This window comes from Arachis ipaensis, chromosome B1 (assembly GCF_059453495.1).
Source record: "Arachis ipaensis isolate K30076 ecotype BB chromosome B1, ASM5945349v1, whole genome shotgun sequence".
In the NCBI taxonomy this organism is placed as follows: Eukaryota; Viridiplantae; Streptophyta; class Magnoliopsida; order Fabales; family Fabaceae; genus Arachis; species Arachis ipaensis.
Window position 1 is genome coordinate 33,638,068 of NC_142436.1, and position 72,089 is coordinate 33,710,156.

Below are 72,089 nucleotides of genomic sequence, written 5' to 3' on the forward strand. Positions count from 1 at the left end.
ATCATTAATCAACCAAACACATCAAAGCTTTGCTCAAAACCATGAGATATTCATTCTTTCATAATATGTGACAATTATAGCATAAAACCTCATGAAATAGCATGAATTCATACATGGTTGATTAAATCAATGGAAGCATGAAAATCTACCCAATTGGCTTGCTTATGGCTTAAGAAAGTGCATAATTCAATTGAAAACAAAAGAAAAAGGCTAGTGAAACTAGGCTAAGATGACTTGTCATCAACGGACAGCTCCTTTTATGGAGGTTCATACGGGCACAGATCTTCACTCCTCATGGTGAACTTCCTTCCTATGCTCTCATGAATCAGTTCAACATGATCCATAGACAATATCCAGTTCACAGTGTATGGTATGACTGCACTTCTTGTGAAGACAACTCTCATGCCAGGTGAAAAGTCCTCAGTTGGAATCTTTTTATTCCTCCAGCCCTTGGGTACTTTGTCCTTGGTGCCTTTTTCCTCAATGGTTGGTGGTGAATATCTAACACCAAACTTAGGTTTGATGTCAGGGGATTCTGTATGGCTTTACACAGAGAGAGAAGGTTGAAACACTAAGTGTTGTATTATAGTACCTCCTTTATTAGAGAGAGAGTAAGGGTTGGGCATCTTAAACATTATATGGTCTTCCCATAACCTCAGAAATAACTCTCCTCTCTCGACATCAATCAACGCCTTTCCAGTAGCTAGGAATAGCCTTCCAAGGATAATGGAGTCGTTATTGTCCTCTCCAATATCAAGTATCACAAAGTCTGCAGGGAGGTAAAGGTCTTCAACCTTTACAAGGATGTTCTCCACTATTCCAAATGCCCACATTAGGGACTTGTCTATCGTCTCCAATGAGATCCTTGTGGGCTGCACCTCTTGGATTCCCATCATCTTCATCAAAAAGAAAAGCATCCGATTTTTATGCTTGATCCAAGGTTGCATGGTGCCTTCTCAAATATAATGGTCCCTATAGTGCAGGGAATCAAGAAGCTTTCAGGGTCTGGGATTTTCTGAGGTAGCTATTTTTGTACTAATGTACTACACTTCTTGGTCAACACCACAGTTTTATCTCCCCTCAGGGACTTCTTCTCAGAAATCACACATTTCAAACAGGGCATATAGGGGGTTTCTTCTCCAACACCTCAACAAGAGAAATATTGACTTGTAACTTCTTAAGGACTGCCAAAAATTGAGCAATTTGCTCATCCTCAGTCTCTTTTTGCATGTCTAGAGAGTGTTGTAGTTTGGGCTCCTTTATCTCTATAGGGACGTGTACAAGTGTACTCCCAGTCTCTTCTTGAGCCTTGTTCTCCCTCAAATCCTCAGCAGCATGCTCCTCCTTGGTTTCGGCCTCCTTGTCCATAGTGAACACCTTGTACTCTTCTCTTGGATTTACCTATGTGTTACTAGGGAGAGTGTTGGGAGGTCTCTCAAGTATCCTGCTGCTCAACTGACCCATCTGTATCTCCAAGTTCTAAATTGAGGACCGAGTCTCTGCCATAAAGCTATGAGTGGTCTTGGAAAGGTCAGAAACTATCGTGGCCAAGTCCGAAAGGCTTTGCTGAGACATTTTCATCTGCTGCTGAGAGGGTTGGAATTGTCTGTTGTTGAACCTATTTTGATTGGTTCCACCCTGATTATTGAAGCCTTGTTGAGGCCTTTGTTAGTCTCTCCACCCAAAGTTAAGGTGACTTCTCCATCCCTGATTAAAATTGTTTGTATAGGGATCATTTCTGGAATTTCTAGAGGAATTTCCCATGTAATTCACTTCCTCCATGGTAGTCTGAGTAATGTCACCAACGTCTTTATAGGGTGCCTCTTGAGTGTTAATAGCTAAAACCTGCATCCCGCTTAGGTGTTAGGATATCATGCTAATTTGCTGGGATATAAGCTTGTTTTGAGCCAAAATGGCGTCCAGTGTGTCCACTTCCATGACTCCTCTCTTCTAAGTAGCCCCAATGTTCACAGGGTTCCTCTCAGAAGTATACATGTATTAGTTGTTGGCAACCATCTCAATGAGCTCGTGTGCTTCCTCAAGCGTCTTCTTCATGTGCAGTGATTCACCTGCAGAGTGATCCAGTGACATCTTGGCCATTTTAGAGAGGCCATCATAAAAGATCTCTAGCATAACCCAATCTAAGATCATGTCGGGAGGACATCTCCTGATCAACTACTTGTATCTCTCCCAAGCTTCATAGAGGGACTCTCCCTCTTTCTGTCTGAAGGTCTGGACCTCCACTCTAAGCTTACTCAGCTTCTGGGGTCGAAAGAACTTGGCCAGAAATTCAGTGACCACCTTGTCCCAAGTGTCCAAGCTTTTCTTGGGTTGAGGATCCAGCCACAACTTTACTCTGTCCCTTACAGCAAAGGAAAAGAGCATGAGCTTGTAAACCTCGAGGTTCACTCTATTCGTCTTAACAGTGTCATAGATATGCAGGAAGTCGGATATGAACTTGTTGGGGTCCTTCTGTGGGAGTCCATGAAACTGACAGTTCTGTTGCACTAGAGTGACCAATTGAGGCTTGAACTCGAAGTTGTTAGCACCAATGGCAGGTATAGATATACTGCACTCATAGAAGTCAGCAATGGGTGCAGTGTACAAGCCAAGCACCTCCCTTGCATGCTCTTCAGTGTTTAGATCAGCTGCCATAGTGGTCTCTTCAGCTTCCTTCTCAAAGTTTTCCATGAGATTCTCTATGGCTTTATAAGCTTTAGTTTGTTGCAAACGCTGCCTTAAGGTCCTCTCAGGTTCTAGATCAAAATTAAGAAGGGGTTTCTTATCCCTGTTCCTGCTCATAAACAACAAAAAACAAAGAAAAGGTGGGAGTCTCTATGTCAGAGTATAGGGAACTCCCAGTGAGATATCCAAAAAGAAATAAAATAGAAGAAAGCAAGCAATTAACGAAAAAAAAATTCAAAAATAAGAATGCAAGATTTAATCTTAAAAATTTTGAAAATTAAAACAAAAGGATTTAAAATTTTCGAAATTCAAAGAGAAAAAGGAAATACTAAAGAACACTAAACTTAAAATTTAAAACTAAGAAAAAATAAATAGTACTAATTTCAAAAATTTAAAGAAAATACTAACAGACACCAAACTTAAAATTTGAAACAGAATGAAAATAAAATAACTAAAACAAAATTCGAAAATAAATGGAAAAATAAATAAGATAAAATTGAAAATTAAGAAAAATAAACAAAATAGGAATAAAAAATTAAATATAAAGATAATTAAATAAAAACAAGTAAAAATACGTAATTTAAGCAACAAGACAACCGGTAGTTGTCAATCACAAACAATCCCCAGCAACGGCACCAAAAACTTGGTGCACGAAATTAGAACTCGCACAACTTTACCGGCAAGTGCACCAGGTCATCTAAGTAATACATCAGGTGAATGAGGGTCGATTCCACGAGGATTGTCGGACTGAGCAAGCAATAGCTATCCCATTAGACTTAGTCAGGCAAACAGTAAAAGATAGTTGTTGGGGTAAAATGCATAAGTAGTAAAGAGCAAGTAAACAATGCAAATAAACAGGTTTAGAGTAAAACAATGATGAAAAAATAGTTAAGGTCTCAGAGATGATTATCTTTCCGGATTAAAATATCTTACCAACTATTTTAACAATGAGTGATTCATTTTATAGCAAACCATAAGTGATTAAGCCCTAATCTCTTAGCGATTTAATCTCCTATAATCCTCATCGAAAGCGACTCTCGTGGTCATTCAATTCAGATCAGAGAGTGAAGTTCATAAAACTAATTTAGTGTCACAAAAATCTTAATTACCCAAAGTTAACAGGATTTTATGTCACATATCCCAATTAGTCCGGGTAATTCACAGTTTAGGAGGAGTATTTTCAAGCTGTAGCTCAAGCGAGATAGCTCTCTCGAGAATCACAAGAACTCATGTAGAATAAGGGTCATACTCTTGTTCCACCCAAATTCATAAGATTAAGTACGAAAACAACACCTTAGAATTGAATCAAACATTAATTAAAATAGAAGAATAATAATCCTAATCCATAGAAATAAATAGAACTCCTAACCTTAACCAGGAGATTTAGTTGCTCATAACTTTTCAAAGTAAACATGTTTCTGAAAAGATGCAAAAGGAAGAAGATCTCCCCTAAACATTGATCACCTCCTTAAATACTAACCAAATAATAAATGCTAATCCTAAAAGATATTATTTTAAATTAAAAATTACAAAGATAAAATAAGATAAGTCTGAGAGGTGCTAAATCCACTTGAAGGCCCAATTGGTGAGTGGCTCGGACAGCAAGCTGGCATTCAACGCCAGGATTGGGTGTTGAACACCCAGAAGGGAAGCGTGCCTCTGACTTCATGCCCCCTGCTAGCGTTGAACGCCAGGTTGGGCGTTCAGTGCCCAGGGGGGAGATGACAACATTTTTATTTCTTGCTCCAAGCTTTTCTAAATTGCTCCGAATTTCTGATAAAACCATAAAAACAAAAGAAAAACTCAAAGTAGCATCCAAAGGTGAATTTTGCACTAAAATATAATAAAACTTAATAAAATCTAACTAAAAACAACTAAAAAAGGGTATAAGATGCTCATGCATCAAGATTCCTGTATAACACATTTTATGATTAGGGTTGCAGTTAATTTAAAAATGGTATAACCAATGATGTTTACTCACGTAATATTTCGTAGCCCGCCAATAAAAAAATCTCTTCTTTGTTTTCTTTAACGAATGTACGAGTATACTTGAAGGTCTCTGTCATTGTCGCCTCATGATCTAATAACTTAGACTACACATTTTGAAGCCACATGTTAAGTGAAGTAATAATGAAATTATATTAAGAATAAACAAACTTAATAACAAAATAAAATAAATTACTTACAAGCATGGCCTTAGTCTTCATGAAAGTCACTGACCAACTGGTATACTTCGACAATCTGGCCAATGCCCTATTAGCTCTGTTGGTGAGTTGGTGACGCTTGACCCCTTCATCAGTCTCCTAATGGACGTACAATAACTTCTTAATGTCTAGGCAGAGCCAAATGGGAAGGTGATGCCGGTGCTGACGTACATCCTCCAACATCTGCTGAAGCCGCCTAACCATCCGATGGTGGAAGATCTTCCTGATCATAAGATCATGAGTCTTGTCCCATATAAAGTTCTCCTGCAGAAAGAACATTTAACACGAGTTAATCGAAAATAAATACATAATTAAATAAAATAGAAAATATAAACTAACACTAAGGTTTGAATATGTTGAGTTCTTACTGACCACTTTTGAAACCATCGCTATCTGGTCTCAGCTGCGATCTTCTTGTAGCTCGGCCATGGGTAGTCATACATCAGATTGATGATATTAGTGCACTCCTATGTACCTGCATTATTATTTGGTGCAAAGCTATCAATGAAAAACTTAGGATTAGTAGTTTACTAAAAAGTTATTCGAAGTTTTCTATAAACTTTAATTATATTTAGATTTTTTTTTAAATTTCAGCAGAGTCTCATTTATAACTAGAATACGCCAAAAATTACATCCATCAATAATTCACGTAAACAGCAATAATTATCAACAATCAACAAACAAGAATCAAGAATCAAACAGCAACATCCATCAACAATCAAGAATTATCAATTAATTAAGGTTATTAGTTTCATCAATATGGCATTATATGACTTAAGCAGCAACATCCATCAACGATCAAGAATTATTAAACACAATAAGTAGTTCAAACCTACTAAACTAAATCAAACCTATCTTAATAACTTAAATCCACTAAAACTAGAAAATTGGTGTAACTAAATTAAACTGACTAACTAAAATAGTTTGCACACAAAAGACATAAACTAGTACTCATGCTGAAGTCCCATCAGGCCAAATTGTCATCTGTACAATGAGAGGTGGTGGAAGGGCTTCTGACGGGGATCCATGAGAGGATTCTGGCACTACGGTGTCTGTCGTTGGAGGCAGCATTGTTGAATTAATAAGAGCTTGGGGTTCAAACCTTCAACTTGATTCGTCTATCCTTCTTTATTAAGAAAACTACAGCTGCATCTAGCAAATTCTTCATCAACATTATATAAGATTTGTCTATGGAGAACTAATCATTGAGTACCCTTAGAAAGCATGTCACATGTGTTTGTCTTCTATATCATTTTATCACTCCAAGATCACAAGAACATTTCATAGTGCATTTGCACGCTGGAATTCACATGAATTCTTCGAGTTCCTCCCAGATTCCTTTAAGCCTTGGGAAATATGCTGTAATTGACATTTTTCCATGTCTCCGTATGAATTGTTATTCTTGCAATTTTTCTATCCTGAAAATATCTCCTTTATAGAACCTATGCTTCAAATCATTCCAAAGTTCACAAGCATCATTACACTATCCCACACTTTGCAACATTTCTTGCTCGGCTCAAAGAAGCGTGAAGCCAAGAAAGCACAAACGTGTTACACCTATCCCAAACATCGAATGTACTATCAGAATCTTTAGGTTTTGGCAATGATCCATCAACATAATCTCATTTTTCGATTTTAGGGCTATCCATGCAGATTGAGTCCAAGAATGATAATTATGACGTGATAAAGGATCGAAACTGAGGTCAGAATAATACTTGGATTTTCACTGGTATGTAAGAAAAAGGGCTTGAAGGATCTTCATTCAAATTTAGATTCGTCTTTGTGACTTGTGATTGAAGTGGGGAAAATTGTGTCCTCTTTGCAAATTTTTGAAAATCTACCATCGTGAATTCTTGATCTTCTAAACTTGACTGATTCATTGTTCGTTCTTGTGTGTTCACCAAAAATAGGCTTGGACCACACACTAGAAGGATTTCTCTCTTTTGTGGCAGTTTTTTTCCTGATTGTGGCAATTTCAAAACCTCCAAAATTTGAGGTACCGTGAGTTCTTTTGTGATAGTTTTATAAAACTGTCACAAATCTAATTAGCGGCGGTTTTTTGTCCTTTTATGGGGTCTTTATTGTCATTGGGTGGCTGTTTCTGTCAACTTTTGTGACTATTTAAAATCTCCGCAGATAAATCTCTAAATTAAAAAAAATTGGCTACTCCTTGCAGATTCTGAACCTCCAAAAATCTATTAATATTTATTTTTAAAAAATTATTTTGTATAAATTAAAATTATATTATTAGACTTTAAATAAACTAGATTAGCTACGTAAACATTTTATAACTAATAGACACTATTAGTCATTACCGTTTAAAGAAACTATTAAAGTAAGAAAAATTAAATATTAAGAAGAAAATTAATATATTACTAGTTTAAACAAATAATACTTTAAAACAAAATTAATATAGTAATACTATCATCTTTTTCCAATTCCATATTCATTACATTAACAAAACATTAAATGTAAAACTCGGATAAAAGGTATATAATTAGTTGCGGAGAAACCACGTATCGATGTTAGAATTAGCTGTACCATCTTAAATCTGCTCAGGACTGCATGTGAGGGAATTCAAGCCATAGAAATGACGAGAAAAAAATTTAGAATAGCAAATCAGACACTTATTCTAAATGTTTTGGCCAAAAATAAGGCCAATGGACCAAAAATCACAAACAGGCACATGTTAGACCCATTGGTGCACGAAATTGTGATCATCAACAATGGCGCCAAAGGACTTGGAGCTCTCAAACGTGAATCACACTTTGTCACAATTCTGCACAACTAACCAGCAAGTGCACTGGGTCGTCCAAGTAATACCTTACGTGAGTAAGGGTCGATCCCACGGAGACTGTCGGCTTGAAGCAAGCTATGGTCATCTTGTAACTCTCAGTCAGGCAGATTCAAATGGTTATGGAGGATTGATAATTAAAGATAAATAAAACATAAAATAAAGATAGAGATAGAGATACTTATGTAATTCATTGGTAGGAATTTCAGATAAGCGTATGAAGATGCTTTATTCCTCTCGAACCTCTGTCGGTTCTCGATCATGTTGGAATAGGATCTATTGATCCTTTTGCGTCTGTCACACACCCAACAATCGCGAGTTTGAAGCTCGTCACAGTCATCCCTTCCCAGATCCTACTCAGAATACCACAGACAAGGTTTAGACGTTCCGGATCTCAGGAATGGCCGTCAATAATTCTAGCCTATACCACGAAGATTCTAATCTTAGATTAGAAACCTAAGAGATATACATTCAAGCTTGTTTGCATATAGAACGGAAGTGGTTATCAGTCACGCGTTCATAGGTGAGAATGGTGATGAGTGTCACATAATCATCACATTCATCATGTTCTTGGGTGCGAATGAATATCTTGGAGAAGAAATAGACTTGAGTTGAATAGAAAAATAATAGTACTTGTATTAATTCATGAAGAACAGCAGAGCTCCATACCTTAATCTATGGTGTGTAAAAACTCCACCGTTGAAAATACATTAGAACAAAAGGTCTAGGCATGGCCGAATAGCCAGCCTCCCAAAGAGGGTTCAATCATCAAAACATGATTCCAGGATGATCAAAAGATGAAAATACAATAGCAAAAGGTCCTATTTATAGAAAACTAGTAGCCTAGGGTTACAGAAATAGGTAATTAATGCAGAAATCTTCTTCCGGGCCTACTTGGTATGTGCTTGGGCTGAGCATTGAAGCTTCCATGTGTAGAGACTTTTCTTGGAGTTAAACACCAGCTTTTGTGCCAGTTTGGGCGTTTAACTCCAGCTTTTGTGCCAGTTCTGGCGTTAAACGCCAGAATTCTTGAGCTGACTTGGAACGCCTGTTTGGGCCATCAAATCTCGAGAAAAGTATGGACTATTATATATTGCTGGAAAGCCCAGAATGTCTACTTTCCAAGCAATTGAGAACGCGCCAAATGGGCTTCTGTAGCTCCAGAAAATTCACTTTGAGTGCAGGGAGGTCAGAATCCAACAGCATCTGCAGTCCTTTTTCAGCCTCTGAATCAGATTTTTGCTCAGGTCCCTCAATTTCAGCCAGAAAATACCTGAAATCACAGAAAAACATACAAACTCATAGTAAAGTCCAGAAAAGTAATTTTTAAATAAAAACTAATAAAAACTAACTAAAACATACTAAAAACATACTAAAAACAATGCCAAAAAGCGTATAAATTATCCGCTCATCACAACACCAAACTTAAATTGTTGCTTGTCCCCAAGCAACTGAAAATCAAATAGGATAAAAAGAAGAGAATATACAATGAATTCCAAAATCATCTATGAAGATCAGTATTAATTAGATGAGCAGGGCTTTTAGCTTTTTGCTTCTGAACAGTTTTGGCATCTCACTTTATCCTTTGAAGTTCAGAATGATTGGCTTCTATAGGAACTCAGAATCCAGATAGTGTTATTGATTCTCCTAGTTAAATATGTTGATTCTTGAACACAGCTACTTTATGAGTCTTGGCCATGACCCAAAGCATTTCGTTTTCCAGTATTACCACCGGATACATAAATGCCACAGACACATAACTGGGTGAACCTTTTCAGATTGTGACTCAGCTTTGCTAGAGTCCCCAATTAGAGGTGTCCAAAGCTCTTAAGCACACTCTTTTTGCTTTTGGACCACGACTTTAACCGCTCAGTCTCAAGTTTTTACTTGACACCTTCACGCCACAAGCACATGGTTAGGGACAGCTTGGTTTAGCCGCTTAGGGCCAGGATTTTATTCCTGTGGGCCCTCCTATCCACTGATGCTCAAAGCCTTGGATCCTTTTTATCACCCTTGCCTTTTGGTTTAAAGGGGTATTGGCTTTTTCTGCTTGCTTTTCTTTTTCTTTCTTTTTCTTTTCTCTTTTTTTTCGCCTCTTTTTCTTTTCTGCAAGCTTTTCACTGCTTTTTCTTGCTTCAAGAATCAATTTTATGATTTTTCAGATCATCAGATAACATTTCTCCTTTTTCTATCATTCTTTCAAGATCCAACAATTTTAACATTCATGAATCAACATATTCAAAAATATGCACTATTCAAGCATTTATTCATAAAAACAATAGTATTGCCACCACATCAAAATAATTAAACTGTTTTAAAATTCGAAATTCAAGTACTTCTTTTTCTTTTTCAATTAAAAACATTTTTCATTTAAGAAAGGTGATGGATTCATTTTCATTGCTTTAAGGCATAGACACTTAGACACTAGTGATCATGTAATAAAGACACAAACATAAATAGACATAAGGCATAAGTTTCGAAAAAAAAAGAAAATAAAGAACAAGGAAATTAAAGAACGGGTCCACCTTAGTGATGGCGGCTTGTTCTTCCTCTTGAAGATCTTATGGAGTGCTTGAGCTCCTCAATGTCTCTTCCTTGCCTTTGTTGCTCCTCTCTCATAACTCTTTGGTCTTCTCTAATTTCATAGAGGAGGATTGATGACAAGTCATCTTAGCCTATTTTAGCTAGTCTTTTTCTTTTGTTTTCATTAGGATTATGCACTTTCTTAAGCTACAAGCAAGCTAATTGAGTAGATTTTCATGTTTCCCTTGATTGAACCAACCATATATGAATTCATGCCATTTCATGAGGTTTTGTGCTATATTTGTTGCATATTGTGGAAGATTGAGTACCTCATGATTTTGAGCAAAGCTTTGATAAGTTTGGTTGATCAATGATAGGTGAAGAAAGCTTGGAGAAAGGTTGAAGCAAAGAGGAATGGCTAAGAGTGAAGAGAGGACAATGGAATAAGTGAAATTGAACCGGGAGGCATGAAGTTAGCCCCAACGTTAGCCCCCTAACTTGGAGGCTAACGTTGGGCATGAAAATCACTCCCTGGGCTCCCCACGTTTGAGCCAACGTTAGCCCCCTAACTTGGAGGCTAACGTTGGCACATGACATTGCAAGGAAGTGGCCAACGTTAGCTCCAACGTTAGCCCCCTAACTTGGAGGCTAACGTTGGAACTTGAGAGTTTCTCCCCTGGGCACCAACGTTTGCGCCAACGTTAGCCCCCTAACTTGGAGGCTAACGTTGGCACTTAATTTACAAAGGGGGAAGGCCAACGTTTGCGCCAACGTTAGCCCCCTAACTTGGAGGCTAATGTTGGCACTTGAATTACAAAGGAGGAAGGCCAACGTTTGCGCCAACGTTAGCCCCCTAACTTGGAGGCTAACGTTGGCGCCACTAGCACAAAGCATTGCCAACGTTAGGGTCAAAGTTAGACCCCTAACGTTGGCACCAACGTCCAAACCAGGAAATCAAGCTTGCTGCTATGAAAAGTTAGGGGCAAAGTTAGACCCCTAACTTTGGCCCTAACGTTGGGACCAACTTTGGCTAACTTCAAAACCGGTTCAATTGGTTCACTTCGGTTCTTCTTCAAACTTCAAGAGCAATCAACCAAGGCCTCTTTCAACCCAATTCCACCAAGAACAAAGGCCCAACTCAAGGCTTGAAGATCATTTTGGAAAGTGTATAAATAGGATAGAATTCAAGTTATTAAGGGAGCTTTCCTTTTAGAATTTTCATAATAGTTTTCGGAGAGCTTTTGAACTTGAGTGAACTTTAATTTCTTGTTTTCATTGCTTTCAATTTCATTTTACTTTTGTCTTGGATCTTGGATTGGAGAATTGAAGAAATTCTGTTTCAATCTCAATCTTGGATCTCTCTGTTTATTTACTGCTTAATTGAATTCCATTTCCGGTTCATTGTTCTTCATCTCTTTTCTTTGCAATTTACAATTTCCTTGCTATTGTTCTTGTTGGATCTAGGAAGGCATTGAGATCTAGACTTAGTTTTCTAGTCTCTGGGTCCTGAGATCTCAAATTTTACATTTCAATTTTACATTTCACTTCTCTGTTTCTTGTTTTTAATGTTCATTTACTTTACTGCTTCAAGATCCGGTTCAATCCCAATTCCCTTTCCCTCTTCTGTTTGATGCAATTTAGTTTCTCTTTGTTTAATTTCTGCAAATCCACATCCCAATCCCCTTTACATTTCAAGCAATTTACATTTCTTGCACTTTAAGATTCTGCAATTTACATTTCTTGCACTTTAAGTTTCTGCCATTTAATTTCTTGTTCTTTAAGTTTCAGCCATTTATTTCTTGTTCTCTTTACTTCAATACAATTTAATTCTGCAAGTCACAAAACCATCAACCAAATCTTGATTCGCTTGACTAAATCAACCACTAAACTAAAATTGCTCAATCCTTCAATCCCTGTGGGATCGACCTCACTCCCGTGAGTTTTTATTACTTGATACGACCCGGTACACTTGCCGGTTAGTTTTGGGTGTTTTGGGAGAGATTTATTTTTCCTCCAAAATATCTCATCAAGTTTTTGGCGCTGTTGCCGGGGATTGATTAGATTGACAATGATTAAGTGAGGTGGTAATCTAGATCAAGCACTTTTTCTTTAATTTTGACTAACCCACTAACTGTTTGAATTTTTGCTTAAGTTAACTAAAACTTCATTCTAGCAGTAGACTGAAGTGTAACTGGTTTGTGTGCTCTTATGTTCTGCTTGTATGTCAGGTACAAGAAGAGCCATACCCAATTTTCATGAACAAGACGAAAGAACTCTCAGGAGGCTAAGAAGAGCTGAAAGAGGGAAAAGTATTACTGGAGAAGAGGAATCAGACGAAGAATTCCACGAGATGGAAGGAGATACATCTAATCCAGGAGGAGGAGTCAATAATCAACCACAACAGAGGAGAGTATTGGCTTCCTACACCTTTGCAAATGCTAGACATTGTGGAAGTAGCATTCTCACCCCTAATGTCAATGCAAATAACTTTGAACTGAAGCCACAACTCATCACATTGGTCCAGAACAATTGTTCATTTGGGGGAGGACCATTGGAGGATCCAAATCAACATCTATCTACCTTCTTAAGGATCTGTGACACTGTCAAATCCAATGGCGTGAATCCTGAAACCTACAAGCTTCTGCTGTTCCCGTTCTCATTAAGGGATAAGGCTGCACAATGGCTTGAAACTTTCCCCCAAGGAAGCATCACTAGTTGGGATGACTTGGTGACTAAATTTCTAGCCAAATTCTATCCACCCCAAAGAGTCATCAGGCTGAAAACCGAGGTGCAAACATTCACACAATTAGATGCTGAATCCTTGTATGAAGCATGGGAGAGGTACAAAGCCTTAATCAGAAAGTGTCCTCCAGAAATGTTCAATGAATGGGATGTGCTGCAAAATTTCTATGAAGGCCTGACATTGAAATCTCAGGAGGCATTGGACCATTCTGCTGGAGGTTCACTACAACTGATGAAAACTGCTGAGGAAGCTCAGAATCTTGTGGACATGGTGGCCAACAACCAATATTTCTTTGCTCATCAAAGAAGCCGCCAACCATCACAAAGAAGAGGAGTAATGGAACTAGAAGGAGTGGACTCAATCCTAGCTCAAAACAAGATGATGCAGCAGCAAATTCAACAACAATTTGAGCAAATGGCCAAAAGGATTGATAATCTTCAAGTTGCAGCAGTCAACACTAGCCAACCATCAACCACATGGGAACAGAGTGAAGAAACTCAAGAAGAACAACAACAAGAGCAAGTTCAGTATATGCACAACCAAGGACCAAATGAAGTGTATGGTGATACATACAACCCATCCTGGAAAAACCACCCAAACCTCAGATGGGGAGATAACCATACCCAAAACCAACAACCATGGCAGAGGAACTCAAACCAACACAACCCAAGAAGCAACCAAAATCACCACCAGCAGCAGACTAACCAAAACCCCTACAGAAAACCTCAAAACAACTACCCCAACATCAACCAATACCAATCTAATAACCAATCCACCAACCAAAATTCCTACCATCCACCACCTACATCTCATAACCCACCTCAAATATCACCTGAAGCCCAAAGAATCACTCACTTGGAAGCCATGATAGACAAAATGCTGAAACACCAAGAAATGGTAGCCAAGAATCAGGAAGCCTCTATAAAGAGCCTAGAGAGACAGATGGGGCAACTCTCCAAGCAAGTATCTGTAGAGAGACCTTCAAACTCACTGCCCAGTGACACAATTCCAAATCCCAAGGAAGAATGCAAGGCAATCCAATTGAGGAGTGGGAGAACGTTGATAAGCAACAATGCCACTACAAAGAAGCAAGAAGAGGAACAGTCAAAGGAAGCCTCAAAGCAAACTCAGGTCAAGGAGGAACAACTAAAAATTCCAAAAAAAGGAAATGAAGCAGTTGAAGAACCAACCAAGAATCAAAAGCAACAAGTAGAGAAAACCTTTGTACCTCCACTGCCATATCCCCAGAGGTTCAACAAAGAGGTTAAAGACCAGCATTTTCACAAGTTTCTTGAGATCTTCAAGAAGCTGGAAATTAATATTCCCTTGGCTGAAGCACTTGAGCAAATGCCTCTATATTCCAAGTTTTTGAAGGATCTTATCAACAAGAAAAGAAGGTGGGATGAGAAAGAAACCATAATGATTGCTGAGGAATGCAGGGCCTTGATTCAAATGGGGCTTCCTCCCAAGCTTGAGGACCCAGGGAGCTTCCTGTTGCCTTGCACCATTGGGAAATTGACAATCACTAAAGCAATGTGTGATCTCGGAGCAAGTATTAACTTAATATCATCTTCCTTGATGAAAAAGCTGCATATAGAGGAGGTCAAACCAGTACAAATGTCTCTGGAGCTGGTAGACAAGTCAATGGTATACCCCAGGGGTGTAATTGAAAATCTCTTGGTCAAGGTGGACAGTTTTATATACCCTGCTGATTTTGTGGTTCTAGAATCAAACGATGATGATGGTGACTCTGTTATATTGGGAAGGCCATTCTTGGCCACTGCTAGAGCTATCATAGACGTAGAGGAAGGGGAATTAACTCTAAGGATGCATGACCAGAGCATCACTCTGAAGGTGTTGCCAGAAGCACAATTTAGCAAGGAAGAGAAAGACTATATGAAAAATGACCAGGAAAGTCACAGCAACATCCCAATGCTAAAAACTGTGCAGACTGATGAAAAAGCCCAGGAGGATAGTAGAGTATTAGCCACTGAAAAGAGAGGCCCCCAAGGAAAGCCTATGGCCAGAAAAGAAAGATCAACAAAAGGAAAGATGAAGCGCAGAAACAAAACAAAAAGAGGCTGGAAGAATAGAAAGATACCAACAGAGGGACTTTCTAAAGGTGATAAAGTGCAACTGGTATATCAACAGCTGGAGACAAATCAACAAACCGAGGATTACTACACTGTCAGCAACATACTATCATTAGAACATGCTGAAATTGAACACCAGAGAACAAAGAAGAGGATCACGGTCAGGGGAGACAAATTGAGGCCCTACAAGCACCAACCACCATAAAAGAAAGCTTCAATGTCAAGCTAGTGACAATAAAAGAGCGCTCCATGGGAGGCAACCCATGCTTTAAGATTCTTGTCATTTTACATTCAATAAATTATGATCACTTGATGCATGAATTCTTTTCTCTTTTCATGAACGTGTCCATTTATTGCATGCAATATTTTGAAACATATGCTAAGTTTGGTGTGTCTTCAAGCACACTTAACCAATATCATAAAGGATTTTGTTTCACATGCTTAAAATGTTTTGATAGAGCATATAGCCGAACACTAAGTTTGGTGTCCACATAGCTTCATGAAAATCTGAAATTCATGCATCAATAATCATACATGTGTTATTTTTCAAAACTTTATAAATAGAATTTTTTTATATAATGAAGGCATTAATTGTGATGAACCCTTCTGACAAGAAATAAGTTTGGTGTTCATCAAACCTTGATGCACCAATTCAAGGATACAATTAATCCTTCATGAAAAAAAAAGAGAAAAAGAAAGTATGATGAAAACAATTCTTATGAACATTTAAACTTCACTAATTGGAGGAAGAAACTCACTTTCTTTATATATTACCAAACATCAAGTTTGGTGTCCTCCAAAGGAAGTGTCACGGTTCACATGAGATAAGAATTGATAGTTCACATATTTTTACTAAAAAGAACAATATTGCTACGGTGAGATAAGACTAATGTATGTGTCTTGTTGTGATGACTAGGAGGTCAAAGAATCTTCAATGAAAAAGACAAGACAAAGGAAAGCATACCACCTTCAAGCCATGCACATGACCGAATCACTCCTCAACATTACAAGCCTTGTGCAACTTTTTCTCTTACTCTAAACTCTAAACACTTAATCTTCTCTTCATAACTCCCTAGCAAGTCCGAACCTAATCTCCTTCTCCTCCAAAAACACATCAAACTCTCCAACATTCTTCACATCCCCTCTCAACCAACCAAGTGATCATGGCATCCTCTTCAAGAACCAAACGACGAAAAGGAAAAGATCCAATAGTAGAGGAAGAAACATATGAATATGACCAATGGAAGTTCAAGTCTTGGTCTCATCAAATGCAAATTCAATGGATGAACGAGAAAAAAATCTATCCTGAAATTCCATTCATGTTGCCGGATGATGGATGTCAAGAAATAAAGAACAAGATCCGGAAGAGGAGATGGGAGGAACTTACATCACCAGCCACCCGAGTTAACACCAATATCATAAGAGAGTTCTATGCAAATGTCCCAAGGATTGACATGCGTGAACCCCCAACGTACAAGAGCTATGTGCGTGGGGTGGAAGTAGACTTTAGCCCGGAGGCAATCAAAAAAGTCTTGAAACTAAAGTCAGTCCGCTTTGATGAACCAGGATACCAACAAAGGTTGACTGAGAATCAAGATTATGAGGAGATTGCAAGAGACATTTGTTTTGAGAACTCAGAATGGGAGGGAGATAACAAGAATATATACAAGTTCCTGAAGAGATGTAACCTCATTCCGGAGGCAAAAGGATGGTATGAGTTGATGAAAAGGTCAATTCTGGGGACGGTGAACACCTCAGAAGTTAACAGGGAGAGAGCCTTAATGCTGCATTGTATCATGGTGGGTGGAGAGATAAGAATTCACGAGATCCTTGCGAAAGACATTCAAAAGATAGCTGAAAAGAATTCGGCCGGATCTTGGTTGTACTATCCGAGCACCATTTGGAAGTTGTGTGCAAAGGCCAAGGTCCCATTGGAAGAGGAGAATCCAATGTGGTTAAGCCAAGGCATGCCCATAACTATTGAACGAATGATGATGCCCCTTGAAGCACACCAAGGCCGAAGGCCACATGGAGGAAGGGAAAGAGAAGAGCAAATGGAAGAAGATGAGCCACACATGGAAGAAGAGCCACAAGAGGAGGAGGAGCAGCCACACTTTTTCCCACATGGCAATATGGATATGACTCAAATGCAAGAAGCAATAGGGAGGTTATCTCAACAATACACAAGAATCCAAGCAAGGCAAGAGGAATATCATTCTCTGTACATGCAAAACCAACAAGCACAAGAAGAAAGAGAGCTAAGAATAATAAACAAACAAAATGAATTCGAGTCAAGGTTTCTTGCAATGCAAGAAGAACATGCCTTTCAATCTCATGAATCTTTTGGGAAGCTGGAACAAATGCAAGCTGAAAGTTTGAAAGCTTTCAAGGAGTTTACAACACTCCAAGAAGCAAGGTATGAAGTGCAAGCCGATTATAATGTCAATAGCCAAATCAAACTAAACTATATTGGAGAACATATGCACAACATGGATCCGGCATTCCCAACTTTTGATGAATTTTTCAAAATGAGAAGTGAGATGGAAGTGAACAGGGCTATGAGACTTGAAGATAGAGTGGAAGAGGCTATGAATAGGGCTGGCTTTTGGCAAGATCAACAAGCACCAAACAAGGATGGTGGGAACACTAGCAGCCAAGTGTATGAAAGGAGGAAGAAAAGGCATGACAAATGAAAGGTGGACTTGCTCCTTATTCATCACTACAAATTCAATCTGTTCTAAATTGTCTTTGCATTTCCAAGTAGTCCGTTTTAATTAAAAATCCTTGCATTATGTTTGTTTCTTTCAAAATAAGTAGGCTAGTTTTTATGTTGGCTTGTGTGTTCATTTTCACTTAACAAGAAGCATATGTTATCCCCTGCATCTTTTAATTCAATAAAAGAACAGTTTGAATGTGAAGTGAATTGGTCTCTGTTAGATAGAAGTGGAATAAAAGTAAGTGGTGGTATGTGTGTGATTATATAATAGCTCACTTTTAGTGAATAAAGAGCTAGGATATCTCCTTCTAAGTAAAGAGTGGCCTACTGTCTATGAATCTCAATTGAATTGAATTCCTTGGTTAGAAAGAAAAACAAAAAGAAAGAAAGAACAAAGAGAGCCAAAAAGTGGCAAAACAAAAGAAAAACAAAAAGAAACAAAGCTGGACACCAATAGCTTGAACTCTGAAATATATGCCTGTGATGTTTTTGTACTAGGATCTGCTTGGATTAGTAAACTCTTAGGAGTGCCTCAACACTTGGTGACTTGGGTTAACTAACCCGGGATCATCAGCTGAAAATCCACTATCAAGAGCAACCTAACTACAAAGCATTTAGTAGCCCAAAGAGGTGCTGGGCATCAATGTTTTAAGAAGGAATGTGAGCCAAGTGTCTATGGTGAATAATGTGTCAAGTATAAAGAAAAGAAAATGAACTTGCTACACATGACACTCAAATAAAGCTTTTGAATAAAGAAAAAGCCAAGGATAAAGGAATAATGAGAGGTCATAGTAGTATGTCACTTGAAGCTTGAAGGAGACTTTCTAGGCCTAGGAGTCAATAAGAAGTGAGTATTTACATATCCACATAAAACCCCATGAACTATCAATAACACTTTGCTAGCATGAACTTCCTCTTCCATTTCATTCTTTCTTCTTAATAATTCATTTCTTGCTTGGGGACAAGCAAGCTTTAAGTTTGGTGTTGTGATGACAAGTCATCTTAGCCTATTTTAGCTAGTCTTTTTCTTTTGTTTTCATTAGGATTATGCACTTTCTTAAGCTACAAGCAAGCTAATTGAGTAGATTTTCATGTTTCCCTTGATTGAACCAACCATATATGAATTCATGCCATTTCATGAGGTTTTGTGCTATATTTGTTGCATATTGTGGAAGATTGAATACCTCATGATTTTGAGCAAAGCTTTGATAAGTTTGGTTGATCAATGATAGGTGAAGAAAGCTTGGAGAAAGGTTGAAGCAAAGAGGAATCGCTAAGAGTGAAGATAGGACAATGGAATAAGTGAAATTGAACCGGGAGGCATGAAGTTAGCCCCAACGTTAGCCCCCTAACTTGGAGGCTAACGTTGGGCATGAAAATCACTCCCTGGGCTCCCCACGTTTGAGCCAACGTTAGCCCCCTAACTTGGAGGCTAACGTTGGCACATGACATTGCAAGGAAGTGGCCAACGTTAGCTCCAACGTTAGCCCCCTAACTTGGAGGCTAACGTTGGAACTTGAGAGTTTCTCCCCTGGGCACCAACGTTTGCGCCAACGTTAGCCCCCTAACTTGGAGGCTAACGTTGGCACTTAATTTACAAAGGGGGAAGGCCAACGTTTGCGCCAACGTTAGCCCCCTAACTTGGAGGCTAACGTTGGCACTTGAATTACAAAGGAGGAAGGCCAACGTTTGCGCCAACGTTAGCCCCCTAACTTGGAGGCTAACGTTGGCGCCACTAGCACAAAGCATTGCCAACGTTAGGGTCAAAGTTAGACCCCTAACGTTGGCACCAACGTCCAAACCAGGAAATCAAGCTTGCTGCTATGAAAAGTTAGGGGCAAAGTTAGACCCCTAACTTTGGCCCTAACGTTGGGACCAACTTTGGCTAACTTCAAAACCGGTTCAATTGGTTCACTTCGGTTCTTCTTCAAACTTCAAGAGCAATCAACCAAGGCCTCTTTCAACCCAATTCCACCAAGAACAAAGGCCCAACTCAAGGCTTGAAGATCATTTTGGAAAGTGTATAAATAGGATAGAATTCAAGTTATTAAGGGAGCTTTCCTTTTAGAATTTTCATAATAGTTTTCGGAGAGCTTTTGAACTTGAGTGAACTTTAATTTCTTGTTTTCATTGCTTTCAATTTCATTTTACTTTTGTCTTGGATCTTGGATTGGAGAATTGAAGAAATTCTGTTTCAATCTCAATCTTGGATCTCTCTGTTTATTTACTGCTTAATTGAATTCCATTTCCGGTTCATTGTTCTTCATCTCTTTTCTTTGCAATTTACAATTTCCTTGCTATTGTTCTTGTTGGATCTAGGAAGGCATTGAGATCTAGACTTAGTTTTCTAGTCTCTGGGTCCTGAGATCTCAAATTTTACATTTCAATTTTACATTTCACTTCTCTGTTTCTTGTTTTTAATGTTCATTTACTTTACTGCTTCAAGATCCGATTCAATCCCAATTCCCTTTCCCTCTTCTGTTTGATGCAATTTAGTTTCTCTTTGTTTAATTTCTGCAAATCCACATCCCAATCCCCTTTACATTTCAAGCAATTTACATTTCTTGCACTTTAAGATTCCGCAATTTACATTTCTTGCACTTTAAGTTTCTTCCATTTAATTTCTTGTTCTTTAAGTTTCAGCCATTTATTTCTTGTTCTCTTTACTTCAATACAATTTAATTCTGCAAGTCACAAAACCATCAACCAAATCTTGATTCGCTTGACTAAATCAACCACTAAACTAAAATTGCTCAATCCTTCAATCCCTGTGGGATCGACCTCACTCCCGTGAGTTTTTATTACTTGATACGACCCGGTACACTTGCCGGTTAGTTTTGGGTGTTTTGGGAGAGATTTATTTTTCCTCCAAAATATCTCATCAAGGATAGAATGCTCTTGGTGCTCCACCCTTAGTTGTCCCATATTGGAACTCAATTCTCCTAGGGAGGTGTTGATTTGCTCCCAATAGTTTTGTGGAGGAAAATGCATCCCTTGAGGCATCTCAGAGATTTCATGATGAGGAGTTTCCTCATGCTCTTGTCCATTAGTGGGATCTCTTGTTTGCTCCATCCTTTTCTTAGTGATGGGCTTATCCTTATCAATGAGGATGTCTTCCTCTATGTCAATTCTAGCTGAATTGCAGAGGTGACAAATGAGATGAGAGAAGGCTAACCTTGCCAAAGTAGAAGACTTATCCGCCACCTTGTAGAGTTCTTGGGATATAACCTCATGAACTTCTACTTCCTCTCCAATCATGATGCTATGGATCATGATGGCTCGGTCTATATTAACTTCAGACCGGTTGCTAGTGGGAATGATTGAGCGTTAGATGAACTCCAACCATCCCCTAGCCACGGGTTTGAGGTCATGCCTTCTTTGTTGAACCGGCTTCCCTCTTGCATCTCTTTTCCATTGGGCGCCCTCTTCACAGATGTCCATGAGGACTTGGTCCAACCTTTGATCAAAGTTGACCCTTCTAGTGTATGGGTGTGCATCTCCTTGCATCATAGGCAAATTGAATGCCAACCTTACATTTTTCGGACTAAAGTCTAAGTATTTCCCTCGGACCATTGTAAGCCAATTCTTGGGGTCCGGGTTCACACTTTGATCATGGTTCTTGGTGATCCATGCATTGGCATAGAACTCTTGAACCATTAAGATTTCGACTTGTTGAATGGGGTTGGTGAGAATTTCCCAACCTCTCCTTCGGATCTCATGTCGGATCTCTGGATACTCATTCTTTTTTACCTTAAAAGGGACCTCGAGGATCACTTTCTTCTTGGCCACAACTTCATAGAAGTGGTCTTGATGCACCCTTAAGAGGAATCTCTCCATCTCCCATGACTCGGAGGTGGAAGCTTTTGCCTTTCCTTTCCTCTTTCTAGAGGTTTCTCTGGCCTTTGGTGCCATTAATGGTTATGGAAAAAAAAGCTTTAGCTTTTACCACACCAAACTTAGAAGGTTGCTCGTCCTCGAGCAAAAGAAGAAAGAAGAGAGTAGAAGAAGAAGAAATAGAGGAGATAGAGGGGGCTTAGTGTTTCGGCCAAGGGGGAGAAGTAGTGTGGATGTTGTATGAAAATGAAGGAGTGAAGATGGGCTTATATAGGAGTGGAGAGGGGGGTATGGTTTGGTCATTATGGGTGGGTTTGGGAGGGAAATTGGTTTGAATTTGAATGGTGAGGTAGGTGGGGTTTTATGAAGGATGGATGTGAGTGGTGAAAAGAATGGTGGGATTTGATAGGTGAGGAGTGTTTGGGGAAGAGGTATTGAGGTGATTGGTGAATGGGTGAAGAAGAGAGAGAGAGGTGGGGTAGGTGGGGATCCTGTGGGGTCCACAGATCCTGAGGTGTCAAGGATATCTCATCCCTGCACCAAGTGGCGTGCAAAAATGCCCCTTTTTGCCAATCCTGGCGTTAAACGCCAGGCTGCTGCCCATTTCTGGCGTTTAACGCGAGCTTCTTGCCCATTCCTGGCATTAAACACCAGTCTGGTACCCATTTCTGGCGTTAAACGCCCAGAATGGTGCCAGACTGGGCGTTTAACGTCCATTCTGCTACCCTTACTGGCGTTTAAACGCCAGTAAGTTTCTCCTCCAGGGTGTTCTATTTTTAATTTTGTTTTTTATTCTGTTTTTACTTTTTCAATTGTTTTTGTGACTTCACATGATCATCAACCTACAGAAAACATAAATTAACAAAAGAAAATAGAAATTTAACATAGATAAGTAAAAATTGGGTTGCCTCCCAACAAGTGCTTCTTTAATGTCAATAGCTTGACAGTGGGCTCTCATGGAGCCTCACAGATGTTTAGAGCAATGTTGGAACCTCCCAACACTAAACTTTAGAGTTTGAATGTGGGGGTTCAATACCAAACTTAAAGTTTGGTTGTGGCCTCCTAACACCAAACTTAGAGTTTGACTGTGGGGGCTCTGTCTGACTCTGAGTTGAGAGAAGCTCTTTATGCTTCCTCTCCATGGTTACAGAGGGATATCCTTGAGCTTTAAACACAAGGGAGTCTTCATTCACTTGAATGATTAATTCTCCTCTGTCAACATCAATCACAGCTTTTGTTGTGGCTAGGAAGGGTTTGCCAAAGATGATGGATTCATCCATACACTTCCCAGTCTCTAGGATTATGAAATCAGCAGGGATGTAGTAGCCTTCAACCTTTACCAAGACATCCTCTACAAGTCTATAAGCCTGTTTCTTTGAATTGTCTGCCATCTCCAGTGAGATTCTTGCATCTTGTACCTCAATGATCCCTAGCTTCTCCATTACAGAGAGAGGTATGAGGTTTATGCTTGACCCTAGGTCACACAGAGCCTTCTCAAAGGTCATGGTGCCTATGGTACAAGGTATTGAGAACTTTTCAGGATCTTGTCTCTTTAGAGGTAATCTCTGCCTAGTCAAGTCATCCAGTTCTTTGATGAGCAAGGGGGGTTCATCCTCCCAAGTCTCATTACCAAATAACTTGGTATTTAGCTTCATGATTGCTCCAAGATACTTAGCAACTTGCTCTTCAGTAACATCTTCATCCTCTTCAGAGGAAGAATACTCATCAGAGCTCATGAATGGCAAAAGTAAATTCAATGGAATCTCTATGGTCTCAGTGTGAGCCTTAGATTCCCATTGTTCCTCATTAGGAAACTCCTTGGAGGTTAGTGGACGTCCATTGAGGTCTTCCTCAGTGAAAATCACTGCCTCTTCCTCCTCTCTAGGTTCGGCCATGTGAGACGTGTTTATAGCCTTGCACTCTCTCTTTGGATTCTCTTCTGTATTGCTTGGGAGAATACTAGGAGGGAGTTCAGTAATTTTCTTACTCAGCTAACCCACTTGTGCCTCCAAATTTCTAATGGAGGATCTTATTTCAGTCATGAAACTTTGAGTGGTTTTAATTAGATCAGAGACTATAGTTGCTAAGTCAGAGTGGCTCTGCTTAGAATTCTCTGTCTGTTGCTGAGAAGATGATGGAAAAGGTTTGCCATTGCTAAACCTGTTTCTTCCACCATTATTGTTGTTGAAGCCTTGTTGAGGCCTCTATTGATCCTTCCATGAGAGGTTTGGGTGATTTCTCCATGAAGGGTTATAGGTGTTTTCATAGGGTTCTCCCATGTAATTCACCTCTTCCATTGCAGGGTTCTCATGATCATAAGCTTCTTCTTCAGGGGAAGCTTCCTTAGTACTGCCTGGTGCAGCTTGCATTCCAGACAAGCTTTGAGAAATCATATTGACTTGCTGAGTCAATATTTTATTATGAGCCAATATGGTATTCAGAGTATCAATTTCAAGAACTCCTTTCTTCTTATTTATCCCATTATTCACAGGATTCCTTTCATAAGTGTACATGAATTGGTTATTTACAACCATTTCAATGAGTTCCTGAGTTTCTGCAGGCGTTTTCTTCAGATGAAGAGATCCTCCAGCAGAGCTATCCAATGACATCTTGGATAGTTCAGATAGACCATCATAGAATATACCTATGATGCTCCATTCTAAAAGCATGTCAGAAGGGCACCTTCTGATCAATTGCTTGTATCTTTCCCAAGCTTCATAGAGGGATTCTCCTTCCTTCTGTCTGAAGGTTTGGACTTCCACTCTAAGCTTGCTCAACTTTTGAGGTGGAAAGAACTTTGCCAAGAAGGCATTGACTAGCTTTTCCCAAGAGTTCAAGCTTTCTTTGGGTTGTGAATCCAACCATGTCCTAGCTCTGTCTCTTACAGCAAAAGGGAAGAGCATAAGTCTGTAGACCTCAGGATCAACCCCATTGGTCTTGACAGTGTCACAAATTTACAAGAATTCAGCTAAGAACTGATGAGGATCTTCCAATAGAAGTCCATGAAACTTGTAATTCTGTTGCATTAGAGAAACTAATTGAGGCTTACGCTCAAAGTTGTTTGCTCCAATGGTAGGGATTGAGATGCTTCTCCCATAGAAGTCGGGAGTAGGTGTAGTAAAGTCACCAAGAACCTTCCTTGCATTGTTGGCATTGTTGTTGTTTTTGGCTGCCATGGCTTCTTCTTGTTTGAAAAGCTCTGTTAGGTCCTCTACAGAGAGTTGTACTTTAGCTTCTCTTAGCTTTCGCTTCAAGGTCCTTTCAGGTTCAGGATCAGCCTCAACAAGAATGCTTTTGTCTTTGCTCCTACTCATATGAAAGAGAAGAGAACAAGAAAGTATGGAATCCTCTATGTCACAGTATAGAGATTCCTTGAGGTGTCAGAGGAAAAGAAGAATAGAAGGAGAAGGTAGATAGAAGAGAATTCGAACTTATCAAGAAGGATAGAGTTCGAATTGCACCTTGAGGAGGAGTGTTAGTCCCTTAAATAGAAGGATGTGAGAAGAGGGGAAGAATTTTCGAAAATTAAATTAAAAGATTTTGAAATAATTAAAAGAAATTTTGAAAATTTGATTGATGATTTTCGAAAACTAAGATTGGGAAAGAAATTAAGTGATTTTTGAAAAGATTTTGAAATTAGAAATAAAAAAGATATGATTGAAAATTAATTTTGAAAAAGATGTGATTGAAAAAGATATGATTGAGAAGATATGATTGAAAATCAAATTAAAAAGAGAAAGTTTTAAAATTAAAGTTGATTACTTAACTAACAAGAAATTAAAAGATATGATTCTAAAATTAAAACTTTTGATCTTTTCTTAATAGGCAAGTAATAACTAGAAAATTTTGAATTAAATTATTAATTGTAGCAAGAATTTTCGAAAATAGTAATAAATAAAAAAATTTGAAAAGAAATTGATTTTGAAAAGATATGATTGAAAAGATATGATTTGAAAAAGATTTGATTTTGAAAAATTATGAAAATTTGAAAAAGATTTGAATTAAAAACAAAATCTTCCCTCTAGTGTCCTTCTGGCGTTAAACGCCCAGAATGGCATCCATTCTGGCATTTAACGCCCAAAATCCTACCTTTTTGGGCGTTAAACGCCCAACCAGGTACCCTGGCTGGCGTTTAAACGCCAGTTTTCCTTCTTCACTGGGCATTTTGAACGCCCAGCTTTTTCTGTTTAATTCCTCTACTGAATGTTCTGAATCTTCAATTCTCTGTGTTATTGACTTGAAAAGACACAATTTAAGAATTTTTTTAAAAAATTTTTTTTATGATGAGAAACAATAATAAAAAGAATGCAACTAAGATCAAATAAACAATGCATGCAAGACACCAAACTTAGAAGTTTGTATACTAAGGACTATAGCAATTTGAAAATGCATATAAGAAACAACAAAAGACACAAAATAAGAGAAATTAAAGATCAGAGCACTGAAATCATCAAGAACAACTTGAAGATCAATGAAGAACATAATGCATGAAATTTTCAAAAATTAGAAGAATAAAGACATGCGATTGACACCAAACTTAAAATTAGATACTAGACTCAAACAAGAAACATAAAACATTTTTTATTTTTATGATTTTATAAATTTTTTTTTGTGATTTTCAAAACTTATATAGAAAAGAAAATAAAGGGAATCAAAACTTTTCATAAGAATTCCAGGAATCATGCAATGTTAGTCTAAAGCTTCAGTCCAAAAAGGATTAGACATGGCTAGTCAAGCTTCAGCAGGACATTACATTCAATAGCTAAATTGATGAGAATCAATCAGCTTTTGTGATGATAAGAACATCACCTTGAAACTCTAGAATTTATTCTTAAAAATTCTGAAAAATAAAAAGAAAAGTACCTAATCTAAGCAACAAGATGAACCGTCAGTTGTCCAAACTCGAACAATCTTCGGCAACGGCGCCAAAAACTTGGTGCACGAAATTGTGATCATCAACAATGGCACCAAAGGACTTGGAGCTCTCAAACGTGAATCACACTTTGTCACAATTCCGCACAACTAACCAGCAAGTGCATTGGGTCGTCCAAGTAATACCTTACGTGAGTAAGGGTCGATCCCACGGAGACTGTCGGTTTGAAGCAAGCTATGGTCATCTTGTAAATCTCAGTCAGGCAGATTCAAATGGTTATGGAGGATTGATAATTAAAGATAAATAAAACATAAAATAAAGATAGAGATAGAGATACTTATGTAATTCATTGGTAGGAATTTCAGATAAGCGTATGAAGATGCTTTGCTCCTCTTGAACCTCTGCTTTCCTATTGCCTTCTTCCATTCATTCATACTCCTTTTCATGGCAAGCTTCATGTTGGGCATCACCGTTGTCAATGGCTACTTCCCGTCCTCTCAATGAAAATGTTCTACGCACGCTGTCACCGCACGGCTAATCATCTGTCAGTTCTCGATCATGTTGGAATAGGATCTATTAATCCTTTTGCGTCTGTCACACACCCAACAATCGCGAGTTTGAAGCTCGTCACAGTCATCCCTTTCCAGATCCTACTCAGAATACCACAGACAAAGTTTAGACGTTCCGGATCTCAGGAATGGCCGCCAATAATTCTAGCCTATACCACGAAGATTCTAATCTTATATTAGAAACCTAAGAGATACACATTCAAGCTTGTTTGCATGTAGAACGGAAGTGGTTGTCAGTCACGCATTCATAGGTGAGAATGGTGATGAGTGTCACATAATCATCATGTTCATCATGTTCTTGGGTGCGAATGAATATCTTGGAGAAGAAATAGACTTGAGTTGAATAGAAAAACAATAGTACTTGTATTAATTCATGAAGAACAGCAGAGCTCCACACCTTAATCTATGGTGTGTAAAAACTCCACCATTGAAAATACATAAGAACAAAAGGTCTAGGCATGGCCGAATGGCCAGCCTCCCAAAGAGGGTTCAATCATCAAAACATGATTCCAGGATGATCAAAAGATGAAAATACAATAGCAAAGGGTCCTATTTATAGAAAACTAGTAGCCTAGGGTTACAGAAATAGGTAATTAATGCAGAAATCTTCTTCCGGACTCACTTGGTGTGTGCTTGGGCTGAGCATTGAAGCTTCCATATGTAGAGACTTTTCTTGCAGTTAAACGCCAGCTTTTGTGCCAGTTTGGGCGTTTAACTCCAGCTTTTGTGCCAGTTCTGGCGTTAAACGCCAGAATTCTTGAGCTAACTTGGAACGCCTGTTTGGGCCATCAAATATCGGGCAAAGTATAAACTATTATATATTGCTGGAAAGCCCAGGATGTCTACTTTCCAACGCAATTGAGAGCGTGCCAATTGGTTTTTTGTAGCTCCAAAAAATCTACTTTGAGTGTAGGGAGGTCAGAATCCAATAGCATCTGCAGTCCTTTTTCAGCCTCTGAATCAGATTTTTGCTCAGGTCCCTCAATTTCAGCCAGAAAATACCTGAAATCACAGAAAAATACACAAACTCATAGTAAAATTTAGAAAAGTGATTTTTAAACAAAAACTAATAAAAATATAATAAAAACCAACTAAAACATACTAAAAATATACTAAAAACAATACCAAAAAGCGTATAAATTATCCGCTCATCACCCATCCTAAGGCTTATAAGCCATTTACATTTCACTTTTCAACACACTCAACCCTCATTTGTGAGAGAGACCCTTGGTAAAGAGAAGAGAAGGAGAGTAAGATGCCGTAGCTTTCACTATTCATCACTACATTCAAATCCACATAACTTTCAATTCGTAACTTCGATCGAAGACCCGTTTACGGCCACGCGCCACTCTCGCCGTATTTTTCGATTCTATACCATTTTTAAGGTGATTAATTTCGAGAACTTTGAGCCATTTTTGAAATCTCTCTTCAATTTGCATTTTGGGTATGGAGTATTGAGATTTTTGTGATTTTGATGCAATAGGAGAGCTCTAGCATAAATTGTAGTTGGATTCTACCCAAGTTTCGAATGAGATAAGGTAAGGTGACCTTTTCCTCCTTCAAACCTCTATTTTTATGGGTCCTAGGTTGATATGTGTGTGAAATTTGGTGATATTAGAGTTGCTTGGATGATTTCAGTACTTGGTGTCGTTGTGGAGCAATTCTTCAGGCTTGGTGGGAGTTGAGCGAGCTCGGTTTGGCCGGAAGGACAAGAATTCAAGGGTTGAAAATTTCCATCATTAAAGTACGGGTTTTGGTTTCAGGTAGGTATTATGTAAAGTTATGTGAAAACCTAGGTTACTTGTCCCTAGGATAGGACTGAATGGAATTGATCGTTGATATGCTTGAATAATAGCTAGTATGAGTTTTGTGTTGGTTGATGTGTTTTGCATGAAATTGAGAATGAAAATTAATGAGTTTTAGGATGAATTGAGAAGTGTTATGTGCTATTGTGCGATTGGATAATTGTGATGTATGCATGATTGAATTGGTGTGGTATGATTGCCTATAATGATAATTGATATGAAAATTTGGGCTGGAGGCTGTGATAGGGTGAGAAATCTCCTCTTTGGTAAGTCGAGATAAGTGGTTTGAATTGTTGAATGAGAATGAGACGATTGATTAAAATTTGGTTGTGAATTTTGGATGCTTGAGTGTGTATGTTAAGGTTGGATTAAAACTTTGGTAAATTAAGTGCCGAATAATTAGGAAGGGTAGAAATTGATAAATGAGTGTTGAGAATGTTTAGAAATGGTTTGGAAATGATTTAAAACTGAATTGGCCTGAAAATTGGTCAAAATGAGCTTTTAACCAACTTCAACGGGTTATAACTTAGCGCGTGGAGTTTGGATTTTGATAAAATTTGTATTAAATTAAAGGTGCTGATGAGAATTTTAAATTGGTTTAAGAATGAAGGAAAATAGAATTTTGTAGAACAAGTTATGAATAATTGAACATTAGTGTTTTAAACTGAAATATGAGATACTGCAGAAAAACCATAATTTTGGTCTTGTGCATACGCACAAGGGTGATGCGTACGAACAAGTCCTATTTTCTCAATCAATCTTTGTTTTTGACTGTTTGGCTTTTCCAACAAGCTTGTAAATCCCGTATAAAGTTTGATAACCTATTTTTAAGATCTGGGTAGTGTGTGGCTAAGTCCAATGAATTGAATTGAATTATTCCCAAATAAATGCTTGGTTATCCAGATGAAATTATTGCGGGGATGGTGGTTCGTCCCATCGGCGGTGAAGACAGTGGTGTTATCATGCTCACCAGATATAGAATTGATGAATTAATAATGACTTGGGGTTAATGAATCTATAAGTTGTAAAATTGATTAAAATGAATGAATATTGATTAATTACCTGGGTAAGATGCAAGAGTTGTAGTTTGTCCCACTTGCTCCGGGTTAAGCACAGTTAAACACCTGCCTAAGTAAGATGCAAGGATAGTGGTTTGTCCCAATTGCTCTAGGTAAAGGTTTGAGACACTTGAGTAAGATGCAAGGGTTGAGGTTTGTCCTACTTACTCCGGGTTGAGACTTGAGACACCTGGGTAAGATGCAAGGATTGTGGTTTGTCCCACTTGCTCCGAGTTGAGAATTGTAAACACCTACCTAGATAAGACGCAAGGGTTAAGGTTTATCCCAATTGCTTCGGGTTAAGCATATAAGATGCAAGGGTTGCGGTGTGGTCCCACTTGCTCCATGTGGTGTTTCATGTACGGGTTAGCTACCAATATGTGTGTTTTTGGCATTATAACTGACAAGTGAGCTCATGACCAGTAGAACAGGCATGCATCATGTGCATTTATTTACAATTGCTTGGATGTGCATATTTGTTTGGTTTGCCTATTTGTTCACCTATCTGCTGCTTCTACTACTTAAACTAATTGTATTCTGTTGTGATTGACTTGTTTTTCTTGTTTGTGTTTGATTTCTATTAAGAATTTGAGACTAATGAGACTGTGAATAATTCTTTGAGACTGTGGATAAATCTTTGAGACTATTGAGACAGTTGAGATTCAATGAGACTATTGAGACTAATGAGATTATTAAGATTTATGAGACTAAAAACATTGATACGAATTACTGTTTAGTGCTAACTGAACTAATAATAAAAAGAGTACGATTAGCTTTGACGAATTTAGCCTTTTCGAATTAGACTAAGACCCTAGGCTTGGATTCCTGTGGCATTGGAGATTAGGATTGCCTAGCAGGTTCATATAGTTTTATATAGTCTCTATTTGGAACTATTACCCTACTAGGAAGCTTCGGATTCTCACCTGTTGTCGGATTTTGTTGATTTCAGATACAGGACGTGACTCACCTCGCTGACTGTGCTAGACTCTTGATAAAGCGAAGAAGACATCTTTCAGAGTTTATTTTGCTTTATGTAGTATCATATCTCCATTTTTGATATATGTATTTGTGTATCCCTCACAGGGTCTCTGTATTTTTGTATACTTTGGGTTGTATTATGTTCTAGCTGGCCTTTTCTTCGCAGATTGAGACTAGTTCTACTTATGTATCTACTCTGAGACTCATATATTTCTGTATCCTACGCTGTTTATCTATAACGTTTCGGGTGTCAACGACTATTGCTTGTTATCCTTTCTTCACAATCTCCTAGTTATATGATTAATCTTCGAATATATGTATGTATATTTTATTTCTAGGCATTGTAATGCCTAACCACCTCTGATTTACGACTATAGCGTAAGGCTTTGTGTGGTCGAGTGTTACATTAAACATAACTTGTAAAAATGCATTATGATTACCCATATATAAATCTCTAATATTTCAAATATATTTGAAACACAATCTTTAGTTGCCTACAATATAGAAAGTAAATTCTATAGAGTTAAAAGGTTAAATAAAATGATTGATTAAGATATAAAACATACATGCATATACTGATTCAGAAGAAGGATAAAAAATAATTGCATTGGCATAAATTAATTATATCATAACATTTTTAACATGAATGAAAGTAGAAAGAGAAGAACTATTATTACCTCAATTTCTCTGAAACATTAGTTGGCTCTATTGGAAATATGCAGGAACTAGAAGTAAAAATATTTAGGTAAAAACCAAAAAGTGAAGATACTTTTTTTTGAAAGTAGAGCTCAACACATGAAGTAGAGCATAGTCAAAACTGAAAAATAAAGACAAACATCAAAGAAGCAGTAACTTATATCCCCATGTTATCTCTGGCATTGCCATCAACAACCAAAGGGATTCGCACCTAGCCACTCGTTGTAGTTCAGAGAGTACATGTTAATAATCTCCTCCACTCATTTTTCCTTATTCTGAAATAGTCTTCTATTTCTTTCCAACCACAAATTTCAGATAATCGCGCAAAAGCTGACCATCCATGCCTTACGTTCCGCCTTTCTAGCTGAAACCTCAGTCCAACTTAGGAAATGCTCCTTCAACGAACTCGGACAAGACCATAATCTACCAGCATATGATAGCCATGCACACCAAACCTGCCAAGAAAAACTACAGGCTAGAAGCAAGTGATGACCAGACTCCACACAGTTATTGCAAAGTATACATAAAGTATCTTGTTGGTAATGACCCCGAGTCGACTCAGTCTCTCCTTCGTACTGATTCTGCCAGTCAATGCAAACCAAACAAACACCTCCACTCTTGGTGGAACAAGTCCTTTCCAGATAGTACTCGTAAAGCTATAGCTTGTGATCTCCTTCGGGACCATGTCCGCCTACATTACCTGCACAAATGAGTTAGTTGAAAAAAACACCATGTTTATCATATTTCCACACAACTTTGTCCTATCTATCATATGCAAGTCTAACCAGCCTTAACGCATCAAGTAGCTGGTTCACTAGATCCAACTCCCATTGGAACAATTGTCGTCGCCATTGAAAGTTTCATATCCACTCTAATCCATCCCAAAACCCACAATCCCCTATCATTGATCCTACTTGGTTTGAAATAGAGTAAAGTCTAAGAAAATGATCTTTCAACAACCCTCAAAGTAGCCAGACATCCTCTCAGAAGCGAGTATCTCGTCCGTCTCCGACCTCCATAGACAACCCATTAATCATCTTCTGCCTCAGTTCTGGAGTCGTGAACTGTAACTGACAAATATCCCTCCACGGGCCCCCCGCACGAGTAATTCTTGGGTGGACAGAGGCACAGCTGGATTCAGATTATTACAGGAACAAACCACCTTCTTCCATAACGGACATTCCTCCTTAGAAAAGCGCCACCACCACTTAAATAGAAGAGCTGTGTTCCGGATCAAAGCGTCTCCAATTCCTAGGCCTCGTAACCTTTTAGGAGCTTGCACCACCTCCCACTTGACCAAAGCCATACCATTCCTCCCATCCTCCTTACTCCATAGGAATCTTCTCTGAAAGGAGATCAACTTTTTTGCTACAGCCTTAGGCATCTTATATAAGCTCAAATAATACACCGGGAGGCTTTCAGCACCGATTTAATAAGCACCAACTTACCGGCTTTGTTGAGGACCTTGGCTTTCCAGAGGCTAAGCTTTTCCTCTACTTTGTCTATAATTGGCTTTCAAGTCTTAACCAACTTGGGATTTGCTCCAAGCGAGATTCCTAGGTATTTTACTGGAAGAGTTGCTTCCTTACAGCCCAACACCCTGCACATACGTCATACCCACAGCTCATTACAGTTAATAGGATTCAAGCTAGATTTATCAAAATTAATACTTAAATCCGATATCAACTCAAAGCATCGTAGTAGCCTCTTGTAATTTTGATGGTTTCTTCCTCAGGTGGGCAGAACAACACCGTATCATCCACGAACTGAAGATGCGACAACTCAATAAAAATCCAAATTTTGTGTCCAAATTTTGTGCACAATGTCATTAACAAAAACTCAATAGCATGTTTATCTTGTTGGTCCTCATCAAGTTAGGAATTGATGATGTCTATTTGTGTCAAATCCATTTTAACTTTTTGGTCCTAAATTTTTTAAACAAAATGAAATTAGCTTTTATCTTATTTTTATCTTGTATATAGGTCAATGTCATACTTACCATTTAAAATATAAAATTCCAAACTTTGTTTATTGGCAACGGCGACATCTAACATCCAACCTATTTAATAAAATAAAATCTCACAAACAATTATGACATAACATTTTTTTATATACATATATTAAATTTACATGAATTAAGACATATTATATACAAAAAACTAAACACAATTTTAAAATAAAAGAGATAAGTTTAGACAAACTAACCTAAAACTCGGCTATCTTGTCCTTCAGTTTCTTTTTCAAGGAATTACAAAAAAGTTTAATACAACGGATGCAGATAACATTGGTCAAGCATAAAGCAAATAATAATTATGGTATAATACTAATACTTTAGAAGTCCAATAGTGTGTGATCCTTGTTTGTGATCCAATATTATAGGTTGATTTCATTTTCTGCTTAGGGAAAAGCTGGCGAAGAGAAGCAAAGCTTTTTAATTTTTTTCCATTTCTTATGGACCCACAAATATACTATCCAATAAAAAGGTGAAAAGACCACCCTCACTTTACATGCTATTTTAACTACGCTCCAAATACTTCTGATCTCAATCAAACACGCCATTTTAGACATTCCACTACAAGATATGTAATTAGTTTTTATAATAAAAGGGTTTCATAATTTATGTTTAATTGAGACGTTTTTATAATTTATTAGTCTCAAACTATAATATAAATAAAAAAGCGAAGTGGATTAATAGGCATTAGCATGCCTATTATTCATTTATTTATTCATTATGTAATTTACATTTACGATAACAACTAAATTCAAATGACATTCATCAAATTTTTTCACCCAACTGTTAGCTCAAAAGAAGCACATGAAATAAAACATACAAAAGATTTTTATAAGAAACTAGGAAAAAAGACCAGAATTATACTAACCCTTCATGACAGGAGCTTTGGTCACAGATCTTGACTCGTCATGGGGCATCTTGTAAACAAATTTTGTGCAAAATAATAAAAGAGCGAACTACCAACTTAATTATTGTCTATTTTTTAGAATAACAACGCGACCCCTCAAGATAAAAAATGATTCACTTTGGTTTCTATCTTCTACTTCCGTGACATAATGCAATTTTTGTGGATGTTTTTTCTCAATTCTGAACGAAAACCGCTGACGTGTCAGGTTCAGAAATGAATAAAGACCTAATTGTCTCTAAATTCAAATTGGTTGTTGAGTTTATTTGTCCTTATTCTTTAAATAATTTCTTTTTTAAATTATTTTTTATTCATTATATTAATATTTTTTTAATAAATTATTTAAATTTAAAAATATTATTTATTATGAAATTAAATAAATAATTCTCAAATATAATTTTTAAATATACAAATAATAAATATTAAAATACGGTTAATACATTAATAATAATAACCTTATGATATATTATTAGTACTATGATGTAGATAATTTTCACAATAAAATAAAAATTAATGAATACAGTATTTGATATATAGTAAAATTTTATCTGAGTAATAACAAATTTAATTTTTTTCTCTTTTTAATAACTAAATTTTTTTCTCTTTAAACACTCACAAAAATCGGATTGTGTCACAGAAGTAGTAGAAGACAGAAATCTAAAATAGATTATTTTTATTTTGAAGGGTCATATTATTATTATTCTAATAAATAGAAATTGAATTGATACTTCACTAAAAAAATTGCAAGCAGTTTTTACCAGATAAAGTACAGAAATAAAGAAGTACAATATTTAATCACAAATTTTCCTAAACAAGTCATACGTACAGAGTAATCTATTCTTACCAATTTGAAAATTCTAAAGTTTGAGCAAATCAAATTATATACTTGTTCCTCTTTCTATTTTGTCAATTAACTTGTTAGAAAGCCGACTAAAATGAAGCAACAATTGAAGGCTTATTTCAACTGCATTCACACTAGAATCTTCTCATTCTTAGCTTTATCCTTCTTAAATGGTTTTTGAATTGCAACATTTCTTTCTCTTCATTCTTTGACATGACAAGCAAGTACATTGTGTTAGTAACCCATTGCATTAGTAAGCCTCTAGCGTCATTTTTACTTCACGAAGAAATCAAAATTTTCAATAAGAATAAGAATTTTTTTTATTTAACTTTGTTTACCTTTTATTTACCTTTATAATATATCAAATCAACTTAACTAAATCTTAAATCTTTTGTCTTGACCTGAAAAAATTATAAAAGAGAATAGTACATTAGAACACAAGAAATAAGATTGTGTATTATTTTGACAAAAATATATCATTAAATTACATAAAAGCTAATATCTTTTGAAAAAATTGAAGAATTGAAGAAAGTAAAGAACAAGAAAAAATTAGGAACAAATCCTCACAACAGTTACTCGGAACGACATAAAAATCAGTTCCACAAAATATGATATTTTCAAATGCAACTTCATCAAAGGTTCCAGAGACTCCCGCTCACTCGTGTTCTTGATCTATTCCTCAGCCAGCGCTATCGAGTCCATGATCTAAGTGTTTTAAGCTGCCAGTGCAAAAGCAAAACCAATGACAAAACCCACCATAGAAGACGATGTAGAGACGGAAATCTAAAGCATTATCTCAACGATCTGAATGGAATCGTAATTGAAATGCTATTCCGAAAGTTCAACGAATTTAGATGCTCAACGATTACTTCGTCCCCATTCATAACTCCACCAGCAACGTGTTGATAGATGAGACAATGGCGACAACGGTGGCAAGGAGATAAATAGCGGTAGCGATAACATTGGAATTTTAGAGTTTTAGAGAGGTCCATCTCCCTTTCCTTCAAAGCCCTCTTTTTGTTTTTTTATTTTTTATTTTTTTATTTTTTGGTATGGACTTAGAGTGAATATTTATTTGGATTGGGAATTTTTTTTTATAATTGATTGAGTTAAAAGCCTTATAACAGGGAAATTTTTTGTTAATGATTTAGAGAGAAATTTAGAAATTGTCACAAATAAAATATACTATGAAATCTTTTAATAACTTTCATTAAAAAACTTTTACAAACACAAAAATTTTGTCGTGACATTATTAGAATTTACAAACCTTTAAACCTTGTTAATAGAAGGTATGCACAAATTTCTGTAACTTACAAGTTAGAGATGAGCTTAACTTACAGATAACTAACCAATTAACATTAGTAACCTATCTAACTAACCGAATCTAGTTATTATTATGACAGTTAGTGAATAAGACTCCTATAAACCAACAGGAATGAAGATAGGAACATGACTTAATTACTTTCTTTTGTCTATGTGTGTTAAAGATAAGTTCGTAGGCCTGTAACATTACAATATTTGATGTTTAATTTCATATATACCAAGGTCCCAACTTTAGTTGGAATTCTTAGAAATGAACACTTAATAATGTCCTTGGCTTAACATGCTTTGAGAATCTTCATCACTAGCATGTACATATATAGTTATCTTTTAGTTTTTTGGGAATATTAACTACAATAAAATTTAAGTTAAAATCTCTTGCATACTTCCTAATTTCCCTTACTAATAAACCACTCATATAGCTTCATACACAGGTTTAATCAATGAAGTGTCTGTGCATCTAAGCATTCAGACAATCACATAAACAATAATGTAATAACATTAGTTGATATATACATCGCTTAGGCCAAGAAAAGGGTTAGTGGGAAAGACAATGTCGCTGAATGATTAAATTATTGGAAATAAATAATAAAGCATGAGAAAAAGAACCAAACTAACTAATTAAGTATTATGTGTAATATAATATCATTTCATCTTTATATGATTGCGCCGATTAATATGATTCTACGACGTCAACTTCATTACTATATATATATATATATATATATATATATATATATATATATATATATATATATATATATATATATATATATATGTTAGCAAATAATGAATTATGAAGGAGTTGAATTTTAGATGTCCACAAGAAATCATTGTCTTATTTTGTTTATTTAGTTAAAATATGTGTGCTTCCACCAAGATAATTAAAGTGATTAAGCATATATAATTAACCAATTTTCCGGGGAAGTCTAAGGGGTGTTGTAAAATACCTTGATGAGGCCAAAATGATAACGATGATATTAATTAATTGCTACTTCGTACGGATCTGCTTTTGGTTTATGAATTATATCAAATGAAAATGGTACAAGTAGGGGAGTGGATCCTCTTGAGTAAAGAAAAAATTTGAATCATGTCAATTGTAATTTTTTATTTTGTATTATTTTTTTATATTTAATTTTAGTTCCACTTATAAAATTAATAATAAAAAATTATATTTTATTTTTTTAAATATTAAAAAAATTAGAGAGCATCCATTTTCGTATAAATAATAACAAATCTACGTCATGATGAATATTGTTTAATATGTTAGATTTTACCAATTACCATGAGAGAGAAGAAGCAACTTTAATTTATGTAATATATATGTTACTGTCGCGATACCTTTTCCTTTTGTCTATCACTGTGTTTGTCTTTGAATATATAAGGGTGTGTCTAAAATGAGTCTAATAATTATGTATTTATTGAATGAGTTATATTTATATGGACTATTAGATTTTATTAGATGAAAATTAAAGGTTAATATTAAAAAAGAGTATTGATGGATTTTAATAAATATAGAATATCTTAGTACATAAATAAATGCTTTAAATGGCAATACTTTAATACATAATACTTCAAATGACAATAAAATCTTTTATTCTAAAATAATTAAATATAAAATATATAAATATAAAATATATGAGTATTTTTTATTTATTAAAATTATTATTATACAAAATTTTTTTATAATATTAAAAAATTATATTAAAATAATATTTTAAACTGTAACATAAAAATATAAAATTATTAAAATTTTATTTTATATTACTTGATAAATAATTCAATTATTATATTTAAAATTTATTAACTAACTACTTTTATTAAAGATATAATTATATAATATAATTTTTAATAAAAATATTTTAAAAATATAATTTATTTAAAATATTATATATAATAGATAAAAATATTAATTTTTTTTAATTTTTTAAAAAATAGAATAAATAATATAATTTTAAATACATACCTAAATAAAAAACTTAATATTTTCATGTATTATCTATAACATTTTAAATAAATTTTACTTTTCCAAATATTTTGATAAAAAATTATATTATATAATAATATATTTAACAAAATAATTAGTTAATAAATTTTAAATATAATAATTTAATTATTTGTCAAGTAATATAAAATAAATTTTAATTATTTTATAATTTTATGTTGTAGTTTAAAATATCATTTTAATATTATAAAAAAAATTTGTATAATAATTAATCTTAATGAATAAAAAAACTTATATTTCTTGTATTTATTTATTTTATATTTTTTAGAACAAAAAATCTCTACATTTATATAGTAAAATATGTGATAATCTTCTTATTATATATATTAGTGGTGGTAAAACGGGTCGAATCTGTCGGACCGACCCGCTGAACCCACTAAAAAAGGTGGGTTGGGTTAAGATTTGAAACATGTGAAATTAAAAAAATTCGTCAAATTATGTATATATGTTCCAATTATGTGACTTTATTTATTTTATTTTACAATTTCGTATATATGTTCAAATTATGTGACTTATTTTTTAAAATAAAGATGGTTCTATTGACAAATATTATTTTGAACAATTTTATTGAAGTTAAAAATTTAAAAAAAAAAGATAGTAAAAAAATTATATTATAATTTGACTATTTTTTATTTGTATTTAATTTTTAATTATTATTTTTTAGTTAATTTTTATTAATTTAATTTTTTTTTTTAAAAGTCAAACGTGCTAGCATTTTATACCCATTTTAGTTGGCGGGGTGGGCCGGCCCGTTCCGTTTATGGTGCGGGACGGGGCGGGTTGGGGCTGGATGGCCCCCATTGCTACCCCTAATATATATACTGTCTAGTAATTTTTTTATAAATTAAATAATTATAATCATATAATAACATTAAAATCAGAAAACATATTAAATCTGTTATAGTATAACAATTTAAAATATCATTTTAATATATTTTTTTAATATTATAAAAATATTTTCCATAAAAATTTTGCGGATTTGACGAATTTTTTAATTTGACAGATTTCAAATCTTAGCCCGATCCACTTTTTTTAGCGGGTTTGACGGGTCGCCTCAACGGACTCGACCCGTTTTGCCACCCCTAATATATATATTAAGAAGATTATCACATATTTTATTATATAAAAGTAGAAATTTTTTGTTCTAAAAAATATAAAATAAATAAATATAAAAAATATATTTTTTTATTCATTAAGATTAATTATTATGTAAATTTTTTTATAATATTAAAATAATATTTTAAACTACAATATAAAAATATAAAATAATTAAAATTTATTTTATATTGTTTGACAAATAATTAAATTACTATATTTAAAATTTATTAACTAATTACTTTGTTAAATATATTATTATATCATATAATTTTTTATCAAAATATTTATAAAAATAAAATTTAAAAAATTTATATATAATACATGAAAATATTAACTTTTTTATTTAGATATGTATTTAATTTATTCTGTTTTTCTAAAACAATTTAAAAAAATAAAAAAGTTAATATTTTCATATATTATATATAATATTTTAAATAAATTATATTTTTAAAATATTTTTATAAAAAATTATATTATATAATAATATCTTTAATAAAAATAATAATTAATAAATTTTAAATATAATAAACTAATTATTTGTCAAGCAATATAAAATAAAATTTTAATTATTTTATATTTTTATGTTACAGTTTAAAATATTATTTTAATATAATTTTTAATATTATAAAAAATTTTGTGTAATAATTAATTTTAATAAATAAAAAATACTCATATATTTTATATTTATATATTTTATATTTAATTATTTAAAACTAAAATATTCTGTTGCCGTATAAAGTATTGTGTATTAAAATATTGTTATTTAAAGCATTTATTTATGTATTAGGATATTCTATATTTATTAGAGTCCATCAATACTTTTCTTTTATATTAGTCTTTGATTTTCATCTAATAAAATCTAATGATCTATATGAATATGGCTTATTCAATAAGCACATAATTGTTGAACTCATTTTAATGTCTAAAACGAGCACGACTATTATGTATTTATTGGATACACCATATTTATATAGACCATTAGATTTGATTAGATGAAAATTAAAGGCTAATATGAAAGAAGATCATTGATGGACTCTAATAAATACAGAATATTCTAGTACAAAAATAAATATTTTAAATGATAATACTTTAATATACAATACTTTAAATGGTAACAAAATCTTTTATTCTTAAATAATTAAATATAAAATATATAAATACAAAAATATGAGTATTCTTTATTCAATCAGATTAATTATTATGCAATGAATTTTTATAATATTAAAAAATTATATTTAAATAAAATTTTAAACTGTAACATAAAAATATAAAATAATTAAAATTTTATTTTATATTATTTAACAAATAATTAGATTATTATATTCAAAATTTATTAATTAATTAATTTTGTTAAAGATATTATTATATAAAATAATTTTTCATCAAAATATTTTAAAAATATAATTTATTTAAAATATTATATATAATACATGAAACTATTAACCTTTTTTATTTTTTTCAATTTTAAAAAAAAGGAATAAATAATATAGTTCTAAAAATATGCCTATTATATTACATATTTACTTATATTAGTAAGATCTAAACTAATTAAGCTTACGTAATTAAAAATATAAAATATATAAATATAAAAAGTTAAAAGTATTTTAAAAATATTATGGCATTTGTAAGATCTAAAGTAAACATATAGGTCTTACTTATATTAGTAAGACATAAACCAATCAAACTTACGTAATTAAAAATATAAAACATATAAATACAAAAAAAATATTTTGAAAATATTATGACATTTGTACACTAATTTTTCATATATATATATATGATAAATTCTACTCTATTTTTTATATTTTAACATGTAAATTACCCTTTATGACATGTCACCTTTTAATTAGTTATTATGTTAACTATGATTAAACTATTTTGTAATTAAAAAATTATTTAAAAGAATAAATGTATAATTTGATAAAATACTAAAAACTGAATCTTTACTCTCTGTAACCTCGTTGTTTCTCTCTCTGATTGCTCTTTTGTGTTTGATTTCAATTTGTAGTGGATCTGCGATTAGTTAAAGAGAGTGTATTTGATCGTGCTGCTATTTTGTAGTTGTCTTTTGCTCTTTAGTTCACATAATTTTGTGTCACATATAATTTTTTTTATTATCAGGATGCATTAATCTATAATTTAGGGTTGTGATAAATATTGCATATATTAAATTGATGCTTGAATTAGATATGCATTTGATCCATCCGTTTATTAGAATTTAAATTGGACTATATCAATTAGTTCAAAGCCATTCTTTGGAATGGCTATGGATAGGGGTGGCAAACGGGCCTAAACCCGCCGAGTCGGCTCGCGTAACCCGCCAAAAAAGGCGGGTTGGGCTGGAAAATTGGGACCGCCAAATAGTAAAAGCCCGCCTAACTCGCACCGCTTAAATCGCGGGCTTTGACGGAGCGGGGTAGGCTTCCCCGCCGGGTTTAGTATTTTTTTGGCAAGGGGTATTTTTACAATATTTTTTGCCAAAATCAAACTTCCCCCAACCCAACTTACAAGAGAATGAAGATGAAAATTGAGTGTTTTGGATTATGTTTATTTTGTTTTAGAGACAATATTTATATTTATGTTTTGGATTATGTTTATTTTGCTTTGGAAACAATATTTATAATTATGTTTTGGATGAAAACTTGGTTTATAATTATATTTATTAGATATTTATAATTACAAAGACTTTAATGTTTGTGAATATAAAAATTATAATTTATTTATACTTTTAGAAATTATAATAGTTAAAAGTAAAAAATATAAGAGATTTTTTTATGCCTTTATATATTATTTAATAGTTAAAAATAAAAAATGAGATTTGGCGGGTTTAGCCCGCTGGTCCACTAGCCCACCGTTCGGGCGGGCTAGGATTCTGGGACCGCCTCACTAGGCGGGGTGGGGCGGGCTTCCCCGCTTGCCACCCCTAGCTATGGATCATTGGATCGTACACAAGATCCGTTGCATTAGATATTCAAAGGATACTTGCATCTTTACTCTCCGTCTTGCTTCGAGTTATGGTGTGCTTTCAACGCACTTTGAGTGATGAAGAAACAGTGGAAAGGAGGAAATATACTTCACTCAACACAGAAGGTGTTTTTCAATGGAAGGGTGGGACGAATCTAAGTAATAATGATTTGGTAAAAGAGTATAAATTTCTTTTTTAATATTTACAAAAATTATATAATTATTTATCTTAAAAAAATTTAATTATAAAATGGTCCTACTTTAGTTAAGATGTTAATTTTCATTGAGTTAAATTAACTCAAATTAAAATTAAATATCTAATTAAATGTGTCATGTCATAGAAGCTAATTTACATGTTGTTTTACAGGAAATTAGGTAAAATTCACCTATATATATAAATTTGGTCGAGTTAGAGAATAAAAAATTTAACTAAAACAATAAAAAATACTTGAAAATAATAAAAATAAAAAAGATCTTATTATAAATATATAATTTTAAATATTATATATGTGAAACTTTAAATGTTAATTTTAATAAATAAAAAATATTTATTTTTTTATATTTATATATTTTATATTTTTAATTACGTAAGTTTGATAAGTTTAGGTCTTACTAATATAAGTAAATATATAATGTGATAAGCATGTATATAGAATTATATTATTTTTATTCCGTTTTTCTATAAAAAAAATGAAAAAAATAGAAAAGATTAATATTTTCATGTATTATATAATAATATCTTTAACAAAATTAGTTAATTAATAAATTTTGAATATAATAATTTAATTATTTGTCAAGTAATATAAAATAAAATTTTAATTATTTTATATTTGTATATTACAGTTTAAAATTTATTTTAATATAATTTTTTAATATAATTTTTTAATATTATAAAAAATTTTTACATAATAATTAATCTTATTGAATAAAGAATACTCATATTTTTGTATTTATATATTTTATATTTAATTATTTAAGAATAAAAGATTCTGTTACCATTTAAAATATTGTATATTAAAGTATTGTCATTTAAACTATTTATTTATGTACTAGGATATTCTGTATTTATTAGAGTCCATCAATGCTCTTCTTTCATATTAGCCTTTGATTTTCATCTAATCAAATCTAATAGTTTATATAAGTGTGACGCATCCAATAAACACATAATGATTGTGCTCGTTTTAGACATACCCTTATTTTAGACATATCCAATATATAATACCATACCGCTATACGTACAAGTAAAAGAGTTAACAAATCCAACCAAATTCGTTTAATTGTTTATCGGTCCAATAAAAATTGTCCATACAAAATGCACGTAAATTAGTGAATTATAATTTTTTTGGAGAAAATATTTTCTCTTCTGAGAAATATTTAAATAATATTTTTTTATTTGTAAAATATATATATATATATTATAATTTAAATTTTTTTTTAATTTATTTTAAATTTTTTGTATTAACTAATGTTAATTTTATTTTTTTTAAAAAAAATATTTTTTACAAAAATACTCTTTAACAAAAAATTTATTTTTTTGTCATTAAATTTTACTTACTAAAATATTTTTTAATAAATTATTTTTTATTGTTTAAATTGTATTTTCATCAAAATATTTTTTTAAAAAATTTAATAATTAAATTATTTTTTAAAAATATCTTTCAATAATATTTTAATTATTAAATTATAATTTTACCAAAATTTTCGTTAATAATTATTTTTATAATTTATTATTAATTTTTTGATATCAATATATATTATTTTAAAATTAAATAAAAAATTTTACCACTGTTAATATGTATAACAATTAATACATATTAATATCGAAAAATAATCATACCAAGATTTTTTTATTTAATGTTAAAATAATATATATTGATATCGAAAAATTTATAGTAAAATATAACTATAATTGTTAATAAAAATTTTGGTAAAATCACAATATACTAATTAAATAATTATTGAAGAGTATCCTAAAAAAAGTAATTATTAATATTTTTTAAAAAATATTTTGATAAAAATATAATTTAATTAATAAAAAATAATTTATTTGTTAAGAGAATAATTAGAATTGAATCAGATCAATTAGTATCATTTGTATTTATATAGCATATCTGTATATTAATTGTAGGATTCTATGTCTTTATTACTTTGATTTCTCTAGCAACTATATATACCCCTTGTACATTGTATTTTTCCTCATACTGAATAATACACAAAAACACTTTCTTTAGTTTGGTCTCTTGTTTTTAACATGGTATCAAGAGTTTAGGTTCCTTTTTTTTTCCATGAGAATTCGTTCATAGTCCCGTTGTTTTCTTTTTCAGCAAGTGTTCTTTAGCCTCATTTTTCGTTCACTTTTCGACGCTTTGGTTCGTCACCTTCGTTACCACCATGTTCGTCTTGTCGCCGTGATTCCAACGCATCCAAAATCGCCACCATCCGCCGCCGGACGCGCCTCCATGCGCTGCCTGAAGACGCTACCGCCACCAGGTTCAGCTCCTCTCCAGATTTATCTTGAGCCGTCAGATTGGGTCTTCAATCGAACGGTCCACAGCCACCCACGTGTCGCGCTGCAACCCTTCCACGCCGACCCGATGACCCACGCATCGACCCGACCCGGTCTGCTTGGCTGTCCCGCGAGCTTCCTCCTCCATCCATACATTGCCACGTGTCGCTGACGTGTTTCCTTCCGACGCTGCCACGTGTCTCTCTTAGCTGACGTGGCAGACAGTGTGACCCTCCCTAAGGTTTTTTGTGAGCTCTTTCTGATTCTACACTCCGATTTCTCATTTTCTGCTCCGAAATTACTGTTTTTTCTCCTCTCTTTGATCTTTGTGACTACTATCATGGAAAAGTCCGATGTTTTTACTGCCACAAACCGAAAGGATAAATTATGTCGAAATTGTAACCGTTTTAGGCACCTCTTCTCTGACTGTCCTTCTATTGAATGTCGCACATGCCACCAAAAAGGTCATATTAGCTACCATTATTCACAGCTGTTTTGTCATTACTGCAAGCTCTCGGGATAGTTAATTACTGCCTGTCCTACTCGTCCACCACGTCCTGATCCACTCAAGTATCATCTTCGTCCCACCTTCTCCACAATTGTGTCTACTTCTGCTATTGGTGCTACTACTAAATCTCCCACCTCTGCACCTTTCAGCCCGTCTCCTGTCTCTCTATCTGATATTGCGTCTCTTCTTTAGCATCTTCTCTCTGTTTCTGGTAATACCACTGCTGCTTTTTTTACCCCTCCAGGTAATTCTAAATGGTATTTTGACTCGGGTTGCTTTAATCACATGTCTCCGTTGCGTAATATTTTCTCGTCCCTGTCTACCACTACAAATGGACCTTCTGTCAATACTGCAAATGACTCTCTCTTGCATGCAACACACAATGGTTCTATATCCCAGTCAGCTCTTAATCTTCCTGATACTTATTATATTCCCAAATTAAACTTTAATCTTATTTCTGTTGGTCAACTTGTTGATCTGGGTTTTGATGTCACTTTTTCCATTTCTGGTTGTCGTGTACAGGATTCTCGGACAGGACAAATCATCGGGACTGGACGTAAGGTCGGAAGGTTGTTTGAACTCGAAAATCTTCATATTCCTCCTATACTAAATCTCTGTGCTGCTTTTTCTCCTTCTACCCTTCACTTATGGCATCAACGTCTTGTCCACACCTCCTTAGAAAAACTGCGTCCTCTTGTGTCTCAGGGTGTTTTAGGTCAGGTTCCAAATGAATCTTTTGATTACATTTCTTGTCAAACTGTCAAACAACCTGCTTTATTGATGCTGCTCGTCTCATCGCCGCTGTTGGAACACTGGATCAGACTGCTGATATCTTCACAAAGGCTCATCATCCGACTGGTTTTCGGACTCTGTTATCCAAACTCAAAATGGTATCCTTAGCTCCCACTTGAGTTTGATGGGGGGATGTTAAGAGAATAATTAGAATTGAATCAGATCAATTAGTATCATTTGTATTTATATAGCGTATCTGTATATTAATTGTAGGATTATATGTCTTTATTACTTTGATTTCTCTAGCAGCTATATATACCCCTTGTACATTGTATTTTTTCTCAGACTGAATAATACACAAAAATACTTTCTTTAGTTTGGTCTCTTATTTCTAACATTATTAAAGGACATTTTGGTAAGCATAATTTAATGACAAAAAAATAAAATTTTTGTTAAATGATACTTTTGTAAAAAATAATTTATTTTTTCTTGAAAAATAGATAAAGTTAACATTAGTTAATACAAAAAATTTAAAATGGATTAAAAAGGAAGATTTTTAAAAGTTATAAAAAAAAAAGAAAATGTACATTTTACAAATAGAGGGAAAGAAAATGTCATTTTAGCATCTCTCAAGAAAAAAAAAATAAAAAATTTTTCTTTTGATGTTGTTGCTACTATTTTTTTTTTTACTTTTGAATTCTTCATATTTTTAATTTTTTTCTTTCCTTATATCTTTTTTTGTAGCTTCTTCTTTTTCTTCTTCTTTATTATTTCACTTTTTTATTATTTTCTCCTAATTTTTATTTCTTTTAAGAAGAAGAAATAAAAAAAAAAGAAAAATAAGGAAAAAAACATTTTCTATGTCATTATTCATAAAGTAATATATTTTTATTCAAAAGTTTCTGTATTTATTGACAAAAACAAGAAATAAAAAATTGCAGAATATCATTAAAAATGAAAAACACAAAAATTTATGAAGGTGGACACAAAATTTTATAAAATTGAATATAAAATAAACTACATAGATATATACATAAGAGGAAAAACAAAAAAAATAAACAAAAAGTTGTAGAATTTTGTTAAAGATGTAAAATACAGAAATTTATGAGGTTGGACACTAGAATTTCTGAGGTTGAACATAAAATAATTGTATAAACAAAAAAAAAAAAAGAAGTGAAAGAGAAAAGAGAGAAGTAGAGAAAGAACGTAGTTTTTTTATGTTATTTTTTAGGGTTATGCGATTTTCATTAAAAATTGTTGTGTTTATTATCAAAGAAAAGAGAAAAAAATGAAAAAAAAGATTGCAAAATTCTATAATAAATGAATTACACGAAAATTTTAAACTACGAAATGCAGAAATTAATTTTTTATTTTATTGTTGAATTTTTTTTTTAGTTTTTTTGTTGTTCTTGTCTTTTGTTTTTTTATTTTGTATTTTTGGTTTCTCGTGGTTATGCTCTTTTGTTTTGAGAGAGAGAAATACAAAAAATAGAAATATAATGCAAAAGTGAAAGGAGGAAGAGAAATCGCAAAAAGAAGAAAAAAATCGCGACGATGACGCAAACAAAAAAGAAGAAGACACATAGAAAATGCACATAAGAAAAAGAATAGTATATACGTATAATAATGCAAAGTTAGCAGAAAAATTTAAAATAAAAAATAATATAAAAATGAATCAAATTGAATTGATCCAGAGATTTACTCAGTTATTTGTTTAAATAAATGTTGATGATTTAAATCTCATCTTATAAATACAGTCATCTATTAATCTACAATAAATTCTTAATAGAACTTTGATTCGTTACGATTTATTCTTTAACCTATCGAATTATATAATTAATTACATATAAAATATTGTTCATGAGTACAAAGAACTATTTACAAACGCATTATTTAAAAAGTATATAAACGGAACACGAGTTTGTGGAGTAATAGTAATAATAATATTGTAATCTGCAAAAGTTCGGAAGTTGACATGTCTAATCGTTTTGTTCATGAAAAACAAGGCACTATCTGAATTTATCTTTCACTTTAGACAATTCCACTTTGGTAGGTGTTTCGTTTTATAGGGTAATGATGAGTAATGACCAAAACCTTAAAACCGTGTTAGTCAATAATAATAACCATCACATGATTGAGGACATCATCCATAAGGATAAATGCTAGAGCAAATTATTGTTTCTCGTAATGTAAAAGAAAAAAAAAATGATATGGAACTTTTCATTTGTTTCTAGTTATATAGTAAATTATCCAAAGTACAAAAAAATTGATAAAAATACTGACCAAAAATAACTTTAAAAATTATAAACAATAAAAAAATAGATTCCAAATATTTAAAATTCAACAATACAAACAATTATCCCATAATAACTTTATAAAAGAAGATGTGTTTGAGGGAGAGAAAGTAAGCAGTGATCTTAAAAAAAAGAGCGCGTAGAGCGCAATAAGATTGATCTTCATAGGGCGCGTATGGCACAATAAAAATGGTCTTCAGAAGACGCGTAGAGCACAATAAGAGATGGTGCGTAGAGCGCGGTTAAAAAAGAGGGCGCGTAGAGTGCGATAAAAATAAGGGCGCGTGGAGTGCAATAAGAGTGCAGATGGAACTGCTAAAATAGAGTGTTAATTGAACTGCTTAAACAGAATGCAGACATGACTGTTGAACACAGAATGCAGATGGAATTGCCGGAAGAAGACACAGATGGAACTGTCGGAAGAAGGAGACGACAGGCCATAATAACTATTCTATGAATGATAGTTGTTTTCTGTTAGAACATTGGTAACCAAGACTAATGCTAGATTTTTACTTGGATGGATGTAATAGAGATTGGTTGGATTTTGAGCTAAATTTAAAGATTGATTATTCATTGTAGGGGGAGGTTGAAAAAGAAGTAGGATGATTTCTCACCAGAAATATGATAGCTTATGTATCCTCTTCAAGGAGGATACTAAAACTCTGATACCATAATAAAACTATGAAAGAATGAGATAAAAAAAGATGAAGAATATTGTACTTTGTATTTCTTAATTGATTGAATTAAATTGTAAATTATGAAGGTAAAACTATATATATATATAGAACTTGGCCTATGAAAGATAAAAGCAAATAAAGATAAGATAAGAACAAATAAATATAAGATAAAGATAAGATATAATGAAATAATAAAGACTAAAATTATAACTGAATTTATGTATTCTGTTGGACTGAATTTATGGGTCATGAGACTTCTTTATTGTTGTCATGGGTTAAGGTGGAAGAGTAATTTAATATGGTATCAGAGCTTCCGAAAATTTTCAAGGCGATTATCGCTTCACTGAAAGGATTTGATGTAACTTTTGTGATGTAGAGGAAGTTAACAAAGACAGACTTGGAGCCTAATAACAGTCAGTTAGCGATACCGGAGGAGCAGATAAACGAGCAGTGCAAATTCTTGGCACACAAAAATGCAGAGATTACGAGGATTCTTGAGGTTCGAGATGGGAAGGGGCGGCTGATTGAGATGGAAATAGGAATCATAGAACCGTCGAATGAAGTGTGCCATGATCAAGTTTTGAAGAAGTGGAATATGATCTCTGCATCAACTTATAATCTAGCGAGTTCTTCGTGGTGCGACATTGTTAGGATGAATCATCTTAAGAAAGTTCATCTTTTCAACATTTGGTGCTTCAATGATGCCGCCAATAAGTTTTATTTTCTTCTCTATCATGTAGGCTCTGAACCCTTCGAGCCTTACAATGAAATCAAGATTTAGCAGTTAGTTGTAGGGTTTAAAAAGGAAGGGTAATATAAGTATTTGAGTAAACTACCATTTGTACCCACGAAAGTTGAAAACGCTGACACATCTACCCATAAAAAAAAGGAAATTACCATTTGTACCCATAAAACATGAATTCCATATAACAAAATTATCCAAACACTAAAAAATCACATAAAAATCCCAAATTACCCTTATCATCATCTGCATCATCTTTTCCCCTCCACCACCACCACCACCACTAACCCATCCTCTCTCTCTCTCCCTCCATTTTCTAAGCTCGTCGCCGCCGCCAGAGTCTTGTTAACTCTGTCAACTCCTTCCTTTCTCTCTTTCTCTCTCTTCCCTTCTATGATTTGCTTCTCTCTCTCTTCTACTTTTTTGAATGGTTGCGTGATGTAGGTTTGGTTGTCTCTGGGTTTGCAGATTGGCGAAGAGCGGGTGGAACCGCAGACTGGACATGGGCTGGATCAGAGCTCTGTGTCAACGAGAGATGGAGGGCTAGTTGGAACGGGTTGGGGCAGCGGTAGCGATCAGGCAGCGGCGGCGGCTCTAGAGTTGCGAAAGGCGGCGAAAACAGAAGGCGACGGTGGTCCTAGGCTCGCGGAGGTGAGGCGAGGGGAAGAAGAAGAAAGAGAGAGGGAAAGGGTGAAGGAGGAAAGAAAGGGGGAAAGGACGCGGTGGCAGCGAATGGAGGTTGGGTGGGACTTGACGGCGCCAGCGACTATTGAGTGCCGCGGTGGTGGTTACGTAGAGGAGCAGAGAAGGGAACAAGGGTGAGAAGGGGTGAGAGAGAGGAAGAAGAGAGGAAATCGGGTGAAGGGGTGACAACTTGGTGGTCGCCGGTGGTGGTGCGGTGGTCTGAGACAATTTGCTTTTTCTATTGTTGTTGTTGTTGCTTTATGTGAAGAAAATAATAATGGAGGTATAGTGGTGGTAGTGGTGATAATAGTGATGAAGGAAATGAGGTGGTGGTGCCTTTGAACTCAAAGTTTGGCTCAGGCGAGGAAGAGACAGGGAAGGAGAGAAGGAGAGGTGGATGATGCGGATGATGATAATGGTAATTTGTGGTTTTTATGTGATTTTTGAGTGTTTGGATCATTTTGTTATATGAAATTCATGTTTTATGGGTACAAATGGTAATTTTCTTTTTTTATGGGTAGATGTGTCAGCGTTTTCAACTTTCGTGGGTAGAAATGGTAGTTTACTCTAAGTATTTTAATGAAATTAGGGATAAAAAGGTAAATAGAGATTGGATAAATACTATAGTATAAAGATTGTTAGGCTATTTCATTCTTTCATTAGGATTTTAATGGCAATGCTTAGAGGCTAACCCAGATTTAGGTTTCAAAACCATTGTATACAAATAATTTTTGTAAGAAGTCAAGAACCTTCAACTATCTACATTGAACTTTTTATAAATTAAATGCTAAAAAAAACTATGAAAGAATGAGATAAGAAAAGATGAAGAATATTGTACTTTGTATTTCTTGATTGATTGAATTGAATTGAATTGTAAATTATGAAGATAAAACTAAATATATATAGAACATTGGCCTATGAAAGATAAAAGCAAATAAAGATAAGATAAGAACAAATAAATATAAGATAAAGATAAGATAAGATAAAATATTAAAGATTAAAATTATAACTGAATTTATGTATTCTGTTGGATTGAATTTGTGGGTCACGAGACTTTTTTATTATTGTCATGGATTAAGGTGAAAGAGTAGTTTAATACCCCTAATTCACATTGAAAACTATATTTTTTGGACCTATACATCCAAATTCTTTTTCTTTTTTGCATGAGCTTTTATTTTTATTTTTTTATTTTTTTTGTAATTTGACTAACTTCTCAGCTTGGGTTTTCCTGTTCAGAGCTTTTTTCTCATAAGATTTTTTTTTTTTTTACTTGTTTATACGATTAAAACTAAAACTATTAAACAAAGAAGAAGCCCATCACTAAAAACTAACTGATAGAAATATTTTTGTTTCAACTGGTAAGGCCCCATGACTAAAAAATTGTACGTAAGGCCCAAATTAAAGTAGTACGTTTTTAATACCAAAAAAAGAAATTTACGTATAAGATCCGAGAAATAAAGTGTACTAAGGGCACATTTTAATACAAAAAAAAAGCCTATTAACACATCAAGGAAAATCATCAAAGATTAAAAAGAGTTGTTAGCAATATTCTAAAAATCGGACTGAACCAGTCAATCGAACTGGTCGAATGAAAAATCGTCGCTAATTGATTCGGTCCATAAAAAAATCAGCAGAGTCAAAAACCGATGTGGAATTGGAAAACTTGCTGAAAACCAATCCGTTTAATTGAACCGTAAACCAATCGGTTTCTAAAAACACTTCTTAAACGGTGTCGTTTGAATTTAAAAGAAATATAAAATAAAAAATTAATAAAACAGAAAACAATTCAAACTCCAAATTCTTAAAATAACATCTAGTCTCCAGAAATTAAAAATAAAAAACAAGAATATGGAAGAATTAGAAAAAAATTAAACTGCGGGCAGAGCTCAAAAGGCAAGGTGGAGCTTAAGGCGGCAGACAAGGCAGAAAAGCAAAAACAAATCTCAAGGCAAACAAGACAAAACTTGAGGCAGAAAATCTGAGGCGGTGGAGCAACAGCAACTAGTGGGCATAAAATATATTTTCTCGGGAAGAGAGAATCACATTGTTGTTGGCTTCTTATTGCGCTTCCTATTATTATTTATTGTGCCTCTTATTTGTTAGGATTTAGATCCTCTAAAATTTAAATTTTGTTTTAGAAAATAAAATATAAGTTAAAAAATAAAATATAAATTTTTATTAAAATTATTAATTTTATAGATAGAATCAATAATAAATATAAAAAAAAATTATTTTAAAAAAAAATTATATTTTATTTTATAAAATAAAATTCAAATTTTAAAAGATTCAAATTTTATTTGTTATGGACGAAGAGTACTAGAGTTACACACTTCGCAGACAATGGATTTTTTTAATTTTCTTTTTTCAATTATTTGATATAATGTAATTTGTCATCTTAGAGATTCTAATATGTTTTACATATTCCAAACGTCTTAATTCCAATTAACGCAGTTTTAATTAATCAATTTTTTTAATTTATTCTTTTAAATTTTACATTAAGAATCAAACTAAAATTCATTTAAGATCAAAACAATATTTTACTCTTCTTTAAATTTATCTTTTTATCTCCTTAATTTTTTTTTTCATCCACTACTTTGTTAGTTCCCTAACAAAACAAAACCGCTTTTATAATAAGTCAACATATTTATGACTAAAGACCTTCAAAGTTTGATACGGCGAGATATAATCAAGTATTAGAATACTAATTTACACAAAGCACGATGACAGAGATATGCATGACGATTACCTACATTTGTATACTATGCTAATGACAACAGTCCACTACTTTGAAGAGAGGATGAAGATTACATAAGGATTACATAGGATTAGGGATTTTACTTGACGTGCAAATATTCAAGGCTAGAACCATGTAAAAAGAGGGAAAACAGAAAATTCCGCATTGTGTGCTCCAATGGTTCTCAGATTTTACATTGTTTTACTTACTCGTCGCCCATGGCCAACTCCAAGGCATAGTCATCTCTCTCCTGTAACGCATTAGAAGTCACACAATCAAATAAATGAAAAAGTAGAGGGGAAGCTATCTAGTTTCCCTTTTTTTTCTCTAATAGTTTCCAAAAAGATTAAAGGTGCATTTAGTTTGCATTTTCATCTTATGTTTTTGTTTTTAATGTTTTCTGTTTTTAAGATTTGGTGAAGGAAAAAAAAAATTAGAAGTGAAAATAGAAAATAAGATTTTATTGTTTTAATTGTTATTCTTTTTTTCTTCAAAAAATCCTGAAAACACAAAACATTAAAAATAAAAATAGAAAATGTAAACGCAAACCAAATACACCCTCGTCACCAAAAAAAAACCAAATACACCCTAAGAATTCAAGAGCCAACTGAACATACCACTGGTCCTCGGGCGAAATACCGTCCGAACTGAAGCCAATATACCTGTATATGCCATGGATTTATCGTCGTATTCATGATTCAATAACAAATAATAAGAACGATGATAACGATTTGATTAGGCCTCCAATTCAATTTACAGGAGAGAAGTTTACATATTAAAATATATGTTTAGTTGGGGTTAAAAATGGAATGGGAATCTTTTAGATGGGTTTGATTTTCCAACCCTCAACCAAACATACCCTAAAAGATCGAAATGGAAATCACAAAGCAGTGATGACAAAGTGAAAGCTGTGATTGGTGTTCCTTCTCATTACCTCATCTTCATCTTGCGTTTCTACTTCAACGTCCGTGGATGGGAACCCCACACAAAGAAGTGCATAGCCCTGAAGAAAAATTCCATACACTTGTCTAGCTCAGCAATAAAAGGCAGTGGAATTTGCAAAAACATGCATGGCATGTTGATCAAAGTTGTTAACGAATGAAGGAATGAATGATAAAGAAAAAGAAAGGAAAGCAAACCATAAACTGGACAATATCTTTGTTCAGTTGTACATACAGAATAGTAACCAAAAAAGCAAACTGTTAAACATGCATGTAATAGTAACAAAAATATACATAAACCCCTTCAGACTATGTTTCAGTTTCATTATTGGAATAGACCCCAAAATAAAAATAAAAACACAATGAAGAATACAAATCTTCAGTCTAGAACAATGTGTGAGAAACAGAACCGATTAATTGAATGTTCTGTAGAAGTGTGGAAGTAATAGGCTCATAATTGTTACAAACTCTTACAAATTTTGATTCTCTAATATTATAATTGAAGTTACTAAAATAACTAAAGGAACATATTAATTACAACTTCAGTGCAATGTGAGCACTATGGCATAAACACAATACCTTCGATCCTCTTAGGTGCCCAAAAGAATAAGGTAAAATTTAACAGGGTTAGACACATGGCACATGCTAATACTAAGGTCTTATTTATTAGATTATCTGGTAGTTCTACACTGAAACAACTGCAACTTCTTCCTCCTCTCATCTCCTCTATTCACAGTTAATATAAAGAGCAAGGTAGACAGTGAGATTCAGCACTAATGAAGTTGCTGTCTTCTGACTTGGAGCTCACAAGTTCAAATCCAGGAAGCTATTTCTCTGTTACTGCTTAAACTTTCTCTTCTTTTTTCCTTCCCCCCTCCTCAAATCATGGTTGATATGACCTTTTACCTTTCAAAATTTAATAATGACAATAAAAGACTCTCATTCTACTCTTTGGAACCATCCAATATATTTCGGGGGGAAATGCATTGAAGTATGCCACAATAAAATCATGATAGGATCCGCACAGTTCACACAAATTCAAGGAAAAATAATGGGATATAGTACAGCATCCAAGTCTTGTTTGACTACAACTACATGCATTAGGGGATCTCATAATATTCGAGTCTAAATCATACTAACATCTAAGTCATTAGCAATTGAATCTACTTTGATAGTTTCCCTAATGATTTTTCTGTCACCCTCTACCTCTAACTATTGGACTACCAGTCTACCCTCCATCTACTCTACACTATCATAACTAAGGTCTCTAAGGGTCTTCTCCAAACATGTTCAAATCAACTAAAGTAAGATATACCATCTCTCTACCCCAACTTTTTTTTCTATAGTAAACTCATTCATAAATCTCTGGATCCATCTGGAGTGTTCACTTGCTAATCATGTATCATGTGCCTCACTCAACTGTTTCCACATATACAGTCATGGTAATTGGCGATTTTTAATTGTGCGTCACATCACCTTGCAGATATTTAGCATCGAATGGAGTACCTAGGCGTCAAGGGAGAGATGCCTGATTAAGAATCACCCGTCAAGTATTATCATATCAATACTGCATATTCCAAACTGCCACTTCTTCCTCCTCTCTTTTGCTCTAGAGTATTTTATCATGTCCAATATCATCTTTATTTTTCAATATTATGACTACAAGAAAATGATTTATTGCGGAAGACCTGTTCTCTTCTTTTGGCATCATCCAGTAGTTCATGAGAAAATTGCATAAAAGAATCTAATAATAAAATCACAACTACAAGAGATTAAGTCAAAATTACTGGTTCATCCGTGTAATGAAAAATAGATTAGAATAAAGAAGTCAAGCATGCCTTTTCTTTCAATTCAGCAGATATCCCAAGTGCCTCTGGCTGTCTAATCTGTCCATTCTTTATACGTACAGCACAGCTAGTACAACAACCTGCCAGCACAAAGTTTCAACAAAGAGTATCAAGAAGCTAGTAGTAGCATCAAATGAGTTGACTTCAACGTAGATGGTCATAGAAGCAGCAAAAAGAACAAGTATGAAGTATCACAGATGAACTGTGCCATATATATAATCTTGACTATGGTAATTTAGCAATAAATATAAAGAATCAAATGAAACCCTAAAACTACATAGAATAGTCATAATTGTCTTTGTTCCTACAGGAGATAAAAGTTTCTGAACTTTTACCCGTTTGAAGAAATGGAATCTACCAACAACAAAAGTCATTTCTAACAGAATGAAAAACCAAGTGCGACGGGTTAATTATAAACCACAACAAACTTTGCGTTACTTTCAAAAACATAATAAAGTAAGTAATAATGTTAAGAAATGTTGGAGCCTCAAAATTGAAATAATAAAAACTGAAGAGCATAGTCCCTTGAAAGGTTAAAAGGGTAAAGATATCAAATTTGGAAATATAGCATCCAGGCATACTAGTTATGGATGATGATTACTGCAGATTTAAATTAATTGATTTATGGATATATAAGAAAATCATGATACAACTAAAAACTCAAATGAAGTAGGTGTATAGATCAAAGGAGCCTGAAACAGGGCCAGTGGAGGACTTTATTAGATGATTTATATAGTTTGTATGAGAAATAGTTACAGGATATGCAAAATGTAGCAGCCAATGCTAGTGATATCAGCAATAAGGAACCTTGTAAATAATGTAACAGAACATTAGATAAGTAGCAAGGGAGTCAATAGAGTCATAGGTTCATTAACGATGAAGCATGTATACTGACACGGATACTCAATACGGACATGTAGACAAACCAAACTTTTAAAATGCATGACATGGAAACAGATGTGTATAAATTTTGAAGATTTATTCGGTATTCAAGTATTTATAAATGTCAAACTACCAATATAGATGTTTCTAGACCTTATTATCATTTTGTGCAATTCACGTTTGAAGTATAATTGATCAACAATAGATATAGTTATGTCTCGTGTTGTATGAGTGTCTTTGAATGTCAGACATTCACACATGGACATCTTGCTTAGTTGGTGTGTCTATGTTCTATATAGCTTATAAATGATCTTTAAAGCAGACATTATGACTTTTGTATGATCAATAAACTTTAGGAAGGTTCTTCCTGTCATCAAACCCCAAATAACAATAAAATTCTAGCGAGTAATCTCCAATGCCAATGGCAGTGGCCCCAAAATGGATAAATGGTGAAATCTTTGGATTAAGATCACTAGACAAATAGAAGGCACAAAAAGATTCAATTCTATCCAAGGTATTATCCTCACTTCAGTTAAGACCAGACCAATCCAAAACAAGGTAACACAAATTAATATACATATATTTCATCAAATTTAATTTTGAAGCACAAAGCCGTTCAACACGACCATCCAATCACATAACGTAGCCAATATGGTGCCTTTACATTTACCGTGTGAATAGTCATCCTAAAGAAAAGATGCGATTGGACACTGTTTTAAAAACGTTTAAGGCTGTCATTACATCAAAATTAAGCTCATATGATCAGTAAGAATTAAGAAAGGAGGGAACAGTACCATGTCTGCAGGCAAACGGAAGGGTAATGTTCTGAGATTCAGCAGTGTGTAATATATACTGATCCTGCATTTCACAATAATCAACCAACCACACATGAATTTGTTTCTAAAATATTCAGCGAAATTGAGAATTATGCTGGAGGCGGAAGAAGGAAGAGAAAAAAAAACCTCAGGAACCACGAACTCGTGAACGATTCCTCTTTGTGTATCATGGACGGTGACCTTGTGAGTAGGAACCTCACCGGACGGTGACGAGTAAGCAGTTGGGGGGGTCACATCCACCTGCGTCCGGAGCTCCGCCCTCGCCGCCGAGGTGGACTTGCGGCGGTTTGTGAAAGCAGCGGTGTAGAAAGCGTTAGAAGCAGAAGATTGGTGGTTTGAGAATGGAATGCAGCAGTTACAGGGAATTCGAAGAGCCATGTTGTGGTGGCTGCTGCTGCTGCTGGTTATCGTTCTCTAACACAAACAAACACACTCAGCGACGGATAAGGAAGCCGCTTCAGGAACCGTTGGTTCTGTTTACTTCCAATTGATGTTGGACATGTGTGCACTCTTACATTCTTCTCTATATTTTTATTTTTTTTTCTTATACATGTAAAAATTCAGGCACAGTCAATTTTGCTCCATAATTGAAAGTCGTTAAATGAAAATTTAATTAAATTAGTTAAATTATTTAATGATTTTCAACTATTAACTTTACGTAAAGTTAATTACAACTAAATTTTCACCTATTAATCAAATATCTCACTACAAATCATACGGACGGTTAGAAAAGTCTAGGAGGCCATGTAACTAGTAAAAAAAAGTGAGTCATTGGATGAAATCTCACACCAATCTCACTATTAAAACCATCATTGATAACTATTTGATAACTACAAATCACAAAAGTTACTGGCCCTCTAAGATTCCTTTTAACTTAATACTAAACTTTTATTAGTTTAATTTTTTTTCATTGCTATTTTTGTTATTATTTTATACCATGTCATAAATTTAAAAAAACAAATCTTGTTTTTTAATTCAATGCAATACTTAATATATCAGTTCAATTAAACATGAAATTATTTTATTTGAATAATATATAGGATTTTAAAAGAAAAAAGAATGAATACTAAATAACTAATTTAACTATGACAACAATAATTTATTGTACAACGGAGTACTAAAATTACTTATAAAAAAATTATATTTTTATAAATTTATTTATAAAAGATTATTTTATTATATTATATTTGATCTAATCATTATAACTTGGTTAAATTTAAAATCTACCTCAAAAAAATAATTATTTTTTTATTTGATTAACAATAGGGTCGAATGTCCCAGAAAAAACAATCTCAACAAATTATTTTAAAAAAAGAGGTGTTTGTAGTATGAGCATAAAAACATAGAAAAATACGAAAAGGCGTATTAAAATAATTATGACAACCGAATTGTAAATTATGATAAAAATGAGTTAGTCTATGAGGACAAAAATTAGTTTTTCTGAATTGGTAGTTAATCTTCTAACTGTTTAATCTGCTACATCTCTTTTTAATAGTCGAAACAAGAGTTCTTAAAGAATGCAAATTAATATCATCATGAAGACAGAATTTAGCTGCTACAATTAAGTTCAATATTTCAATAGATAAATTAACATAACCAAGATTCATGACAAAGTTAATACCCAACAAGATACCCATAACTCCGATAAAGTCATAATACCACAAGCTAAATTCGCATTAAAATAAGCCAGGAATCTTCCCTCATGATCTCTAATAATAGCCTCACAAGTGGCATTTCTATTGTTAAAAACTAAATCAGTAGTCAATTTAACAAAAAATAACTCTGGCATATGCCATCTGATTTGCTTCTTAGTAAAATTACCCACTGTTTCGAGGGTTACCTAAAACATTGATTTGGGTCTGAACGTGAGTTCCAGACTCTTTGTGGGGCAGCGTTCGACTTATTCCAGTGTTGAGATGCCGTCGTTTGAGTTTCTTGTGAGGAGGTGGAGATGGTATCTGTAAGAGACTTTGATACTTAAGTTAGCAAGGATTTTAGACAGGTTTTTAGTAAATTAGAACGTGAATATACCTGAAGAGTGTCAGTATATTTATAGTAGAGCTGTTAACCACCTTTGTTGGAGTAGTTCCACCTTTATTGGTGGATATCCGTTCCCTTTATCTTGGACTTTTGTTAAGATCTATCTTTTAGGAAGATAAAGATAGTAAGAGAGATTCAGGAAGGCAATTACTTGTAAGCGCGTATCCAATCTCTTTCACCATGCCCGACCTCTTTTTAAGAGGTCGGCAATGTAGTGAAGGCCATCCTTTTTGGGTGGGCCTTTCTTGCTTATTAGGTCTAGCTTTATGTTTTGGGTCAGGATATGAACAGTATCCCTGGTTGAGTCTGAGCTTTCAAGAGGTCGAGCTCAAGTAATTTGAGACCTCAGCTTCAACGTCGGGTACCCCTGCATTCACGAGGTTGAGTACTCGATGTGTTTCAAACTTTTGAACATTACTGCATTAAATGGGGGGTGATCTTTGCACGGCAGTTTTCTTGGAATCCGAACATAGCTTTAAAGAGGGGTATGAAATTATCTTTTTTGCCTCTTCTCCTTTTTAAAGTGTTTGTGCGCTCTTTATTTTCTCCTTTTTCTCATTTCTGAAAGTACTTCATTTGCTCCATTCTTCATAAAGAATCCCTCTTGTTCGTCTCACAACTGTTTCCCATTTTTCAAGATTTTTTATCTTGATTTGTTTGGAAAAGTTTTTTGGCGAAGAGGATCGTTCGTGATTTGCTGTTTGGTGTGCCTCTCTTTTTTTTGAATCTTATCAAGGTTGATGTCTTATTTACTTTTGTTAGTAATCTTGTACTCTGTTGTCAAGAAACGGCTCTGAATGGTCCCTGAATAGTAGCATTGACATTGGGATTTTACTTTTGTTGTCGATATTTGTGCTTTGGAATTTCTTTAATAACTTGTTTAACTGTTGTTACTATTTTTGTCGTTGGATATTACTTAGTACGAACGTTTGATTGTGTTTCTGAAATTTGGAGGAACTTGTTATCGTTTGTGACTTGTTGAATGTATTTGTGTTACCCCCAATGGTGTTGCTAATGGTAGTGTAGGAGGGACACCATTTTTATGCTTTCTGTTCTTAAAAGGTCTTTTTGAAATCGCGTTATGTGTTTTGTTACTTTGTCCAACTTCTTTTTACTGTGGCCGAGCTCTTTAATGATGACTTGGTTATTTTGTATTTGTAGGGATAGTTTTTATGTCTTGGTCTGTAATTATCAACATGTCATCAAAGGTCCCACCTTTTTTGTTATCTTGGGTAGATAGTATTGTGTTTCTTCCTATTCCCGTAGTTGACAAAGAGTTTGTAGATGTATTCTGTAGACACCATAAAATATGTGAAAGTCAGGAGGATGAGCGGAATTATGAGTTAGTAGTGTTAGATCCTGAGGAGAGAGTGTGTTTCTCTCCTTTTGACAACTTGGAATGCCCATTTTTCTATGCATATGATTGCTTCTTTACCAAATTAGGCATTAAACTTCCTTTTTCTGACTTTGAGGCGAACATCCTCTAGACCTGTAATGTCGCTCCTACCCAACTTCACCTGAATTCTTGGGCTTTTCTCAAAATGTACTAATTTTTGTGCCAGGAGCTCGATGTCCGACCTCCCCTCAAGGTATTTTTTACCTCTTTTTCTTGACCAAACCCGGTCTTCGAAAGAGTTGTCTTGGCTTTCCTTTCATGCTGTTCAGGGTAGAAAACTTTTTTCCATTTTTGATGAATCCTTCCATGACTTCAAAAACTATTTCTTCAAAGTCCGAGCTGTAGAGGGTGTCCGACATTTCTATTTGGATGAGAATGATGAACCTTCCTTTCTATTGTATTGGCAAGAAAAGCTAGTGATAGTCAAGTATAGCGTAGATACCCTAAACGAGCTTGAGAAGTGTATGGTAGACGTGTTGGAAGAGTGTTGGGGCCGGACTCCTCACTTGGATAATAAAAAGTTCTAGCGACCCCAGTCTGCTTCGATTCAAACTAGGTAGTTTTTTTACCTTTAGCTTTAAGATTCTTGGTTGTAATTTGTTTAACTAAGGTGCCCTTTTTATTTTTGTTTTTGTAGAACAAATGGCTCCCAAATCTGCAGTGATGAAACAACTCTGCCAAACCAGGGAAATTGTTGTAGCTCGTGGTATTCAGGAAAAAGAATCCAGGGGTGCTTCCGCCTGACCTTCGCCGAAGAAGTCAGATTCGGGTCCTTCAGCTCAGAAGAAGATTATTTCCACTCCTTTTGTTCGGGTGCCTGACTCCCCTCCAGAGAGTGTCGCTGTCTCCCCTTCTCCTTCATCTTCAGAGCCACCTCCTAAAAGGCAAAAAATTGCCGAAGAGGTGAGCATTTATGATAAAGGATTTGACAGGATTGCCTGGAGTGAGAGGAATATTCTCCCTCATAGTTGCTTCAGCATGGATGATGTGGCTATAAATATACTCTTGCTTTGTGATAATATGAGTGTTATAAATATTTTCAAAAATTCTATTTTTTACTCAAAAACAAAGCACATTGAAGTGAGATATCACTCTATTAGAGAGCATGTTCAAAAAGGTAATATTGACATTCAATTTGTGAAATCGAAAAAACAACTTGCTGATATATTCTCTAAGCCATTAGTTAAGGACTGATTTTGTAAACTAAAAACTACTTTGAAAATCATTCACTCTGAATATTTGAATTAATTTTACTAATGTTCTTTTTTGAGAATTTTGTCTCCTTGGTCGTTATGAGACATTTTTGGACAGATGATGAATTTTTGAAAGTTTGTTAAAGTTGTTATCTGATTTTTTCGAAATGAGATATGATGTGGCTAAGTTGTTTTTTTATTCCTTGTGGTCTCTTGTGTTTTCTTAAAACACTTTATTGGGCTGAAGGTCTCTTGTATTTTCTTATTTTATCTTTTCTTAAAAATAAAAGTTTTTTTTTTGTGATTCTATTAGTACTATCTTTTCATACTTTATTCACACTTTTTTTTTCAAACATATTTTAATTATTTGCTAATCAGTTTTCTTTTGTTTTTCAAGCTTTTCAACAAGATGTAACATTTGATTTTCACAAGTCTCTAACACATTATTTTGCAAATTCGATTTTTGTTTTTTCTACTTACCTTGATGACAAAGGGAAGAAAAATGTATATACGAGGCTTGTTTAGGTTATTGGTTATTAATTTTTATTATTCTTATGATTATAGACTGAACTCATTTGATTTTAAGTTAATTGAACTTTATGAAATTTTATGTGCTTATGTTTATGTTGTGGCTATATCTCTGCTGCTAAAGTTTTGCATATCATGCTGCTATACAAGTAAATTTTTAAAGGTTTGTAATATTTGCTTGTATGAATTGTTCTGTGTATGTATCCCTAAAATTGTAGAGAAATTCACATTAAAGGAGAGCATCTCTTATGAAAGAATGGGGAGCACTTCAACATTTGGATTGGTATCATAAATTTTTTTTTATTTTAATTCTTTTGATTAATACCTCATATATTATATTTATCATCAAGATTCAAGAAAGAGATTGTTGATTTTAGAAAATAATAAACTTTGATTTGATTATGACAAACATATTTGCTTAAATTTGAAAGCCCAAAAGTTATTCAATGTGTGTGTTTATAGTGCAGGTCCAAATCAATTTTTGTTTGCCCAATAAAAAAAATAACTTGACTATGATGTTGGTATATAAACTAATAATGCAAACAATTAACTTGGGTTGGTTGAGTTGGTCAGCTCATTCGTCCGCTTAAGCAAGTGTCGTGGGTTTGATCCACGACGAATTAGTCCTTGACCTTTAAGACAGGTGGACGTGACACACGTATATATCTCGTTTACAGTGTCAACAAGATATATGTATTTAAAAAAAATTGAAAATAATAAAAAATATTAATAATATCAATAATCCAAACTTTAGCATGTAATTAGTACATAAGGAAAGTTCCATAATGGGAATAAATACGGTAATTGTGTTAGTCTTTGGCCTTTAAGACAGGTGGACGTGACACGTATATATCTCGTTTACAGTGTCAACGAGATATATGTATTTAAAAAAAATTAAAAATAATAAAAAATATTAATAATATCAATAATCCAAATTTTAGCATGTAATTAGTACATAAGGAAAATTCCATAATGGGAATAAATACGGTAATTGTGTTAGTCCTTGGCCTTTAAGACAGGTGGACATGACACATATATATCTCGTTTACAGTGTCAACGAGATATATGTATTTAAAAAAAAATTGAAAATAATAAAAAATATTAATAATATCAATAATTCAAACTTTAGCATGTAATTAGTACATAAGGAAAGTTCCATAATTGGAATAAATACGGTAATTGTGCACACTTCTAAAAATTGAAAGAGAAGATAACGTGAGAGATAATGTTCTCTTCCTACTATCTCCATCAATCTCTTCTAATAATTGGCAAACGGTTCTCATGTGTTTTATTTATTGTGCATCAACTTCATGTTTCTCTTATTTCCATTTTAATCTTTTCTACCAACCTTTTTATGAACTAATTACATGCTAAAAGTTTGGATTATTGATATTATTAATATTTTTTATTATTTTTAAATTTAAAAAAAATATACATATATCTCGTTTACATTGTAAAAAAAGTATTTATTTTGGTAAATATTTTTTAAATTATTTATTTCGGTAATTATTATAATTATTTTATTTATTAAAATAAAAAACCCCAACCTTTCATCAAATAATTATTTTTTGAAAAAGTCAAATAACAAAGCCAAAGATAAAATCAAAATACTAATTTGGTTTAGAAAAAAAAGTGTTGCAGCTATGATAACCAAATGTGCAAACAAACAGCCTTTTGAAGCTACTTTTAGGTTGTTGCATCTCGAAAAAGAAGAAAAAAAAGGGTTCTCCTTTTTCAAATCAAACTGAAGGATAAAAGATGAAATTTGGAGTCAAAGCTTAAAGATCAAGAGTACTAATCTTGTAAGTACTTTAAAGACATTATGACAGCAAAAATCCAAGCATGATCATGTTGCTGCTACAACAATATTGTTCTGCAACTTTGCGCCTCTACTACCTCTGCATTTTTGCTCTAATTCTAAGAGAAGAGGATAGGCTCAATGTTGTCTTTGTGCTCAAACCTTGTTCCAAGGACCACTTTAAGTTTTGGAAATATTGTCCCTATAAAAAAAAAGGAAGAATCGGCTAAGAATTGAAGGTAAAGAGTGAGAATTGAAAATTTGAGTTTTTCATATCTTTTAACTTTTAAGTTATTCACATATTCTCCTTCATGTAGTTATATTGAATATTTTCTTTTTTCAGTGAGTCTTTCTTTAATTTCTCATGGTAAAAGACATCAAGTGAAATATTTAAAAAAATCATATGAGAAAAAAAATAAGAAGAGTTAAACTTGAAAAAAAAAAGTTATTAAATATGATAATTTTTTTTGATGTATTTTTTGTCTTGTGTCATGAGAAATTTTTCTTATAAAATTGGGTTAACACTTACTATTGAGAGTCTAGATTGAGAGTCTAATCGAAATAAGTTTGGTTAGAAGCTTGTATGTTTTTGGATAGGATTAAAAAAAATCCTAAAAAATTAGTGTTTGTAATCTTAAAAAGACTAATAAAAATTTTACCATAATTATAACAGAGACTAAAATAATTTTACCTATTGTATTATGCTAATGCAAACACAATAATAACAAAATTTTAATTTGTTATGGTGTTCAAGGATTAAAAGATAAAAAACAACTCTAGATTCAATCTTTTCTTTGATGTAGATCATTAAAAACCTTCAAGTCTCACCATTCTACAAGTGATATGGTATAAAATATACTCTTGTTATCTTATAGTTTTTTCCTTCAAGTTTACTCATTTCATACATCTCAACAATAATGCTTTTTTTTTTCCCATGAACTTTTATTTTTCTGTAATAATAACTGCACCATACTATTCATTATTCAATTATACTAACATTATTTACTTTGAATAATTGCAGAGCATGAGACACGAGACATACATAAAAGTAAAACTGTGACGGTTGGCTTCAAAGTCAAACGTTAACGGTTAATCTTTCCACTGTGTTCGTGTATATTCGTCACTATATCTGTTCTTGAAAATAGTTATGTTCTCTAAACTACCGGTTACTCTTTTTTACATATTATGCCAAATCGATACATTCACATGAAAAATCAACATATAATTATTTCCTTATGCTAATATCTTAAATTGCTTTATAGCAGGTCTAAACGTTGAGATAAATAATAATCACACAATTCCAATTGAATCCAAAATCCATACAAAAATAAGCCAATTCATGACTACATTGTAAGTTTGTAACAAATACAATATTCAATTCTTAAAATAAAGATCACATTAAATTATCAGATCAGTCTCTCACTAATTTAATAAATATAATAGAAGAAAGAAAATAATAATAAGGAAAAGTATAGGTAAATAATGAAAATATTAAACAATGTAAATAATAGATATATTGGATGTTCATTTTACTAGTGTACGGATGGTTATTTTAATATTAAAATTTAAAAGATTAATTTAGAGGTGTAGTGTGTTTTTATTTGATTGGTGGTTGTTCATATTGTTCAACAAAGTCATTGTCCCCCTAATATTCCCTTAATAATAAAATAATAAATGAATGTAATAAAAAATTGATTTGCATCAATAAAAGGTAAACAAGAAATTTTCATATCTCCTCCAATTTCTGAAAAAGGATAAGTTCATAATCTCTATTATTAAGCAACGCAACGTGGCGAGCATTAGATACTTGATGGGCATAGCATTGCTGCATGTTCAACAAGTGTTGGCTGCCGAACGTTCCATCCTCCGAGCAGCTATGTGGTGTCTTCGCTGTTTTGTATCGTCTTCCCTTTCTATGACATGCATATAAATCGAGAATGAAGAAGCACCATAGCCATCTTTGTTGTTGTCGTTGTTGATTGAAGCTCAATAGAAGATACAGAAAAATGAAATCTTCAAAGGAGAAGCTAAGCAACATGGCCAGTGCCGCCAAGGAACACGTTGACATCTGCGGAGCCAAAATTGACGAGAAGGTCCTCTCCATTTAATTTCTTTTTCGGCTTTCTTTCTCGATCTTACCCGTTTGATTAACATCGAGCGGAATTACTTTCTGCAACAAACTCCCATTGATGTTTTACCGACGACAGCAACTCTAATCATTTTCAATTAAACAATCATCTTAATTGATTTATCATTTATTTGATGTTAATATTTTCTTTTCGTTTTTATATTTTTAATCTTTATTTGATGTTAAAAATGTCTTTAATTTTCGTGTCTTTATTCCGAGTCTTATTATCAGTACTCGGCTTTTAAAGGACCAAGCTCTTCCCCGTGAGAAGAGGAGAGTGAGAGAGTGATAAAGTTAGATATTAAACACATTATAGTATTCACCCATAATGAAAATTACAAGGTGAATGGTAACTAATTCTTATTTTATTATTTTATCAAGTTTATATCCTGGCATTGGTAAAATGATAAAGTTAAGAGATAAACACAATATTCACATATAATGGAACTCACGAAGTCAAAGTTACAAACTAATACAAAGTCAATCATATTTTTTTTCTGTTTAAAATAGCGCAGACAGAGAAAGCAAGGGCACGAACAGAGGAGGAGAAAGTGATAGCACATGAGCGCGCAAAGGCGAGAGAAGCAAAGGCAAAAATGGAGTTGCATGAAGCCAAAGCCAGGCATGCAGCCGAGAAGCTAAGCACCAAGCAGGCGCACCTGGACCCTTCCTCGTTTGGAGCACACCATCAGCAGCCCCCAACAACAACGCACCAGCAGCCATTAGGGTCTCTTGCAACGCCTGCTGGAGGAGTCACCAATCCTTCATATCCATTGGGAGGAAATCATCATATCAATAAGCACATTTAGATATATGTGTATGTATACGGTTATACTTAGTTATTCCCCCCACTGATGGCCACTACTACTGTTTCTTTGCGTGTTAGTTTCTGTTTCTGGTTGTTCACATTTTCAGTTGTTAGTTATCGGATATGTAATGTGGGAGCGAGGGGCGTGTTAGCTTTCTTGTATAGTTGTATGTACTTGAGAACGGTTTGTATCTCCTGGTAATAAGTTTTGAATCATAATTTGTGAGAAATGTTTCAACATGTTTTGCTTTATTTGTAGTAAATTGCAAGTACAGTTGATACAAATTGTTGGATTTTTATCTGCAAGGAGAAAGTTTACTCAATTTAGTATTGGGTGAAGTAAATACTGGCTCTATATTTCATAATAAGTGGGTTAGTTTAATACAAAGAAATAAAGGAAATAAAGAATATTTTGATATAATAGTACAAAAATATTTTTGTGATGGTAAGAATTATTTTCATATAAAAGGATATATTCTTAAGAATGAAGTTTTATTAAAAATTATATGTAGATATTTAAATGGGACATTTTAAATTTTAAAATATAAATAAAACATTGCAGTAATATCATTTTAGAAGTATTATAGATTATTAGTTTTGTATTAAAGTGAAATGTGGGTGGCATACGGGTGTGTTTTTGTACTGTTTCTTCTTATAATAACCGACTTGTATAGGATCTGTTTTGCTTCCATTTGTTAGAAGTAAAAAGTTGAGGAAACATTTCAGGTATGCCTTTGTACTTTATTGGTATTTCAGTGTGTCATGTATTTTTAGGTTTTTAGTTTTATATTTATTGTTTATACTCTAGACCGAGTTATAAGGTCCGGGTTGGACGATGGCGAAACGATGGACCTGGTCTAAGGTTGGCTCGTCACCGACTTTTTCATAAAGAGTTCGGCCAAATCACTATAGAGGTCCAACAGGCCCAGAGTAGAGGATCACAGTCCACCTGAAGGCGACTGGCCAAAAGATAGGTGATCTCACCCATAAAAAAGATAAGATAAGATAACAAATTTATCTCGAGGGAGGTCACTTTACATTACTATAAATACACTGGCACACCTAGGTATAACTGATACTGTTTCGAGGGTTACCTGAAACTGTTAGGTCGATCTCGGATGAGATCTGCTGTGGCGGCCGGAGCTGATACGTCCGACTTGTTGGAGGCGGTGGTGGTGCTATTGTAGCTGATCCTTTGTCAACGGAGGGTGGTGGTACCTGCAAGAGACTCCGATACTTAAGTTAGCATGGGCTTTAAGCAGGTTTTTAGAAGAATCAGAGTATGAGTTATACCTGGGCGCTCCAGTGTATTTATAATGGTGTGGAGTGATCTTCCATTGAGATATGATAGTTATCTTATCTTATCTTTGAGTGAAGTCATCTTTATCTTTAAGAGAACCGCCTTATCTTTCTAGGTTTGGGCTTCCTTTAGATTTGGGTTGTGTTCCTCTGTTTGGGCTTACTTGAGCCTCTGTAGTGTTTTGGCCGAACTCTTTTATGAAGAGGTTGGGTAATCCTGATCCGAAGAGGTCGGCCGACTTGTCTTTAACCAGCCCGAGTCATACAGCTCGACCTAGGGCATGAACAGTTCCCCTGCTTGAGTGCGGTCTTCCTTTTGAGGTCGTGTCTTTTTAGACCTCGACCTTTTTTTTGAAGAAGCTGAGCTCGAGCACTCTTTGTTGATCCCGTTGTAGAGCTCCTATTAATGATTTGAATGTAGAGCGTTTTTCTCACTCCTTATAACTACGACGCGCATTTTTGTGTTTTCTTGAAAACGTGCGAGAGTAAATTTCATTAACTCCCTACCGTTTTTCTCTTTGTATCTCACTTTTGAATTTCAAAATTTCTTTTCAGTTTCTCTTCTCTCGCTCACTGCAACTTCTTCTCTTCTCCTTATCCTTCTTGTATTCGCATCTTCGCATTTCTTTTCCTTTACTCGAAAGGTGATTTGCTGGTGTCGCTTCGTTTGTGTGATTCAACTCCTAATCAGTTTATCGTCTCCTTCTTTCCTACAGGTTGGTTTTTCTTCTTCTTTCACTTTTACGCCGTTCTTTTTGTGTTCGCATTATTCTGATTTTGAAGAAGTTTTGGTTTTGCTTGGATTCATGTTTGATGCTTGGAAAGTTTAGATCTTTTTCTGAATTTGTTGCATTTGATCATTGCTGTACTGTGTGCTGTGAGGGTTTCCTCGCTTTTCTGTTAGAGAAGGATTTTGATCTTTCTTCTATTTATCGCTTGAAGTAGTGAACTGTTTTGTTAAAAGGTTGTATCTTTGAGGGTTTGATGTTGCCGGTTTACTGATAGATTGAAGAGATGGTAACTTTGATGTCTCTTTGTGATTTGTGACTTTTCTCTTCGAAGCGTCGCTGTTGAAGGAGGGTTGTTTTCTTGATTGATAGACGTCGAAACGTAGACTTTAGATTTTTTCTGAATCCTTATTCTGTTACTGCCTCCAAAGGATGCCCCTGGACCTTGGTGTGAGTCCTGGGGTTTTCTTTTGTTGCTGTTCCTGCCTTCTAACATTTGTATGTTTTAGTTTGAGTTAAATCTATATTTGTCCGAGCTGCTCTCTTGATTTGTCCGAGCTGTTGATTAGTAATCCATTTTTCTTTTTCTTACTGTAGGACTAGTTGACCCATGTCTTCTCCAAAAATATTGTCGAGATGTCTTCCAAAGTCCCTGAGGGCATGTCTTATTGGCTGGACTCCCTCGTCTTGATGTGCGTTTCTGTGGTTAATTCTGAGTATTGCGTGCAGCTTAGGAGACATCACAGGGTTTGTAGTAGTAGAGATCAGGAGAAAAACTACGAGTTGGTAGCGCCTGACCCTGATGAGAGGGTTTGTTTTCCTTCTCTGACTCAGGGGGAACGTCCCTTCTTTTATGCTTACGATTACTTTTTTTAGCCAAATGAACATCACCATTCCCTTTACTTCCTTTGAGACCGACTTGTTGTGGTCCTATAATGTTGCCCCTTCTCAGCTTCACCCGAACTCGTGGGGCTTCATAAAAGTCTTCCAACTGTTGTGCCAAGAACTGGATGTCCGACCTTCTCAAACTCTATTTCTTTACCTTTTTGTTTTGACGAAACCTGGGGCAGCTAAGAAGAAGGCTTCCTGGATTTCTTTCCGAGCTGCCCAGGGAAAGAAAGTTTTTTCTATGTATGATGAATCTTTTAGGGATTTTAAGAACTATTTCTTCAAGGTCCGAGCTGTTGAAGGAGCTCGGCCCTTCTTTTTGGATGAAAATAATGAACCAGCCTTCCCCCTCTCCTGGCAACAGAATGTAGTAGTGTCTAGGTATACTTGAAAAATGTTGGATGAGATTGAGCAGGCTTTTGTTCATGTACTAGAAGAGAATTGGGGGGAACCTCCTTATCTTGATACGAAGAAGTTATTGGGAAATCCCTCCTTTCTTCGAACTGAATTGGGTAGTTGCCGATTTCTTTACTAGCTTTATCTTTGTTTATTTTGTTTGTTTTGTCGATCCATCTCTTTCTAACTTGCAACTTCGGTTTTGCTGCTTTATCTTTTCAGAGATGGTGAAGACCACTGATTCCATGAAGGCTTTTAAGAGAGCCAGGAAGGCAACAGCTGCCCAGAATATTTCGGCCAAAGGTCCTGGGGAAAGATCTTCCAATGTTACGCTGAAGAGGTCGACCTCGGACACTTCTAGGCCGAGGAAGATCATCCCAACTCCCCAGGTTTGCTTGGCTTCTTCTGATCCTCCCCAGTCGACCTCTGGTGCCGCCTCTCCCTCTGCTACTGGTCTTGCCCCCAAGAAGCAGAAGATTGCTGAACCCTATAATCTGGATGCCCCTAACTTTGACGCTGTGGGGTTTGTTGATGACCAGATTGCCCCCTATGGCCGACTTTCTATGGACGATGTGTCCATCCTGCACCACCTGAATTTTATCACTAGAAGTAGTGTTCGGATGGCGCATATGGGTGCGGCATTGTTTCGCTCGATCCAAGACTCTCCCGTCCATGCGACGAAGGAGTTTATGCTGGAAGCCAAGTCGGAGTATAATCGGATCAAGGGTCTGAAGGACGAGCTGGACGCTAGAATTATTAAGCTGGAGCTGGATCTGGAAAAAGAGAAAGC

The 72,089-nt window shown here is 34.2% G+C and overlaps 2 protein-coding genes and 2 non-coding genes across 4 annotated transcripts; 3 read left to right on the top strand and 1 right to left on the bottom strand.

Moving 5' to 3' along the window:
- Window positions 1–2,144: 2,144 nt before the first annotated feature.
- LOC148576167 (small nucleolar RNA R71) lies at window positions 2,145–2,253 on the top strand. The gene has a single exon (XR_015903927.1). It is a non-coding gene; the product is annotated as a small nucleolar RNA R71 (small nucleolar RNA).
- Window positions 2,254–24,255: 22,002 nt separating this feature from the next.
- Window positions 24,256–24,363, top strand: LOC148576168 (small nucleolar RNA R71). Its single transcript, XR_015903915.1, has one exon. It is a non-coding gene; the product is annotated as a small nucleolar RNA R71 (small nucleolar RNA).
- A 29,137-nt stretch (window positions 24,364–53,500) lies between these two features.
- Window positions 53,501–58,803, bottom strand: FDC2 (2Fe-2S ferredoxin-like superfamily protein). Its single transcript, XM_016331115.3, has 6 exons — window positions 58,224–58,803; window positions 58,056–58,119; window positions 56,371–56,459; window positions 54,526–54,594; window positions 54,209–54,253; window positions 53,501–53,841 (listed from the first exon to the last, which is right to left on the bottom strand). The coding sequence occupies exons 1-6, from the start codon at window positions 58,473–58,475 to the stop codon at window positions 53,797–53,799; spliced, it is 564 nt and encodes a 187-aa protein (XP_016186601.1). The 5' UTR covers window positions 58,476–58,803; the 3' UTR covers window positions 53,501–53,796.
- Window positions 58,804–66,975: 8,172 nt separating this feature from the next.
- Window positions 66,976–68,226, top strand: ATLEA4-1 (Late embryogenesis abundant protein, group 1 protein). The gene is made up of 2 exons (XM_016319339.3): window positions 66,976–67,145; window positions 67,696–68,226. Exons 1-2 carry the CDS (start codon window positions 67,059–67,061, stop codon window positions 67,987–67,989), a joined length of 381 nt encoding a protein of 126 aa, XP_016174825.1. The 5' UTR covers window positions 66,976–67,058; the 3' UTR covers window positions 67,990–68,226.
- Window positions 68,227–72,089: the final 3,863 nt, after the last annotated feature.

Coding starts and splice junctions, on each gene's coding strand:
- FDC2 (XM_016331115.3), bottom strand. CDS start 58,475: ATGGCTCTTCGAATTCCCTGTAACTGCTGCATTCCATTCTCAAACCAC. Junction 58,120..58,223: donor ACGAGTTCGTGGTTCCTGAG/GTTTTTTTTTCT, acceptor TGTGAAATGCAG/GATCAGTATATATTACACAC. Junction 56,460..58,055: donor TCCGTTTGCCTGCAGACATG/GTACTGTTCCCT, acceptor TTGTGCTGGCAG/GTTGTTGTACTAGCTGTGCT.
- ATLEA4-1 (XM_016319339.3), top strand. CDS start 67,059: ATGAAATCTTCAAAGGAGAAGCTAAGCAACATGGCCAGTGCCGCCAAG. Junction 67,146..67,695: donor GAGCCAAAATTGACGAGAAG/GTCCTCTCCATT, acceptor AAAATAGCGCAG/ACAGAGAAAGCAAGGGCACG.